The sequence below is a fragment of the Peromyscus maniculatus genome, chromosome 1 (assembly GCF_049852395.1).
Source record: "Peromyscus maniculatus bairdii isolate BWxNUB_F1_BW_parent chromosome 1, HU_Pman_BW_mat_3.1, whole genome shotgun sequence".
Lineage (NCBI taxonomy): Eukaryota > Metazoa > Chordata > Mammalia > Rodentia > Cricetidae > Peromyscus > Peromyscus maniculatus.
In genome coordinates, this window is record NC_134852.1 from 191,948,069 (window position 1) to 192,005,961 (window position 57,893).

The following is a 57,893-nucleotide window of genomic DNA, read 5'->3' on the forward strand; positions in this document are numbered from 1 at the left end:
TATTCATCACTTTTTAAAAAATTGTCTGAGTAAGTCACAAAAACTACCAACCATTGTATCACAGATTTATAAAATGATAAAAGCATTAATTACAAACACAAAAACACACCCACTTCAGAACATCCCTCTGAAATATTTGATCAAGTCTTTGCATTCCTTCTACTCTTCCCACTTCTTCTCATTTTTAAAATGTTGGATTTAAATTTCTCTATGAGTTAAAGCAAGGTAGACACTTATGATATTGGTAATGCAACTATTTTCTTTATTTTAGTTGTCAGAGCCCACCATGTCAATATATATATATATATATATATATATATATATATATATATATATATATATATATGATTCTCCTCATGAGTGCTGCTTTCTTGAAAGTAGAGGTAATCATGAAGGCTGACTGACTGGTTAGCACTGACACGCTCCCATCAAATCTGCCTTGCAAACCTCACAGCCTTGTATCCCACTTCACACTGTCATTTCAGGGTAGCAGGGATGTTTGCTCTGGTTGGTTATGTAATATATATCATTACCTATGTGACTTAGGAGAAGTGAGCAGGAGCCTTTGTGGCCCTCCTGTTCCACACAGGTCAGGCTCAAACTCCCTTGGTGACCTCAGGTCTTCTCAGATTGGGAGAGCCCCACCAAATGACTTCCTGTGGTAAAAGGTGCCATATATATAGATGCGCCACCCCCTCTCCCCAATTACTGAACACCTGCTGGCTCACTTGAAATTATAGTGTGGATTGAAAAAGCCTGTTTTTCTTTTCTTATTTTTCTAATCCTGTTGCACAATTAAGAATCACTGTGATTTTTGTTTATTACTATGAATCTGTCCTAAGAAAAAAATTCATCTGTCTAATTGATAAAATAATAATATTGAGTCCAGGTTTGTTTAATAAATGTTTCTACGTTTTAAGAAAAGCAAAGAGCCGGGCAGTGGTGGCACATGACTTTAATCCCAGCACATGGGAGGCAGAGCCAGGTGGATCTCTGTGAGTTCGAGGCCAGGCTGGTCTCCAAAGCAAGTTCCAGGAAAGGCGCAAAGCTACACAGAGAAACCCTGTCTCAGAAGAAAAAAAAGTAAAAAAGAAAAAGAAAAACAAAGAACTTCAGTGCTGTGAAAAGGCTAGAATGTTTGCAGGTCTAGAACCCAATGACCTCAGGCTATCTCAGCTTCCTTTGTAGCAATTTTCCCCAACTCTTTATATAAACTATCATCTTTATGATTATTTGGTAATCTTTTTGAATATGTAAATAGATCCATAGCTTCTAATGACCAAAATGCTAAGAATGTCAGAAAGCATCTGAGGCCTGTACCTCAGATTTCTCCACGTTTTATAATCACCTTACCTAATGCTTCCATTGATAAATTTGACAAAGTCTTCATTTATGGTTTTCTTTGAAATTGTTCCCATGTTGGAACAAGGTATTAGGGAAACATTGCAGTTTTCTCAGCCATGGTCCTGCATATTTGGCTCCAGAATAAATTATTACTTTTTTTTGAGAGAGTAATTTCTTAGCCATAGAAGAGGGGCTATTTCAGAAGAGAAAGAGGAGGAGGCATCAACATGGTAAAGAAAAGCTGTAAAAATGGCATTATGAAATCTGTTCAATTGTGTAATGAATATGCACTAGTAATTTTTCTATAAAATACCAAAACATTTTTTAAGTATGTGATATCAATGGAAGAAGAGACAAGTTAACAAACAAAATGTAAGGAAGGGTCACTAAAAAGTTTTCCAAGAGTCAGTTCATCTTGATTGAATTATAGTGATTGGTTATACTCCATGTATCACCAACATGTCTTTTATTTTAAAAAAAAATGTACACCAGTTGAGCTCAGAGGTCCATCTCTCTTTAAGTTAACTTGGATTCTAATATTCTATAAAAGAAAAAGTTGGTCCAAAGCATCATGCTGACTTAAAAATGTGCCAGATTAAATATTACTTGAGGCATGAAAAAGAAATCTACTGAGACTGTTTTATTCAAATCTATTCTTTGAGATTTTAGAGCAAATTGATTGGGAAAGAAATTACTGCTTGTGTCATTGCAAATATGAGAAAAACCATGTTTTGTGTTATTGAAGGTTATCTTAGATACTTTTGTAGCTATTTTTTGTACTCTTTGAGCAAGATTACAAAACTTGAGCAAACTCTTCTACTTCTGTGTTAAAACAGTGGTGATATAATTATTAACTAGATTCATGTTTACTGTGAATGTTAGTGATTACGATCAGGATAGTGCCACAGTGCACAGTCAAGAAATTGTGATGGGCATCATTAAACTAAATGCTTTTGTGCAAGGAAGGGGGCAAAATGCAAGAAGTGTGGATTAAATTAGAAATGTCCCTTTAAGCTCAAGCATTTGAATACTTAGTACCCACTTGGTGGTGCTGTTTGGAGAGGTTTAGGTCACAGCAATTATTGTTACCGTCACTATAGACTATTGTGCTTATCCTCTTTACATCTGCACTGGTGGAACAAGGATAATTCTAATACTTTTCTTTAAGAATCTATGGTAAAGCCATGGGAGTAAGTATGCCCATTAGATAGTCACTTTGATTTCTAAATTCTTCCAGCTATGAGCTGTGAGACACTGACAATTCCTTCTGTCCCATTTTCTTCAAAAAAAGTTCTTTCATGGTTGAACTACATAACACTGAAAAAGAAACAACTTTCTTTAGCTAAAGGCTTAATATTTATTTTCTGATTCAAGATGTATTACTGATAGATTTGTTTTGTTATCTGTTTTATAAACAGCCAAAGAGTGAAATAGTGAGCTATAAAGTTTACATTGTTGAGGAAAGTATGTCCAAAGGTTTAATACAGCAAATAAATATTTTAAATATGCATGACCATGGTGGTACACAAATAAATTTCTAGCTATTGTATCAATTTAGAAGAATTGTCAGTTTGAGGTAAATCTAAGCTACATAGTAAGACTTTGTCAAAAATAAATATATTTTATAGAATATAGAAACTACCCATAAGTCATAAATTCCTACTTGATCACTAACCTGAGAATGTAAAGGTTGAGGAGTATTCTTCCATCTCAAAAGTAATCTATTGCTTCTTAAGAATAGTTGCACATTATAGATATATTTGTTTGTTTGTTTTTTTTTAGCAATAGTTGGATACCAATCATTACCATTAAACCAGAAATTCAAACAGCTATCCCGTAAAGAAGGACAAGGGTAAAGGACATCTAAATTTCTCTATTAAAAGGACAAAGTGTACTAGAGAGGGAGAGAGAGATCAAAGGTTATCCAATTTAAAAAAGTTATCTGATTAATCAGTCAATGGTATACCAAAGAAGAACATGTTGATTCAGCAGGTAGTGTTATAAAAGCTCCATGCTGGCTGATCATAGCTGTGTCAGTGAGAAGGGTCTCCATGGATCCATTCATTGTCTTGGTGCTCAGTCTCTCCTGTCTGCTTCTCCTCTCACTCTGGAGACAGAGCTCTGAGAGAGGAAAGCTCCCTCCTGGCCCCACTCCTCTCCCAGTTATTGGCAATTTCCTCCAGATAGATGTGAAGGACATCAGCCAATCCTTGACCAATGTAAGTATTCTTTGTGCTCCTCCAATATCTTGATAAAGAAGATAAATTGAAAGCTACTTTAAATGAAAGTCTAATATAAGAGGAAATAATTGCTATAAATAATCATAAAGTCAAAATTCTTGTGTACCTTATGACTTTTACTGTTGTTGCTTGTGAAGAATTTAGTAATGAGCAAGAATTCAGGTGAAAAGATATTTATTTTATCGTGTTTTATAAAATAAGAAAAAATTTCCGCAAAATTTGTGTATATTTCCTGCCTTAAAAAAAGCAAAAATAGCTTTTTCTGTTACTTTTTGGTTGAAGGTCAATAGTAAGTAACATTTTATTCAATAAGTCAGGTATAACTTTAGACAAACATTTTTACGGAGGTTATCTATTTGATGCTGGACTCTAACGAACTACATGCTGCCTAATTTAAATAAATATCAATGGACATGGAATAACACAAGAAATGCAAGAAAGAAGCCAAGCTTTCAGCATGTGTGGTGATATTTATATCCAGTTTTAATTTTTGCAAAATCTAAGGCTAGAGCTAAGAATGCTGCCAGAGAAGGACCTGTTTTTCCAGGAAATATTGCATGCCTGTTGTGCAGCTTCGGTGGTGCCCGCTCTCTGTGTTTGTAGTGGCAATTGCCAAATCTGGCCTGCTCAACAGAATCATTTGTGGTGCCTTACAAATTTACATTTCAAAACTAAGTAGGCCTAGCTTTGCTGCTGTATTACTACATCATTTCATCTGTTCCATTGGTCTACTTGTATATTTTTTGAGAGTACCAGACGATTTATATCACTATAGCTCTATAATATAATTTTATGTCAGGTATTGTTATACCTCCAACAGTGTTTTTACTCCTTAGGAGTGCCATGATTTTTTTTTTCATTTTTCTTTATTAAGAAATTTTCTACTCACTCTACATAGCACCCACAGATCCCACCTCCTCCCTCCTCCCTCCTCCCACCCTCCAGCCCTCCCTCCTAGGCCACCCCACATACCCACATCCCCCAAATCAAGGTCTCCCATGGGAAGTCAGCAGAGCCTGGCACACTGATCCTAGGCAGGTCCAAGCCCCTCCCCACTGCATCAAGGCTGCACAAGAAGTCACACCATAGTCACTGGGCTCCCAAAAGCCTGCCCATGCACCAGCGATGAATCCTGATCCTCCTGCCTGGGTGCCCCCAAACAATTCGAGCCAAACAACTGTCTTCCATATCCAGAGGACCTAGTACAGCCCCATGGGGGCTCCACAGCTACTAGACTATAGTTCATGGGCTTCTACTAGTGTGGCCTGTCATCTATGCACATCTTCCCATCATGATCTTAACATCCTCCGCCTGCAGAATACCTCCTCTCTCTCCCATCGATTGGATTCTCTGAGCTCAGCCTTGTGCCTGGCTGTGGATCTCTGCCTCTGCCTCCATCAGTCACTGGACAAAGGCTCTGTGATGACAGTTAGGTATTCACTAGACTGGTCACCAGAGGAGACCAGTCCAGGCATCCTCTAGACCTCTACCAGCACTCCAAGGTGGGGTCATCCTTGTGGATTCCTGAGAGCCTCCTTGGCACCCTGCCTCTTCCTATTCCCATGATGTCCTCATCTGTCATGGTATCTCCATCCCTGCCCTCTAGCTCTGTCTCTGGTCCAGTGAAGCAGAAGTGGATGATATTTACATGAGCAGACTGGGATGGGGGAGGGGAAGCGGTGGAGGGTGAGTAGTGGGTCATGAGAACATAGGGAAGTGGGAGGTTCGAGCTGGAACACAGCCATGAATATTCTTGGTTTTTTGTGGTCCCGTACGAGGTCCTCTGTTGTTTTCCTAAACCTGTAAATATGGCATCAGAAGTTTGATGTATAGCATAAAATCTGTAAATATGGAATTATGGGTTTAGTAGTATGGGTGTTTTGTTTCTTGGTTTCTGTTTCTTCTCTACTCTTCTTGTTGTAGTGTCCTATGTTTGAGTAGAGAGTCTCCATAACTGTAGGCTGGACTTCTGTAGGTCAGAGAGGACTGGTTTCTGTTCATAAGGGTGTTTCTTCTCGAGTTGGAGAACTGGGACATAATGGGCAGGATGGGAAGGATGACTGTGGGTAGGGTAGACAGGCACTGAGAGAGGGGGCAGTCGTTAGGCAGATGGGTGGCTTACATGGAGTTCTGGTGGCTAGTGTTCTGCTGAATGTTCTGATGTGAAAATTTTTTGTAATCTTTGTATAACAACTACCTGAGCTCTGAGCCATTACATGGTTCACTGTAGGTGATCAATCACTGATGGTCACCATGATGTGATATAAATAGGCTTCAGAACCATTTGAATCTGATTTTGCTTGAATAAAAATTATTAAAATACAGTGAATGATAATATTAGTGTGAATGAGGTTGACTCCATGGAGATTAAAGTGACTTTTCTTTGCTAATTTTTACATTTTTCTTTCCAATTTCCAGCTTTCAAATGTCTACGGCCCTGTGTTCACCCTGTACATGGGCATGGAGCCCACTGTGGTGTTGCATGGGTATGAAGCAGTGAAGGAAGCTCTGATTGACCATGGGGAGGAGTTTGCTGGAAGAGGAAGCTTCCCAGTAGCTGAAAGAATAACAAAAGGCCTCGGTAAGTAGGTGTACATGTTCATGTGAGTGCTGCACAGTGTTTACAGTGAAAGTGAAGACTGAAAAGAAGGCCTGGACCTCTTCCATACAGGTTGGAACTCTCTCTGGTTTCCACCCATCAGATCTCTCATCTGTTCCTAGAATCTATGTCTAGTGTTTTTATCATTTTTAGGCATTGTTTTAAGCAATGGAAGCAGATGGAAAGAAATAAGACGCTTCTCACTCATGACTTTGCGGAATTTGGGCATGGGTAAAAGGACCATTGAGGACCGTGTTCAAGAGGAAGCACAGTGCCTTGTGGAGGAACTGAGGAAAACCAATGGTAAGTGTAGGTTTATGCACTTATATCTTAGTCTTGGTATGTGTGTATGTCATGTTGATCACATCCTATCTAAAATTTTTCTTTGTTTTTAAGTCAAAAACAATGAATTTCATGTTAATTTTCTGTTGAGCTGCTTGACAATGCATTTCCATTAGCACAAGTGTAATTTCTCTTTGTGGATCATTCCACCACAGAATAAATGCTACTGATAATGGGGACAGAGCCCAGTCACAATATTTGTTTTCATTTTCTTTGACTACAGAGATTTAAGCAAATTAACTGAATAATACAGGATTCTTATAGGTCAATGATAACAGTCCTGGGTAACAATCATGTGTTTTATGGCTTTTATTTCTTAGCCAAGTGTAATAGAATACTCATCATTTATTGTGTCTGCTAAGCATATTATCAAATTGTATTGCTATTTGTTTAAAAAATATTTACTGCATTCAGATTCATATAAAATGTATCTTAATTGTGATCATCCACAAATGCCTCTGAGATAAACCCCTACTTTACTATCTACCCTACTTTGTGTTGTCTCTTTATTTAATATCCAACAAAACTGAACTGTGCTTGATATATATGATTTTTTTTAAAAAAAATTATTAGTGGTTTCAGAATTTTTTTTTGTTTAAAAACATGTTTTATGCCCAAGAGTGGTATAGCTGGGTCTTGGGGAAGATTGATTCCCAATTTTCTAAGAAAGCCACATATTGATTTCCAAAGTGGCTGTACAAACTTGCATTCCCAGCAATAGTGGAGGAAAGCGCCCCTTGCTTCACATCCTCTCCAGCATAAGGTGTCTTCATTGTTGTTTATCTTAGCCATTCTGACAGGTGTAAGGTGATATCTCAGAGTTGTTTTGATTTGCATTTCCCTGATGATTAGGGATGTTGAGCAATTCCTTAAATGTCTTCAGATATGGATCTATTTGCAATCTTCTGCATGTTGATATCCAGTTATGCCATTTGTTGAAGAAGCCTTCTGTTTTTGATGATACAGTTTTGGCTTGTCAAAAATTATATGTTCATAGGTGTGCGGATTAATGCCAGGGTCTTCAGTTTGATTCCATTGGTCCACATGTCCGTTTTTTATGCCAGTACCAAGCTATTTTTATTACTATAGCTCTATAGTAGAGCTTGAAGTCAGGAATTGTAATGCCTCCAGAAGTTATTTTATTGTGCAATATTCTTTTGGCTATCCTGGGTTTTTTGTTTTTCCATATGAAGCTGAGGTGAGAAAGAGGAGGGATTGTATAAGCGAGAATTGTTGAGACCAAGATTGGAAAAAGCACAGGGACAAGTAGCCAAACTAGTGGAAACACATTAACTAGGAACAAATAGCTGAGGAGCTCCCAACTGGATCAGGCCCTCTGGATAAATGAAACAGTTGATTAGCTTGAACTGTCTGGGAGGTACCGAGGCAGTGGGACCGGGACCTGTCCTTAGTGCATGAGCTGGCTGTTTAGAGTCTGGGGCCTATACAGGGACACTTTGCTCAGCCTGGGAGGAGGGGGCTGGACCTGCCTGGACTGAATCTACCAGGTTGAACTGAATCCCAAGGGGAGTCCTTGCCCTGGAGGAGTTGGGAATAGGGGGTGGGCTGGGGGGAGGGCAGGGAGGAAGGAGGAGGGAGACAGGGAATTCCATGGCTGATATGTAAAATTAAATCAAACTATAAAAGAAAAAAATGTTTTAATTGAAATACTATTGCATAATTCCCCTCCCCTTTTTTCCTTCTATCCCTTCCCAGATGCCCTTCCTTGTCTCCTTCTCTTGCTTTTCCCACTCTCAAATTGATAGCATATTTTTCTTTATTATTGTGTAAATGTATGTAAATGAACACATACATATACAACCTCTTGAGTACTTTTTGCTGTTATATAACATATATATAATTTCAGTGCTGACCACTTTGCACTTGGACTGCAAATAACAGAGCTTAAGCTTTGGAGAGAATAATTATCCTTACCCCAGGAGTCATTAGATGCATGGAGTTGCCTCCATACAGCTAATGGTAGGACTCTGTGAAAATTACATACAACTAGTGTTACATACAACTAGTGGTAGGACTCTGAAAATTTTCCCTTTCCACATTAGCACATCTACTGATTTTGCCATTTTTCCAGTAGCCATTTCTAGAGGAGACTGTTTTATTGGTGACTTCTTGATATTCTAATTCTTAGAATCTTACTGCTTCCTTTTCTGTGTTGATTACTGAGTCATAGATGCAGGCGTTGTGATGTTTTTGTATATGTTGATGCTGAAATTCCCCAAATCTGCTGGTGTCTGCATTATATCCAATAGTGGCTTTCTGGAATGGTCTCCATTTGCCGTAAAAAGAAATCTTTTTAGGAAGGGGTGGTAGCTACACTTACCTACATCTACAAGGATAAGATTTAGAATGTAGTAAAGAATTATGCTGGTGAAGCAAAATTGGTAGTAGATTCTTTCCTATGGCCCATCACCTCACTAACCCTATGAAGTTATCTCATTTTTTTATTATATTCATCCTCCCTCCTCAAATTCTTCCCACATCTATTCACCTTTTCTTCCTAACCATTTTTAATATGTTTCCCCAAATGCCAATTTGTGCTCATCAAATATTCTTGTTTGTGTAACCTTCCAATAAATCATGGTTGATTCATCAGGGGCTACCCTCTTAGAGAAAATTGACCCTTCCTCTTCAAGAAGCTAACAACATCTCCATTAGAGGCAGAACATCATGCTTAAATTCCGTCTCTATGTTAGGATTCTTTCTGACTTTGGCTTGCACAGGTCTTGTGCATACTGTCATATTTTCTGTGAGTTCATATGTGCATCTACCCTGCTGTGCCCAGAACATCATTTTCTTGTAGTCATCCACCACCTCTGGCTCTTACCCTCTTTCTGCTCCCTCTTCTTCAATGATCCCTGAGTCTTTCTAGGAAAGGGTGCAGTACATAATTTTTAAGGATGAACACTTTGCAATCTCTTATTCTTTGCACCTTCGCCCTTTGTAGCCTCTGTGTTCATCATCATCCACTGTAAACAGAAGCATCTTGGATGGTGGTTGAGAAATATCTTGTAAGTGTGGCTTTCTTCTGGATTATGTTTGACTTACTAGGGGCTACACTCTTAAAGAAAACTCACCTCCTCTGGGGAGATAAGTAGTGCCAGTAGCTTCTTGACTATTGGTGGAATTTTATACCCACTTCCCCTCTCCATACCATGATTTGGTCTGGCTTAAACTTACCTGGGTCTTGTGGATGTTGTCACGGTTGTTTTAAACTGACATGTGCAGCTGCCTTGCTGTGTTCATGAGACACTGTCTCCTTTTTGTCACCCATCACCTCTGTCTTTTTATGCCCCCTCTTCCAAAATGATCCCTAAGCCTTAGGAAGAAGCATTGAGATACAGCTCTCCTATTTATGGCTGAGCATACCAATGTCTCTTTTTGCTCTGTGCCTTAAGTGGCTGTGGGTCTCTGTGTTAATCATCATCTACTGCAAGTATGAGTTTCTCTGATATGGGTTGAGAGATGCATTAATCAATAGATACCATGATAATTTATTCGGAGTTGATAAATACTTTGTCCATTTAGCAGAGTGATAAAAGATTCTCCCCTAAGGTTGATGATATGTCTAGGCACAGGGCCTTGACCTGATAATGGTGCCAAGTATGGGATTTATCTCATGAAACAGGTCTTAAACCAAAACAGAATGTTGTTTGCAACTTCAGTGATGTTCATGCTTACTGTGGCACCAGCTGATATGTCTTGCCAGGCAAATTGTTGTTGTATCTTACAGAGTTTATAGCTGAGTGATATTGATCATTACTTTTCTCTTCTGGTAGCCCACACAGCACATTCCAGCACCATGAGAGCTAGTGTATATCAAAAATTTTAGAGATCTAAAATTAATAACTTAATGACGCACCTTACAATCTTCAAAAATGAACAAATGATACCATCGAAAGCAGGTAGGATAAAGGCTGGGTGTGGTGATGCATGCTTTTAATCCTATCATTCAGGCGTCAGAGACAGGTAGATATCTATGAGTTTGTGGTCAGCATGGTCTACAAAGTAAATTCCTGGACAATTATGGCTAAGCTTTTCTCAAAAATCCAATAACAAAAAAGTAAACAGGAAGAAATAATAAAAATCAACATTGAAATAAATTAACAATGTAAAAACAAACAAACAAAAATGCAGAGAATCAATGAAGAGTTATTTCCTTGAAATGATTTACCAGGTTGAAAAAAAATATTCAGCTGCTGGAGAGATGGCTCAGTATTTAAGAGAACTGGCTGTTCTTCCAGAGGATCCAGGTTCAGTTCCCAGCAACCACATGGCAGTTCAAAACTGTCTGTAACTTCAGATACAGGGATTCTATAACTCATGAAGACATACATGCAGACATATCACAAATGCATACAAAATAAAAATAAATAAAAGGAAAAAAGAAAAAAGATGTTTAGCAAAATTTACCAAAAGAGAAAGATGGACCAAATTTCTAAAACTGCAGATGAAGTAGGAGGCATTACAACCATATATATATATATATATATATATATATATATATATATATATATATATATATATATATATATATATATATGGTTTCTAGTTTCTATGTGTAGTCCTGGCTATCATGGAACTCACTTTGCAGACCAGGTTGGCCTCAGACTCACAGAGATCCATCTGTCTCTGTCTCTCGAGTGCTGGGATTAAAGTTGTGTGCCATCATTGGACAGCCTGAAATTCACTATCTTAAGGATGGACTAGAAAGCCATACCCACCAAATTGAAAAATCTAAAAGAAACAGATACATGTCTAGATATATATGGCCTGCCAAATCCAAATCAAGATGAAATAAACAATTCAAATAGACTCATAATATCTGATGAGATAGATGGATCAAAGAAGTAATTAAAAATCTCTCAACTACAATAGTCTAGGCCTAGATGGATTCAGTGCAAAATTCTACCAGCTCTTCAAAAAAGAACCAACACCAATACTCCTCAAATTATTTGGTAAAATAGACAATGATGAAACATTTCTAAAAATCTTTCTACAACATTGGTATTACAATAATACCAAAACTAGGCAAAGGAGAGAGAGAGAGAGAGAGAGAGAGAGAGAGAGAGAGAGAGAGAGAGAGAGAGACAGGAAGGGAGGAGGGAGGGAGGGAGGGAGGGAGGGAGGGAGGGAGGAAGGAAGGAAGGAAGGAAGGAAGGAAGGAAGGAAGGAAGGAAGGAAGGAAGGAAGGAAGGAAGGAATAAATTATAGGCTAACATCTCTGGTGAACATGAAGAAAAATATTTTTCAATAAAATATTTGTAACCAAATTCATAGTGCATCAAAAAGTTATCCACTGTGATTTAAATGGATTCATTCTAGAGTTTCAGGGATGGTTCAACAGACTTAAATAAATAAATGTAAACAACTTCATTACTTTTTCTTACATGGAATTTATCATTTTGGCTTATGCTCTATTAAAACACATATGACAGCACAAATCTGCAAAATGCATAAGGAGAAATTATTTCTTAGTTAAATTATGTCTTTAATTAAACAAGAGCCATTTTTGTTAACTTTTTGACTCTGTCTTTAATCCTGCCCATCATTTCTGTTCAAGTTCACTTTTTCTTGTGTGTGTGTGTAGAAAATGAATCACTTTTCTTTTGCTGCCCCTAAAATGCTACTTACTCAAGAAGTTCCTGTCCTGAAAAAACTCTGATTAGCCATTTCATTTCTAAGTCTGTTAACTTTTTTCTTCCAAATAAAGTGAAAATAAAGACTGAAAATCAAATTTAATCTGTTAATGACATGTATACACACAAATAAAGTCCCAATCCTTCACCTTTCACTGTTTTAGGCTTAAATAAAATATTTCCTGATAGCATGCTATATAATCATGTCTTTAAACCTTAGCATAGTCACAGCAATATTAAGAAAGTTCCTGTTATTCAAATGCATAATTTTTATTCAGAACACTGTTAATTCACGTGATCCTTATGTGGGATCCGCAGATTTAAATTTGGGATCAGCTTGAATGCAAGATGTATTGATAATTTGATCAAAGGAAATTCATTATAGAAAGGACATCACAAGAAACTGCCCTGTGAGCTGAAAAGATGGCTTTTCACTTGAGAGAGAATGCTCATTCAGAGAAGCAGCAACGGGGTCCCAGTGCCCATGTCAGGCAGCTCCATGAGATCCGACAGGCTCTTCTAGCCTCCCCGGGTATCCAACACACACACACACACACACACACACACACACACACACACACACACACACACATGGAGAGAGAGAGAAAGAGAGAGAGAGAGAGAGAGAGAGAGAGAGAGAGAGAGATACACACACTAACACATGCACACACACTATCACACCTGTGAACCCATGTACACAAATAGAAATAAATCTAAAACAGAAATTTCCTTATGATTTTTTGACCTGTACTATCTTACACATATGTGATACACAAATTTTAAGCATTATATCAGCATAGGATTTTGATAATGATGATTTTGGGAAATGTTTACAAACCTACAAACCATACTTTTGCCCAAATATGCTGGTTAGAGTTTGATTGAACATAATCATCGTTTACTTCTTTCAAAATAATGAACATTATTGCCCCTAATACTGCATATAGTGTGGGCTTCATAAAGAAATTTCATAGCAGTGTAATGTGTTTAGAACATGCTCACTTAACCACCTGATTCCCATTTTTCCTATTGCATCCACCCCCTTCTTCTTTGTTATACTAAAAAAGATCATTTATTTTTATTTTGTGTGTATAAATGTTGTCCTGTACATCCATGTGTGTACTACTTGTGTGCCTGGTACCACAGAAGTCAGAAAGTTGTATCAGATTCTTCTGGAACTGAGGTTACATAAAGTTATGAGCCACGACGAGGGTGCTCAGAACTGAACTTTGTTCCTCTAAAATAGCAGCAAGTACTCTGAATGCAGAGCTATCTGTCTAGCACTGAGCTTGTTATACTTTATGTCTACTTTACAAATACTGCGTTTACTTCCTATGGAGCAAAATGTATTGTTTTAAATGATCAAGTGAGAAAAGGGAAGTCTCTATTACCACCCTCATGTTGTTTCCCTCTCTTGGAATTTAATTATAAAATAAAAGCTTTCCTTTTATTTAGTGATGCAAACATATGCACATATGAGTGGCTGTTCTTGAGATTACACATTTTTGTCATGTAACCAGGAGGAATTCTCCCCATTTTTTCTTCTGATACCAGAACTCACCTGCAGTGTTGAAATTTCCTCCTTCCTTGGATTAATACTTGCTTCCTTGGTTACTCATTGTGGCTGCAGATCTTCCAGGTGTACACTCCTCTATTTAAATACCAGTGTTATATGACAATTAGGCATTCCAATAAGGAACAATTCTGTTCTGAATACTAGTAACTTTAGGTTTATTAAATCTTTTGTTTTCTTTCAAGTATCAGAAAGAAGTATAAAAATTAGTGTAACAGATATGATATGTTTTAATTTAAGTGGTGAGGTTGAGGCCACCTCATTTTTAAGGTGAAAGTGATATATTGATTCTATATATAACAAATGCTTAGCTGTTAGGAGAATTGTAGATGAGATATGGTTTAAAACTTCTACAGACTCTTTACCTGTTAAGAGAAACATAATATCTTCTTTGTATATTTTAATGGTATTTTTCTAATTGTTTCTAATTATCCAGGCTCACCCTGTGATCCCACCTTTATCCTGAGCTGTGCTCCATGCAATGTCATCTGCTCCATTATTTTCCAGAATCGTTTTGATTATAAGGATCAAGATTTTCTTACCTTCATGGAAAAAATAAATGAGAATATCAGGATTCTGAGCTCCCCCTGGTTGCAGGTGAAGTCAAGAGCTTTTCCTTCTGAGAACATACTTACAGTCTTTCATTCTCATAGGTCAAACTCAATATGGACCAAGAAGTAAGATGACTGAACACCACGGTTCTGAAAAACATATTAAGGAAAGAATATCTGGAAGGCAGTTCTAAGTCCTTTGCTATACAAATAGCAAAACTCAAAGGCAAATGCCAGATTGGCTCAAACTTGCTAGTTCCCTATCCATTGATTTTCTAATTGATGTCCACAGAAGTGTCTGTATAAAGTATTATTGCATTCACATGTAGAATTGTGGCCAGTTGTTCACAGGACATTCTTCTATGCATAATTCTTACCCTCTTTTCAATTATTGAATACATCTTCATCATATTATTAGGCAGGGATATTTTAGTTTAGAAAGAATATTCTTTTAAAAGAAAGAATCTTAATGGCAATGAAATCTACCAGGAAACATTGAATAGTTTCAGTGGTTTGATGTGTCAGCTGGAATCCTAGTTGACAAGATGACAGCTAGAAATGAGAAGGTGAGTAGTTTAATGCTGTGTGGCCCACACACATGTCCTCAGGGTTGTCCTAGGCTGAACTGACATCTCCTGAACTTTCCATAAAGAATGGCTGTGATCTGGGCTGCCTGGCATAACAAGGCATAGGCAGTCAGGCACTACTATGGTAAGCAAATGTGTAGTGTGATATGGGAAAGAAAGAGAAAGACAATAGTTCATACCCTGTGAACGGAGGCACATCTGAAGAGGTGAAGCAGTGAGAAGAGGACTGAAGTGAGTGGCTTGATTGCCATCAGGGCCAAGGTGACGTTTGGGCCTCAGCTGCTGCCAGGGCACATTTTTGGGTTCATGGCCATGTTATAGCCATGGTCTGTGTGATGTCCATGGCTCCTGATACCACTAAAGGCCAAGAGGAAAGGTTTGTGGGGAGTTGGTCCTGTCCCTCACTGGCTGCAACACTAGGGAGAGTGGGCCCTGCACCTCTTCTGGGCAGCACAGTGAACCTGATTTTGTTGACAGGGGTGTGGGTGAGCTAACCCTAAGAATGTGAGCTTTGGAGATTTGACCCTGCCCCTCATCTGCCCATATAGTGGCATGGGTTGGGTAGATGTGCCCCCCAAACTGCCTTTAGCAGGTGGGAGGGTTGACTCTGAAGTCATAAGTGTGGGAGAGCTGCCCTTGATCCCCCCACCAGCTACAGTAGTCAGAAGAGCACACCCTGCACCTTGCCTGTGCAGCACAGTAGAGCCAGTACTGTCGGCAGTGGTGTGTAGATGAGTCAGCCCTGACACTGTGAATGTGAGAGAGCTGACCCCACTACTTGTCTGTCATGTGATGGTGTGGGTGGGGAAGAGAGGTCCCCTTTACCCTTAGCTCTTGCTGCCTGAGGCAGATGAGGACGCTGACCCTCATCTTTACCAGATGCATCACTTAAGAAAGCAGGCCCTGCTCCTAACCTGGGCAGCATAGTAGAACTGGATCCTGTAGGCAGAGTCTCGGGTGAGCCATCCCTGAGGTTGTGAGAGTGGGAGAGCTGGCCATATCCTGTCTTCTGCCACATGATGGTAAAGTCGAGGGAAAGAGGCCCTCCTCCATTGCCCCTCACTCCTGTCTGTGGTGGTTGAGGGAGCTGCCCTTCCTCCTTACCAGCTTGCGCACCTGAAAAATTGGGCCCTGCACCTTCCCTGGGCAGTACATCAGAACTGACCCTAGTGACGCTATTAATTGCAGGGGCTGCAGGTGAATCAGGCCAGAGAATGTGAGCATGGGAGATCCGGCCCCTCCCCTCATCTGTCTTATGGTGGTATTGGTGGAGGAGAGATTTCCTCTCCTTCCTTGCAGCCTGTGGCAGGTGAAAGGGCTGGTCCTGAGGTTATAACAGTGGGAAAGCTGTCCCTGCCCTTCACCAGCCTAAGCTCTTAGGAGAGTGGCCCCAACACCTTGCTTAGTTAACACAGTAGATTTGGCCCTGATGGTATGGGTGTGGAAGAGCCAACTCTGAAGGCATGAAAGAAGTTCATTGCTATAACGGGTGAACTAGCCAGGGCTGTGCCAGACAGATCATCAAGGTCCTGAGGACCAGGGAGAGGTGGAGGTCTGGCAAATACTGCAACTACTCAGGCCTAGAACCAGGTTTATTAGTAGATGCACCTCAACATCTACCCCATCTGTGATCTGCTGGAGGGGCTGGTCTGTAACTGGAAAGTTTCTCTCCAGGTTCACTAAGCCCCAGCTGTTCCGCAACCCACTTATAAAATAATCACTCAGAAGCTCATATTAATTAAACTGCTCAGCCATTAACGCAGGTCTACCACTGTCTAGTTCTTATACTTAAACTCAGCCCATTTCTATTAATCTATACCTTGCCATGTGGCTCGCGGCTTACTGATAACTTACATCTTGCTACTCATTGCAGCTGGCAGGCAGCATCTCCTGACTCAGCCTTCTTCCACCCAGCATTCTCCTCTCTCCTTATCCCGCCTACACTATCCTTCCTGCCTGGCTACTGGCCAATCGGTGTTTTATTTATCAATCAATCATAGCAACATATATTCACAGCATACAGGACATCCACAGCACTGGTCCTGCAGACTCAGGGCTGCAAGATCTTCACAACACAAGGCAGCAACAGGATATCCTAGAAGACTACCAGTGAGGGTCCAGTATTGATAGTGTAACAGGAACTAGAGGCCTCAAGCCAGGCCAATGAATCTTTGAGGTGAACACTTGCAAGTAAAGATATATGGATAAAAGGGTGTGTCCTGTTTGATTCACTGTGTCACACTACAGCTTCCATAATGATTTATTTTCTCTTGAATTTTATTTTATTTGGGGGGGGCATGTTGTAATGGCTGAGGGTGAATGTAATGGGATGGGAAGGTGAATGGGATCAAGATGCATGGATGTGAGGGACACAAAGAATAAACAAAAAGCAAGTTAAAAAAAATGCTGGGCGGTGGTGGCGCATGCCTTTAGTCCCAGCACTCGGGAGGCAGAGCCAGGCGGATCTCTATGAGTTCGAGGCCAGCCTGGTCTCCAAAGCAAGTTCCAGGAATGGCGCAAAACTGCACAGAGAAACCCTGTCTCAAAAAACAAAAACAAAAACAAACAAACAAAAAGAAGAATGGTGGGACTGGAGAGATGGCTCAAAGGTTAAGAGCTCTACTTGCTCTTCCAAAGGTCCTGAGTTCAATTCCCAGGAACCACATGGTGACTCACAACCATCTGTAATGAGTTCTGGTGCCCTTTTCTGGCTAGCAGGGATACGTGCAGACAGAACACTATATACATAATAAATAAATAAATCTTTTTAAAAAAGAATGGCTGTGATCACAGAGAAACCCCTAAGGGCGGTGGTTTATGCTTCAGCTTTCAAAGCCTCTTGGAGCCCCACCTACTTCTGAATATTCATTTCATATCCTAGGCCGGATTACAGGAGTGAAATATGCATGTGCTACTTTTTTGCTATAAATCAAGATACCAAACTCTCTTTACTTCTGCCATCATCTAACAACTGTAAATGACAATGATTTACATTGTATCATATTTCAGACTTGTAGGTAATAAATGGTATAAGTCATCGGCCAGTTTTCATAAATATGCTCTATACTAAAAAAGAATGTGGAAACCTGATTATAATCTTTGATCATTTGGGCAGGAATTTCTACCCCCAATCTCTCTACTACCACAGAGAATTTCTACATGTATGAAATAAAACCTCTTCCTTATGTTGGACACTATTTTTCATTCATATCTCAATCTATAAACCCAAATTCATCTTGATATATATTATAGACATGTGTATTTCCTCATATGTGTCTATTTAAAGTTTTTGTTTTTTGTTTTTTGTTTTTTGTTTTTGGCAAGGGAAGGAGAGATGGATCAGTGATTAAGAGTGTGCATTGATCTTCCAAAGAATCTGAGTCTAATTTTCAGCTTCCTTTGTTAGGTGGCCCAAAACCACTAGTGTCAGGGAATCTGATATCTTTGGTCTCCAAGTTATCCACATATAGATGCCACACACATGTATGCATGAATACACACACCATATACATGATTAAAAGCAAAACAATACATCTTAACAGAAAAATTCTTTGCTTAATTTTGTAGGTCTGCAATAATTTCCCTTCATTAATGGACTATTGTCCAGGAAGTCATCACAAGTTAATTAAAAATGTTGATTATATAAAAAGTTACCTTATGGAGAAAATAAAAGAACATCAAGAATCATTGAATGCTGCAAACCCTCGGGACTTTATTGATTATTACCTGATTAAACAAAAGCAGGTAAAATGTTAATATTAATTTATTTTATTGCTTCAGCATTTTGTGGTTTGTCAAACATTGAAATATTTGTTGGAGATGATTTAAAGTCAGTAACATTTGAAAAACAGTTTTAGTACTTATTATCTGTTGGGATGCACCATATTGATACTGATTAAAATAAAGGGAATTTGTTAACTGAAGCACATTCCCTCTGTTCTTTAAAAAGTGTAGCTGAGGAGAAAAATAATACAAAGGACAGGTAAGAAGGGAAAAATTCTAATCAGGTAGAAAATAACCAACTATCATGGCAGTGTGAAAATTGGCATCATAAATGCACATAGTAGGGCTAGATTTCCTGCATGTCTAGTGGATTAAAATTGATCTGGCCATAGTGTTTATTTTAAAATGATAGATATAGGAGCTAATTTCAAAGTTACTGAGGTGTGTTTGTGGTGGGAAAGAATAGGTGTATGGAAGAGTAAGGCTTTGAGTGTAAGTTCAAGCTGATTTTCACCAAAAGGGGTGATTAAGGGGTTAAGGATTGGTATCTACTGGGGATCCTATCAGCATGATCTGCATTGGCATTGTGTAGTTCATTCAAAAGACAATTTTCCATTGTATTTCCTAGGGAATCAGTAAAAGCCAGTTGACTATAGATGTTTGGGTTTGGTTGTGGGCATGGATTCTACTCCACTGATCTTAGTTTGTCCTTTGCTAGTACTCCACTAACCTGAGTTCTTCATTACTGCATCTGAATAACAGTACTTAATATCCTGGCATCTGAGTCCCCTGATGTTGCTGCTTTCTTTTGACAGATTTTTTATCTAGTTTGTGTCTTTTAAATATGTATTCTTGTAAGATATAGTTCACAAAGTCCACTGAATGCAAAGTGACGTCTCTAGGCTGTAACCATGTTTCACTTATATTATGGTGGTTCTTCATGTGGTTACAAAGCACTGCAACTACCAGCTCCTTCTAGTTGGAAAGTATTCCATTACTATGAAAAAATACACCACACCCACTACTACTGATCACTCCTTTGCCTCCACACCATCTGTAGTAGTTGTTAATGTGATTTCTGTATGTATAGATTTGCCTATGATGAAGGATCATCTTAATGACTCAGTATACGTGGCTTTCAATTTGTGCTTTGCACTTGCATAACTTTTGGACTAAGTATTTCTTCCTTTCTTTGCAGCAAATTTCATTTTCTTGCATTAAGAGCACAATGCACTTTTTACTCATAGATGGATATTTGTATTACTTCTACCTATGGCTCCTCTAAGCTATAAATATGAACATGTGTGGACATCTTTGTCCATAGTTTTTCTTTTTTTTACTTCCTCTGTCTATATCCTCAGGACTAGGGTTTCTGAGTCAAACGATAATATTTTTCTTTCTGTTTTTCTTTTTTGAGCAACTGCTAAAAAACTTTCACATTAATACACCATTTCATGTCTATATGATCCCTTATTTTCCAAATAGCTGCCAAAAGGGATAATTTTGAAACTTTATTATTAACATCAACTCAGTGTGAAATGGTTTCTTGGGGCAGATTTGATGGGTATTTTCTTGATAACAGTGGAAATGAAAATCTTTTTAGGTGCCATTTTGCCTTTCTGTGTCTTCAGAGAATTTTTAGTCCAATATTTTACCTATTAGATTCCTTATTGTGTGGATTTGTGGAATTGTGTCTGTATCTATATATGAACATCTCCATATAAATGGCGTGGAAACATATTTCCATCCAGTAGGTGGTCATTTTCATATTCTTAATTATGTTCTGAATGCATTAGCATTTTGTCATGGATGAAGTCTGGTTTATCTGGGTTTGGGGTGGTTTGTTCTGAAATCTATGAGTCCAAACCATAGGGAACAAGGCTTATCCCTAGTTTACTCTTCCAGCATCCTTCTTTTCATGTAGTTATCCTGCTCTTCCATAATCATGCTGGTCTCTTCCTTTAGATAGAGCAGGCTTGGAACTCAGTTGTAAATGTCTTGGCCTTAGATGTTTAGGTTAACTCTGGCTACCAAGGCTCTACTGGTATTGATGTTGATTGTGTTCAACACTTGACTGCTTTCACTACTATAGCTCTGCAATAAGATTTTTTAAACAATTGTTCTCTTCTTGATATGTTTGTTTTATTTTATTTTTGCAATATTTTATTAAGTATTTGAGAATTTCATGTGATGTAATTTGAACATAAACCTCAACTTTTATATTTTTATTCTATTTTTTTCTTTTTAATTTTTTTATAATTTTATTTAATATTACATATCAGCCATAGATTCCCCTGTCCTCCCTCCTCCAGCCCCCCCTGCCCTCCCCCCAGCCCACCCCCCATTCACATCTCCTCCAGGGCAAGGACTACCCTGGGGATTCAGCTCAACCTGGCAGATTCAGTCCAGGTAGGTCCAGTCCCCTCCTGCCAGGCTGAGAAAAGTGTCCCTGCATAGGCCCCATGTTCCAAATAGCCAGCTCATGCACTAAGGGCATGTACTGGTCCCACTGCCTGGGGGCCTCCCACACAGTTCAAGCTGATCAACTGTCTCACTTATCCAGAGGGCCTGATCCAGTTGGGGGCTCCTCAGCTATTGTTTCAAGTTCATGTGTTTCCACTAGTTTGGCTATTCCTCCCTGTGCTTTTTCCGATCTTGGTCCCAGGTGGAGCTCCGGGAGTCCAATCAGCGAGAAAGAGGAGAGATTGTATGAGGGAGAATTGTTGAGACCCTCAACTTTTATTATCCTCTTCTCCATCCTCTCATCTCTTCCTACCATAATTTGTGATTTCTTTTCTCCTCTCTTCCCCATTGAGTCCAGTTTCTGTTGCTCACCTAGCCTTAGGCCTGATATGTGATCAACCCATCAGGGTCTCATCATTGAAGGAAATTGACTCTCCCATTCCTAGGAGCTCATCAGCTAGACTTGGTACTTCATATTTCCTCTCCTCACTTTGTACTGGGTTTTTATCTGGTGATACCTACATAGTTTTTGTGTAGGCTGTCACAGTCACTGTGAGTTCTTGCATTCATCTCTCTTTTTGTCTCCAGAAAACACTGTTTCCTTGATCTTATTGATCACTGATAGCTCTTATAACTTTTCTGGCCCCTCTTCCACAAAGATACTTGCTGTGGGGTGTTCTCTATGCTGTGATTGGTTAATAAATAAAGTGCTGATGGGCCAGTAGCCAGGCAGGAAGCATAGGTGGGAAAAAGATGGAGGACAGGTCTGGGAAGTGGAAGGCTGAGGCAGATAGTCACTGCCAGCAGCCACCATGAGAAGATGTTAAGATACCGATAAGTCAAGAGCCACATGGCAACTTACAGATTAATAGAAATGGGTTAATTTAAGATATAAGAACAGCTTGCTAGAAGCCTGAGCCATTAGGCCAAACAGTATAAATAATATAAGGGTCTGTGTGTTTATTTTATAAGTGGGCTGTGGGACTGCAGGGGTTTGGTGGGACCCGGAGAAAAACTCTCCAGCTACAGATACTTAAACCCTCTGAGGAGTGTGTTATGATTTAGGGGTGAGCATGTCACAATGCTTTATTCTCTGTGCATTGAACAGTTGAGTGTCTCTATATTAATTGCCATCCCCATAAGGAGAAATTTCTCTGATGATAAGTAAGACAGTTCTGGACTGTGGATATAGTAGTAAGTCATTAAGAATCATTGTATCACTCTACTGTTAGTCCATTAGACTGATAGATTTGACCACAGAGTCTTAGCCCTTGAACAGTTGTAGATATGGTTGCTGTCTAACAAAATCGGCCTTAGATTCCATCAGAAAGCAGCTGTTGCTCCCATGACATTGGTGTAACTATTGCACTACTGGCATGACGTATCAGGCCAGGCATTGTTGTAACTTGCAGGTTCACAGCTGGGTGAGACTGAGAAGAACTTTTCTCCCCCAGTACCAGAGATATTACATCGCAGCACTGTGGTGCTATTGTGTTCCCCGAAATATTGTGCACCCTAATAAACTTATCCGGGGGTGGGTCAGAGACAGAACAGCCACAATATTAAACATAGAGGATAGGCAGTGGTAGCACACGTCTTTAATCCCAGCACTTGGGAGGCAGAGATAGGCAGAAACGCATCTGTTCAAGGATACAGCCAAGCATCGCAACTCACACCTTTAATCCCAGAAAGCAAGCCTTTAATCCCAGGGAGTGATGGTAGAAGGCAAAAAGATGTATAAGGCGGGAGGACCAGGAACTAGAAGCATTTGGCCTGATTAAGCATTTGGCCTGGTTAAGCGTTTGGCCTGGTTAAGCGTTTGGCCTGGTTAAGCATTCAGGCTTTTGAGCACCAATTCAGCTGAGACCCATTCTGGATGAGGACTCAGAGGCCTCCAGTCTGAGGAAACAAGACCAGCTGAGGATCCAGCGAGGTGAGGTAGCTGTGGCTTTTTCTGTCTTTCTGATCTTCCAGAGTTCACCCCAATATCTTGCCTCAGGTTTGTTTTTATTAATAAGAACTTTTAAGATTCCTGCTACACAGCACAACAAAAACTAGCCAATAGGAATGCAGGTTCTAGATGAGTAGCAGCTTGATGTCTTTACATTTTGTGACTCCAAAATATGTCATCAAAATAGTGATTTCTCATAGAGTTCTGGAGAGTAACCTGGAATATTGACAATAACCTGTGATAGTTAAGGATCTATGTAACTCTATTGGCCAATCACTCGATGTAATCTTTTACTGGTCCTAGGGCATATATATGATGTATATGTATTTGTATTTTTAAAGCTACTATAGTAGTAGTTTCCCATAAATTTTACAAAGGGCCTTTGGTGTGACTTATTTATCTCTTCTCATATTCACTCTTTTACCTTACTAACTCATGCTCACCCTTTCCATCTGTGATTTTTTTCTCTTTTCTTTGGTTATTTTGGATAAAATTTGCCAATATTGTTAACAAAGGTTGTTAACTAAGTTCCTACTATTTGCTTTTTTGTTTGTTTGTTTCTATTTTATTATTTTCAGCCCTGACTTCTGTTATCTCTTTCTGTCTGACATTTTGGGTGTTGTTTGTTCTTATTTTTCCTATGCTCTCACATGCACTTTTAAATAATTATTATGTGAAGTCTCCAATTTTTATGTAGATCTTAGTGCTGTAAATAATCTGCATAGCAGTTTTTCCATTGTGTCCCATAGATTTTCATATGTTGTGTTTTAATTTTCATTCAAGGTTATGAATGTTTTAATTTCCTTATTTCTTTCTTTCTTAACCCAGTATCCATTCACTAATATGCTATTAAATTTCAATGAGTTTGTGTCCTTTCTGTTATTTCTATTGTTAGCAATGTCTATCTTTATCTTTTTATGGTCAGACAATATGCAGGATACAATTTCAATTTTCTTAAATTCTTCAAGATTTGCTTTGTGCCTTATTATGTGTTCGATTCTGGAGAAAGTTCTATGGATTTCTGAGAAGAAATTATATTCTTCTGAGCTTGAATGGAAGGTTCTGTAATACCTTTTAGGTCCATTTGATTGATGATGTCATTTAGCATCATAGTTTCTCTAGTTTTTATCTAGATGACTTATCTGTTGATGGAAGTGGGGTATCTAAGTCACCTGCTGTCACTATGTTTGAGTCAGTCTGTAATTTTATATTTAATAATGTTTGTTTTATGAGACTGGGTGCCCATATGTTTGGTGCATAAATGTTTAGAATTGCAATGTCTTCTTGGTGGAGTTTTTCCATTAATGAGCATAGAATGTCCTTACTCATATCTTTTGGTTAATTTCATTTTTGAAGTTTGTGGACTCAGACCTTCCTCACAGTTCCCCTTAAATTTGAAGATTTGTTTTTGCATTAGAATATCTAAGCATATGAAAGTGAGTCATGAGATTATTCTGAGGAATATTATTACCTTTGTATCCTGATTACATTTCAGATTTTTACTTTCTGCTGTATAGAGTCACAACTGGACTTATTTTTTTGTCCTGAAATTGTACTACAATCATTCATTAGCTTTGATTGATTTTACACAATTTTATATTACATGTGATTTTCTACATATTTATCACACTTCTTCATAAATATCATTGTGCTTTACCCTTTCAAATTTAGGTTCCTTTATTTCATTTATTTGTTTAATTTTTCAGACTAAGATTTCTATTACTTCAAATGATTCAAAAGTACATGTGTTTAGATTTTATTTCCATACTAAATTTAAAGTAAATTTTTAATCTTTGTAACACAGTATACTTTATATTTGTAGTGTTCCTAGATTTTTTTGTGGCACATACATTGTCTTCTAGCCATACTTTCTTTTACATCATGAAAGTTTGTATCCGCAACTGTCAACTGCTTTTCTGAGTCAATTGTAGTGACTATGTGCCTTGTTTCTTTTGTTCTAATAATGTGCCATATTGTGGTGACTGATTTTTTTAAGTAACTTTAGACTTTGGGGGTAATTGCCACTTGGTCATAGATTGTAGTCCTTAAAGTATTTTATACTGTGCCAATTTAATATCATTTGGTTATTCATTTTTTAAGTTCTGCCATTGTTTTAGATATTATATTTCAAAGAATAAATTCAAGTGACCAACACAATTATGGATGTCATTTTCCATCAGGAAGGACACATAATATCACAATGAGGTTTAATGGTTCAATTGTAATTGTGGAACTTTTTCAAAGAAAAAAAACTGCTAGTAATCATGTAATGAGAGGGACACTAATATAATGTTAATGAGAATGTAGATTATTAGAGCCATTGTATAAAACAATGTCATGGGTCCTCTAGAATCTCTTTCTCTATGTCTATCATAGGACCCAAGTACTTTACTTCTGAGTTTATATTCAAAGTATATCAGCGTATGGAAAAGGCACCTGCATGTTCATGTTTGTTTCTTACTGTATTTCTCAAAGTCGCTGAGATAATCAATCTAGAAGTCATCAATGGGCAGATGGATGGAAAATAAATGTGGGCTGAATAAGCAAAGATATATTATTTTTTAAAAGTAAAAGGAAACCTAGTTATTAATGCACTAAGAAAGAATGGATTTATTTAACACAAGGACAAAGGATCTCATTATAAACCCATCTTAGTTTAATAGAGAATTCCCAGAGACAGAGTCAAATGTCCTCCACTGATCTTCACCATATGGAGACACAGGCCCTCATTTATGTATGAATCTGCATATCTGAAGATTAGACCTACCACAATTCTTCTTCATATGGCTTTGATGGGAGTAAATAGATAATGAATAAAACGTTTCATTTATGTTTTTTAAAGCATAATTATACAAAACTGCACAAATTTATGTACAGATAGTCACATCATTGCAAGAGTTAGGCTAATAAGGAATCAGGGTGATGTCAAAAATTATAAAAATCTGTGCCATAGTCTTTGACATTATATGTTAATTTCTCCTCTAGTCTACATTCCAGGATCTTTGTTGGCAACAATATAAAAACAAATATTCTGTAGAAGTCTTACTATAAAAAAAACTTGCAATTAAATAAATGTTCATGTCAAATTAACTAAACCCCAAGACTACACAACTCAGTAAACTTCTATGAAGTTAGAATAACCATTTGGAAAGGGAGCTATGGTTTTTTATTTTAAATTTTATACTTTCAGTAACAAATACATAAACTTCCATAAAACTGTAGATCCATTGTAATCAGATGTGCTGGTAAACAATTTATCAGATTATTGCATCAAATTATTCTTAGGCAAACAACAATCAACAATCAGAATTTACACTTGAGCATCTGGCAACCACAGTGAATGATCTGTTTGGTGCTGGGACAGAGACAACAAGCACAACGCTGAGATATGCTCTCCTGCTCCTGCTGAAGCACCCACATGTCACAGGTGAGGACTCAGATAATGATGCACAGAGTTCCTATAAGATGCTGGAAAGTCTCTGCTAGTGTCCTGTGTGTCATTCTTAGAGAAGTCTCAGTCCTTCACCTTCTGTGCCACTCACTGGCTGTAAGGAACAGCATGACTAAGAGAAGCAGACTCTGATTATAAGAAAAGCAATCAAATTCTGGTCAGTGTGTGAGTGATCTAGAAGGTAAGCTATGGTGGGAGTGGTCAGGATACATTGTCCTGTGGATACATGTTTCCTTAATCTCAAAAATCATGTCTTTAGATCAGCTAAAACCTTTCAATTTCCTTTCCTCATTCTGATGAATCTAACTTTGGAGTGGAAAAAAGAAAACTTACCTCATGGAAGCATAAGCAGAAAGCCTAGAATGCACTGAGTATGGCTGAGATAATGTTCATTCTGAGAAGTGTTCAAAATATTTAGATTCTCTAGAAACATTTTTCCATTAACACAGAAAATATAGATGAAAGAATCTTATCACTTCAAAAGTCCATTTCCTTAAATTATTGAACAATGATTTTTTTTAACTGTATTAATAGCACTTTCTTTTACATTGTACTTTAAAACAGATCTAGTGGTTCAGCATATACAAAGCACACCCTTCCTCCTGTGCCCAACATATATTACATGATTAAAGCACAAGTGTGAATCAAAATTTGTATTTTTAGGATAGGAAGATATAGCAATAAGCAGACAAGGAGGCTTCACCAATTTATGGAACCAGTAATATGAGGAATGAGAAAAATGTAGATCAGGAAAGATGATGTTGAATCATAAATGTTAGATGAACATGCATATAGTAAGACAAACAAGTTGTGTATCTATATCTACAGACCAGTGAAGACTCCTGCTCCAAAGCAATAGAAGTTTAAGAAAAGAATAATGTTGTGTACCAGATGCTGGCCTTGCTGAGGTTCTCTTCCTGTTCCCATTCAGCAGGTGAAATAGAATACTTCAGGAAAATAGAATACTTAAAAGAAACTGAGTCTAAGAAGCCCTTTATTCTAGACATTAATGATTGACAGGGAATAAGCAGTGCATAGGGATGAAAGAGGAGCTTGCCAACATTTTAGTCCCAGATTTCTGGCTCGGGAATTTTTCAGTGCCTTGTTCCATCAATGTGAGCAGCAGAGTCTATCCTCCAGACAAAAGAAATAAATCAGCACTCCATATTTCACCACATTAATAGAAAATACTTTCCATGTATTAATCAGAATGGATTCTAAACATCCATCCAAGACACAGATTCATGGAGTTTCTGAACTGAATAGAAGCATAGAACCCTTCAGGGAGATTCCTGGGTCACATGTTAACTATTCTTATTGAAACTACACCGGGATTCTCATGATCAGCTATCTTCTGATGAGTTTCTAAAATAAAGGGCAGATGAGACCTCTAGGTTTGCCATAATTTTTGTCCAGTTTTCCATTTCTTCATGAAATTTGTGAGAACATTTTTTATCCTATTATCTGAAGTAAAGTCACAGGAAGCCATGACCCCAGGAGCCTGAATACCTCTTGTGGGAGGGTAAGTGTGTCAGAGATTTTGCTATGTACCAGGTCTGGAAAGCTCCCAGTTCCATATTTACCATGTGGGTGCTGTAGGACTGACAGAAAATGAGGGATGAAAGAGAAAAAAATTTAAGTCTAATACTCCTTTTAATTGAGTATATATTCCCAGCACTTTAAAATATTTACTTAAATTTCCAGTATAATTCTAACTCAAGAAATGCAAAATTACAGACAAAAAAATATATCCATTTATCAAAAATACTGCTAATAATGGAAAATAATAATAATTTTCATGATAATGGATAAATCTTATGTATTTACAATTAATCTATCAGTGAATATTGGTTTAACACAATGTTACAGTCCAATCTATAATCTTTCCCTTTTATTAATAATTGATTTTTTCTCACATTATGTATCATGATTATGGATCCTCCCTCTATTCCTTACTGTTCCTCCCCACCTTCTCTCACATTCAGATATCCTCCTTTTCTGCCTCTCATTAGAAAACAAGCAGGTTTATAAAAATGATACATAGTATAATACAATCTACTAAATATAACCTGACACAGCAAAAATAACACATCAGAACTGGACAGAACAAACAAAGGAAAAGAACACAAGAGGAGGCACAGGAAAGAAAGAGCATTCATTTTCACATCAAAGAATCCTATAAAAACACTAAACTGGAAGCCATAATATATATGCAAAGACCTGGTGTAGACCTGTGCAGGCCCTGTGCATGCTGCCTCAGCCTCTGTGAGTTCATATATCCTTTATTTTGATTTTACAGGGCCTTTTTTCCTTAGTATCCTCCATCCTGTCTTGTTCTTACAATCTTTCTGCCTCTGATTCCACAGAGGTTCCTGATGGGAGTGATTTGATGAGGTATTCCATTTAGTGCTAAGTTCTCCAAGGTCTCTCACTATCTGCATATTGCCTATTTGAGGGTTTCTGTATTTGTTGCCATCTGCTGCAAGATAAAGATAAAGATGGCTGAGCAAGGCACTGAAGGATGAGTATAGCAGAATGTCATTAGGATTAATTTTATTGCTATTGTAGATGTAATCAACCGTCTTATTAAATAAGAAACACAGAACCAATGCAAAGAAGAAAACCAAGATGTCAGAGCTAAGAGCTAAAACCTTACCCTTCCTCCTGCGGTGGTCCTACCTCTCTGAAAGAGATCTACTTCCTGTTTGTTTGTCTTTATGTAGACTTTCTGTCCTGCCTTCTCATTGGTTGTAAACCCAACCACATGACCCCCTCATCACGGCCTGTCTGTACAGACCTCCAGGTCTTCTATGGTTGGTATTGAGATTAAAGGCGTGTGTCTCCAATCCTGGCTGTATCCTTGAACACGCAGAGATCTAGCTAGCTCTGCCTACTAAGTGCTGGGATTAAAGGTGTGCACCACCAATGCCCAGCTTTTGCTATGGCTCTAAGAGCTCTGACCCCCAGGCAACTTTATTTATTAACATACAAATAAAATCACATTTCAGTACAAATAAAATATCACCATACGCTATATTTTTGTTTTGTGTTTTGTTGATAATTTTTTTTGTTTTAGAACAGAAATATTTGCTTTAACCATAGGTCTCTGGATTATTTAGACTCCCATTATTGGCCACCAAACAAGTTTCAGGACTAGGTTTCATTTCATGGAGTGAACCTTAAGTAAAATCAGTTTTTGGTTGGTTACACCCACAAGTATTGTGCCACCATTGCCCTGGCATATCTTGCAGGCAAGGCAATATTGTTAATGAAAGGGTTTGTGGCTGGGTTGGTGTTTATGTCTCTTTTGACAGTATGTAGAGTACATTCCAGTACCACAGATGCTGGAACATAGGGATGAAGGTTCTATGTAGGCATCAGCTTGACTTCTCCATGATCACACAGCTGTATAGGTGTTGCTTCAGCAATGAGGCCTTGCTGTCAGTTTGTAGAAAGCAATCTATTGTTTTGGCTATAGCCTGGGTTGTTCGGAGATGTTCATCAAAGTCATTTGAACAACAACTCTATTAGATGCAAAGTAACGCTGGTCTTGGAAATTTTATTTGGTGACAAGGGATGTTCAGTTGGGGCTCTTGGATATTTCATTTAGATCACCTTCATATATGTTTATATATATATATATATATATATATATATATATATATATATATATGTGATATATGTGTGTGTGTAAGTTTCTACTGAATTAAGATTCCATACTATTCCTTAAATGGTTCTGAATTTTAGGTGTTTATCCCTATATTCCCTCCCTTGTCCTTGTCTCCCCTTCCCACTCAAGCCTCCCCCCAACATATCCATAACTATCTATTCTATCTCCCCTTCCTAACAAGATCTATCTGTCCTCCATAGTCCCTTACATTAAATCTAACCTCAGTGGTTCTACAGATTGTAGCTTGGTTATCATTATTTAACAGCTAATATCCACATTTAAGTGAATCCATACCAAATTTCTCTTGCTGGGTCTGGATTACATCACTCAGGGTGAGGTTTTATGTTTTTTTGTTTTGTTTTGTTTTTTTGGTTCCATCAATTTACCCAAGAATTTCATAACTTTATTCTTTTTTTAATGGCTGAGTGATATTCCATTGTATAAATGTACCATATTTAAAAACAATCTATTCCTCTGTTTAAGGATATACACTTCATTTCAATTTCTGGCTATTATGAATACAGAAGCAATGAACATTGTAGTAGAATATTATTTTAAGGTGTGTTACTTTTGTTTATGTTGCATTTGTTTAACTCTGTGAAGCTTTGTTACTGTGCCTGTCTGAAACACTTGATGGTCTAATAAAGAGATGAATGGCCAATAGTGAGGCAGTAAAGAAAAATAGGAGAGGCTGGCAGGCAGAGAGGATAAATAGTAAGGAGTGAGAAAAGAGATGGAGGAGTGAGAAATCAAGGAGCCAGAGAAAAAGGAGGACTCCAGGGGCCTACTGCCCAGCTACACAGCAAGCCATGGAGTAAGAAACAAAGAAAGGTATACAGGAATAGAAAAAGAAAAATCCTGTAGGCAAAGATAGATGGGATAATTTAAAGTTAAGGAAAGCTGGCAAGAAACTAAGCGAATCTAAGGCTGGGCACTCATAAGTAATAATAATTCTTGGTGTGTGGATTTTTTGGTAGCCGTGTTACAGGCCACCCTCAAAAAGAGCAAAAACAAACAACAAGAGAACATTGTTGAGCAAGTCTTTCCATGATCAGATGAAACAATTGTTAGGTATGCCCAAGAGTAGTATAGCTGTATCTTGAGGTAGATTGGTTCCCATCTTCCTGAAGTATTGTCACACTGATAACCGTAGTGGCTATACAGGTTTGCACTCCCATCAACAATGCATAAGTGTTCCCCTTGTGCCACATCATTACCAGCATGATCTGTCATTTTTTTTAAAACTGATCTTCACCATTCTGATGGGTGTAAAATGAAATGTCAAAGTAGTTTTGATTTGCATTTCCCTGATGACTAAGGTTTTTGAACATTTTTCTATGTTTCTTAAAGTTTTTCTCAGCCATTTGATTTTCTTCTTTGATCTGTACCCCATTTATTATTTGGGTCATTTGTTTTCTTGATATCTCATTCATTGATTTCCTTATAATTTTGGATCATAGCCCTGTATTGGATGTGTTGGATAAAATCTTTTCTCATTGTGTAGTTTGTCATTTCGTCCTAATGATGGTGTCTTTTTCCATACAGAAGCTTGTCAGTTTCATGAGGTTCCAATATGATATTGCTAAAGAAGTGAGGGGAAAGAGGAAGTGTGCATGTGTGTGTATGTTTAGCATTTATCTGTTAATGTTGATGTAGATGTACCTGAAATTTCATTTCCCATATCTGAAACTCATAAATGTTGTGCATATTTCAGCACAAAAGAAACAGTCATTTTACAAATATGAATATACTTCAGAAGTAGCTGAAGAGGTTGAACTTGTTCATTAAATGTGGGAACAAAAAAGAAAAGTCTTTCAAATTGTACACATGCAGCATACACATATTCATCAATATACACATCTTCGAATGTGACTATAAAAGAATATTGTATTTGGATACAGATTTAGTATCTGAGTTCTAATCTTCTTTACCATAGACTAAAGCATGTTGACTAATTATACTCTGTTTTATTTGATACTTTTAATTACTTATACTTTATTTGCAATTATGGCTTACTATATTTCTTCATATTATATTATATATAATAAGTGTATGCTGATATATCATGATATCTGTATAGAATAGTGATATAAATCCACAACATATCATTTCTGCATAATTATATATATATAAATACTTTTATCTCTGAATGAAAAATGCACATTTTCAATTGTTTTACAAAACCTACATTATGCTGTGTATGGCCTGACATTGTGCCAAACATGTCACTTTTCTCCTATTCCCCCATTTCTCACTGTGACCAACCAGCTAAAGTCCAGGAAGAGATTGATCGTGTGGTTGGCAGAAACCGCAGCCCCTGCATGCAGGACAGGAGCCACATGCCCTACACAGATGCCATGATTCATGAGGTCCAAAGATTCATTGACCTCATCCCCACCAGCGTGCCCCATGCGGTGACTTGTGACACTAAGTTCAGGAACTACCTTATCCCAAAGGTAAGCTTGTCTCCTCTCTGCTGCACCTCTGTGCTCTTGATGCCCCCAGATGAGAGTGCAGTTCCAGTCCTCTGTGTCACCAAAGCTGCTGGTGGCTTATACTGCTTCCCAATCAGGAGGGCAGCTCTCTTCTGTAGGTACAGATACATCTGGTAATGATACTTCCACATTTTCTCCTACTTTCATATACTATTTGGCAAAGCTTAGGTATTTCTGTTGGAATGTTCAAACATTTTGTCAAATTTCCAAAAGTCTTTTCTGGATTTTTATCATTATGAGAAAAAAAAAATCTTCAAATTGGAAAGAATTGATATCCTGAATTCTTTCAAATCATCAGTAAGGTTATGTCATTCAATCATTTATTTGTTATGTTTATTTCTCTGCCATGTTTCTTTTCAATGGGGAAGTTTGTAAATATCTTTTTGTAGGTTTTCTGAGTGGTGAATATCTGTTATTATTTCTCTAGTGCCTCTGCTATTCATTCCATCTGCTTAATGGAAACAATTGATGTAATCCTTCTGTTGGTCTTATTTTTATCTAAACATGTGAATTTTACTATTTCTAACAGGTATCTGTAAATGTATGTGGGATTTGAAGTTGTTATATGGGATAATACTTTGCTATGTACTTTTCATGTTCTATTGTTCTTAGTTTCTCTTCGGTTGGGATAATTGCAGCATAGTGATGAACAGACCTTGTTGCAGTGGTCATCACTTGTTTCATTTCTGATTAGCATGAAGTATTATAACTTTAATATCTCTGTATCAAGTTTGACGTTTTAGGAATACATTGATATTTGTGTAGATCAGATGATAATTTTTAGTCTGATTTATTTAAGGGTATAAGAGATACTTTATTATATAGCCAATTATGTATGAGCATGACCCAGGAACACAGATTTTTTTCTTTGAGATGAATTTTATTCACAAATGTCTGTATAGTATTTTCAAAATTGTTCTCTGCCTTCATTTTATGGTTTGGTGTATTGTTTATCCTTTGATCACTGACTGTTTATGTAGATGGAATTTTCTCCAGTCTTGCCTTGACCAGCAGTCCAGATGAATCTCTTCTACCTGTGGTCCCATAATTGCGTATACAAATAATTACTCAGAGGGTTATATTAATTTCAAACTGTATAGCTTATGGCTACAGCTTATATTAGCTAGCTCTTTGAACTTAATTCAACCCATTCCTATTAATCTATGTCTTGATATGTGGCTTCTTTGCTTACCAGTACTTTCACATCTTCCTTCTTGGGTAGCTAGATCGCATATCCCCTGACTCTGCCTTCTTCTGTAAGCTTTCTTGCCATAGTTTCTTTATTAAGCAATAAAAGCAACACACATTATCAGCATGTAAAAAGACATCCCACCGCACTATATATGTTATCAACATGTATGTATGGACTTTCTCTACTACACATTGCTTATGATTTCTATGTAAAGAAATTTCTGTCCATAATTTTTCTCCTCCAACCTTCTTAGACTTCTTATATTTTAAGCTGTTGGCTTAAAAGTAAGTTAAGAATGTTCCCTGATGTGGTTCTGTTTATACTTAGTTCATTCTGTGGCCACTTAGTTTTACTTTGAAGACCCCCAAAACTTCTGATTGAGTTCCAGATAATATAGATGAAAATGCAGAATTTTTATAGTAATACCTTCATCCAAAAAGGATGAAGTTGCTCTGTACAGGGTAGTTCTGTAGTTTTTCAGGGTAGGGGGCAAAAAGAGATTGGTAAGTTTCCAATAACTAATATCATGTGGAGATGATGGAACTAGATTTGCCAGTGGCATTGGGCTTTGTTGTGTGATAACAGACTTAGTATATGGGTGAGGTTGCCAGTCTGCTTTGGCTAAAGGACACTCCTGAGATAAGACTGTTGAGGTCTATGCTAATATACATAACTTGTTTATGTTTATGTCCTTAGACCCAAGTAAATGGTAAATAGGACAAAGGACAAGATACGAGTGACATATCTTCTCATGGCTTCCTTGGGTTTAGACCCTAGTTTGAGGCAAATGTTGCATCAACTAAACTTATATCCCTTCATCGCTCTGCTGCTGGATCATGATATGACTGGTCTCTTTGGGTCCACTCAAGCAGATTATCCCATTTATTTCCCTTTGTGGAACAACCTGGTCTAGAAATAAGCATGACTTCACAGCTGATTTTCCCTTGTGACAAGTAGGAAAAGTGATTTCTTTGATCAGACTGGAGCCACTGATCTCAGCAAAAGTAATAGGATAGGAAGGAACTAATGATCTCTGCCATAATTATTCTGGTAGATTTCAGACTTTCTAGGCCAAGGAGATTGTGCTGCCTCTTCAGAAACTCTGTCATTGTAGCAGAGAAGCAGTAACTGGAAATGTGTAAACAAGTGGTTATGAATATACATTCAAGGTCTATTGACACTAGAACTTAATTTGCACACAATTTATGTATGTCAATAATCGTTTTTTAGCTTTATAAATTTAAGCATACTTACTTAAGCTGCATAGTAATATTTGTGTCAGCCTTGTAAAAGCTTTGTAGAGAACATTCCTAGAAACTTTGAAATAATACGAGATTAGTTTGTGTACAATTTAAAGAAAACTTGCCAGCACTAGTTCCCAGCAATTTCTGTATATCCCTAGAAGTTTTATTGATTTATCTGTCACCAGATCATCTTAATTTAATCTTATTTTGTTTAATTTTATTTTTTCCCTCTCCTCCTCATTCCAACTCTTCCTTTTCTTCTCCCAAAGAGTCCTCATCCTGCTTTTCAGACACATGTGCATATATGTATTTCTATGTTTGTGTCTGAGCATTCATGAGATAGATTACATAAAAGACTGCACACCTCTACTCTGGCACATAGCCCTGCTTTTCCTTTCCTATCATATAAATACAGATATAGATAGACAGATTCTGTAAATGAGAGAAAAGGAGTGGTAATTATCTTTCCAAATCTTCCATATTTTACTTATTGAATGGTCTCCTATTCTGTTCAAAATACTCAATGAATAATTCTACTTAGAAACTGATTCACATGAGGAGTATACAGAAATGATGAGCCTGAGAAATCAGATTAGAGAAGCATGAGTCTAATCTAAAGGAACGAAGAGATTGAGAAGTTTTAGTCCAAGTACTCATGTGAAATGTCACTAGATGGCACTTTAGCCACATCTGTGCCTGGCCTCAACCTTCTCCCTGCTCTTTACCTGCTCTGTGTGTTGAAATGTCCCTGCTGTTCTTTTTACTTCACTCCCACTATGGAGCAGAAGGTGAACTAGGTTAATTTCCTAAAGTGTTTTAGCTCTCTGCTTTCTTTGTAACTCGATTTCTCTCTGTGTGTTGTTATAGGGAACAACAGTAATAACATCACTGTCATCAGTCCTGCATGACAGCAAGGAATTCCCCAACCCAGAGGTATTTGATCCTGGACACTTTCTAGATAAGAATGGAAACTTCAAGAAAAGTGACTACTTCATGCCTTTCTCAGCAGGTAATAGAAACTCATTTCCATGGCTCCAGTGACATGAGAGACTCTAAAGATTTACACAGTGGCTCCCTAATGGCCAGTAGACTTGCAATGATCAGGAATATGACTCTCCAGTGTCCATGCACTGTCATGATAAAGAGATTTCTTCCCTTTTAGTTTTTGAAAGTAAAGCTTTGATTGTTATCCATTGTTCAAAGTTGAGAAAGCTGAAGAAAAGAGTGTGTTTAATCTTCCCTTAGCTACATCGCAGAAATATCAAAGAAAGCAAACTCCATTTACACTTTATTCACTCACTATGAAAATGGAGACACCATAGTTTGTATTCAAGTCTTTTTTTTGCTATGTCACTCACCCTCATGCTCAACTATTACTTACAAATCTCCAAAAATACAGAAAATTACAAAAGAGCCTCTAGTGCACTTGGTAAACACATGAATGAACAATACTTGATAAATTTCAGTTGGACAAGGGCAATGAGAAAGTCTCCCAGATCTCTGGGTTATTAGGGATAAATCAGCACATTTACATCTCAAACCTTATTAATTAATGCCTAAGATGGAGAATCATTCTAATAAATGACTGACTCCCTAGCTGCCTCAAAAGGCATGGGTAATTGAGCATTATAAGAAGAAATCCCATATTATTAAAAGAATGTTTTGAACTATTAGGTCAGAGCACTTTTACTCTGTTCAGAGTGCCAGGAACTTCATTCTGATCATCATGAGATGATGGAGACATTGTAGATGTGGCAGGACACTCTGCCAATATGATTGGGAACACCGTTCCTTCTCATTCAATATGAGAACAATGGATATTGAGTCCACACCTGCAATGTGTATGCTGCCTTTGGATATGCAGTTTCTGTCCTTGGTTTTATTATTTTTTATTATGAACACAGAGACTCTTCCTCAGTCTCACAGACAGTCTGCTTAAAAATATGAACAAACACACTTAGCTAAAAAGTATTTTTGAACAATGTATTTCTTAATAGTATAGGTAATCAAGAAAAAAATCATTCCACTTTTTCTATTTGCCCAATTAGATGTCCTTTCATGCAGCTGTCCATCTACCAACCCATCCAATAACTGCTACGAGCCATGGAATAAAACAACAGAGGGCCATTAATAATTCAGGTGTCAACCCACCAGATGAATAATTCCCTGGTGGAGGAATGTCATTTCAAGCAAGGCTTATGAGGCCACGGACTCTGACATTGTTTGCTCTTGTCTGTAATTTCACATGTGCATAAACAGCTGAGGAATCTCCCCACGAGAGTGCATTCTCATGTAATATGTACATGTAATCGCATGATCACATCTCAATCTTAAGAGCACTTATGCCTGTGGACTATCAAATAATGATTCATTTTGAGCTGCATATACTAGGATGTGCTTCATAACTAGACCTATTGTTCCGTGAAGACTATAGAAACCTAGAAATCTGTTTTATATCATTGTCTCAGGCTCAAATAGGAGAATGGCCATGTCTCCCCAGTTCTAGACAACTATGTACAATTAGCTGATTTAAAACCTCACAACACATGCAAGGAGCCCTGGACCTGGTACCACTGCCTAGATGCCTCCCAAACAGATCAAGCCAATTGACTGTCTCACCTAACCTGGGACTTATGCAGGGACGCTTGGCTCATTCTGGGAGGAGGGGACTGGACCTGCCTGTACTGAGTCTATCAGGTCGATCCCAGTCCTCGGGGGAGACCTTGATCTGTAGGAGGTGGGAATGGGGGGTGGGCTGGGGGGAAGGGGAGGGGGGCAGGAAGGGAGAGAACAAGGGAATCTGTGGCTGTTATGTAGAACTGAATAGTATTGTAAAATAAAAAAGAAAGAAAAAAAAAAACCTCACAACAAATTCAAAGTTGACTAGTTGCCCCTGCAAATGAATCACAGAAGGACAAATTCCCAAGTGTCTGATTGCTGAACCAAGGTCACAAGCATAAAGCAACATTGGTGATAGTTTTGCTAAAGTCTGACTGATAATTTAAGACACATCTCCCTACACAAATTCCTAGCACCTTATCTCATGGGCACTGTGCCCTCAGCCTCTACTTTGTAGCCTGCACAGCCAAGTGTTGCCATGGTTACTCACTCCCAGCTGCACTGGCTTCTCTTCATGTCAGAGCTGCCTCCAAGTCTGGGAAAAACTGACACTTTTAAATGTTAGTTTAGAATGTTAATCACACTTAGAAATACACATTACAATGCATAATTTCTCTGCCTTCTAGGTTGCCAAAAGTTTAACTTTATAACCCCCTTCATAGGTTATCTCCTTAACAGATACTGAAACAACTGTATATTCCTTCAGAGCCACAGTTACCCCACTAATGAGAAAGCTGAAGTTTATTTCATGTGTGTTATCAGAATGGCTCTACTCCTTATCATTTACCTAAGCAATCTAATATGACCCTCAGATATAACTTTTTATTCCCTTCCCTGTGATGTATATAAGGGGATGCAGAAAAAAAGAGAGGAAGAAGAGAACTTAAGAGAATAACCAAAAGTACCTGTATGAGTCTTATTCCCTCAGATAGATAAGAATTATTTTTAAGTCCTGCTACTCTGTGGCATTCTCTTTGCAACCCTGGAGCAGTCCTGGGAGCTGGTCTCATGGACTACAATAAATAACTTACCATTCATTAATAATCTCCTATGTCAGGTACAAGTACAGTGATTCTCACATTTATGAATGAGAATAGTAATCTTCTTTGGCTTTCTTCCCCCTAGGAAAACGGATTTGTGCAGGAGAGGGCCTGGCACGCATGGAGCTGTTTCTATTCCTGACCACCATTTTACAGAACTTTAAGCTGAAATCACTGGTTCACCCTAAAGACATCGATACAACCCCAGTGGCCAATGGATTTGCCTCTCTGCCACCCCCTTACCAGATCTGCTTCATTCCTGTTTAAAGAAGAACAGAATTTCTGGTCTAAGCTGTGTTGTTTTCTGCAATCACGTCTAGACCTTCACCCAGCTCCTTCCTCATCAGGGACAAGCTGTCCTTACTCTGCTCTCATGTATTCCCATTGTGTCAAGACCAAGGAAACACCTGTCAAACATTATGCAGTTTCTGGAGTCACTGCACAAATATATTGCAATTTTCTCTTCTCTGCAACAGTGTTATTATAACTTGTGCTAATGTGTATCATGTCTTGAGTTAAAATAGTATTTCACTGTAAAATAACTAATATAATAAAATAATTCATGGTCATTTTTCTTCTGTATGTTTTCAATAATAAATATATTTGATTTGTGTGTCTGTTCTTAGACTTGCTTACAACTCAAAAAAAATGAAAGAAAATAGCGTTCGCAACACATCATGCTTGTCCACGTATTGTGAAGCATAGAGAATGCAGGAGAGAGTGCTAGAGAGATATTTCATTCACTAAAGTGCTTGACACACAAACCTAAAGACTAAATCCAATCTTTGGCATATATATAATGGCCAGGTGTGTGTGCTTGTTATACCAACACTGGGATGACAGAGAAGAGACCCTGACAGCTTGGAAAGCTTGCTGGATACCCAACCCAGCCTAATTAATGAGCCTTGTGTCCCAGTGAAATATCCTTTCTCAAAAAACAAACATATCATCTTCCAAAAAACAACACTCAAGGTTCACCTGTGACTTCCACATATGTGTATGTACATGTACACACATTCTCTCATATAATCACCTGAATATGCACACACATTTACACACCCACATATATACATGTAAAACAGAATGGGAAGAGGAAGGTGATACCAAAGCCCTTTGGTGAACATCACTTAGAGTCACTTCAAGTATTTGTATTTGAAACACATAAACACTGTCCTGGAGTAGCCCCACCATGTAGAGAACAAGTCACAGAGAGGAACACACATGTAGTATTAGGTCATGCTCTGCTTTGCTATTATTGTCAATAAAAAGTTAAACTTTAAAACATGCTTCTGATTTTATGTTCTCAGGTTGGACCTGAGCATGCATTTTGCTTTCTTATTGCTAATGATATGTTCCATATGCCTCCCTCCTCTTCCCAGAAGAATAATGGTCCCAGAAAGAGTCACATATCTATAATTTCTAGATGCTATGTTATCTTCTCACAGCATTACAAGTAATCAAATGAGAAGTAACAGTACTAATTATCCCTTCTTATCTTACTCTCAAAGGAGCCACTTTGTCTGGTGTTGCTAAGTTCTTATCTTGGGGCCTGCTTCAGGGATATGTCTACATATGCATTAGTGCACAAGCATACATTTGCACATGCTATTTCATCTATATACTGATTGTTGTGGTAGAAAATGTGACGTACACATCCTGTATTCAATCCCAACCTGCTCTGTCCATATCAGACATAGAACTAACAAAAGAAGTTAATGTGCTCAGATCTCATTGCAAAGGACAAACAATATGAAATATAAAGGCAGTATTTCCTCTACAAAACCCACCAGACCTATAGAACTGTTTGCCAAATAAATTTACCTAAAATGAACCCCAGGACACAGAATTTAAAAGAACACTCATAAATTTATTAAAAAATATCAAGGAGTGACTGGAGAGATGACTCAGTGTTTAAGAATACTGGCTGCTCTGCTCTTCTAGAGATCCTGAGTTCAGTTCCCAGCAGTTACATGGTGGCTTACAACTATCAATAATGGAATCTGATGGAGACAAAACACTTGTATACATAAAATATATCAACAAAAATAAAGTTTAAAAACATAAAGAAAGAGCCTAATGAACTTAAAGAGAAGAAACAAAATCCAACACCTGTATGATGCCCCAGAAAACACAAGCAGTAGGCCAGTGAAAATGATGAATACAATACAGGATTTGGAAAGGTAATTCAATCAGGAGACAGAAACACTGAAGAGGAACCAAGAAGAAATGAAGATGGATTTGAAAAACCCAAAATTCCAAGTAGAAAACTCAAGGGAAAGTCTGACAAATAGATGAATAAAGCAGAAAATAGAATGACAGGACACAAAGATACAGTAGAGGGTTAAGACAAAATAAGCAAGGAATATGAAAAAATTAACAATACATGAAATGAACATGAAGGGAATGTGAGACCCCATGAAAAGATGAGAGCTTTAAAATACAGGAATAGATGAGGGAGAATATTCAGAGGTCAGTGGCATAGATCAGATCTTCAACACAGTCATGGAAGAAAATTTCCCCAATAATAAATAATATAAGAACCATACAGAACACCAAAAAGACAAGACCAGAAACAAAATTTCTCACAGCATATCATAGTAGGAAAATCTGAGTGTGTGTGTCCGTGTGTGTGTGTGTGTGTGTGTGTGTGTGTGTGTGTGTGTGTGTGTGAGTATTGGTGGGGGGTATTGAAATCTATCAGAGAAAAGCACAAATCCATCATATATAAAGAAAAACCCATCAAAATAATGGCTGTTTTCTCAGTAGAAGTCTTGAAAGCCAGAATAGACTGTAGCCTTGCATTCCACGCCCTAAAAGACCATGACCACCAATCTAGAGTAATGTATGTAACAAAACTATCTGTCACAGATGAAGAAAGAAAAAAGATCATGATATGAATAGCCTAGAAAAGTTTATCTTCCCACTTTCTGCTTTCTTTCCAGGAAGCCTCCTGGCTGGCTTTGTGGCCATTAGCCAGCTACTGCTGTGTTCAATGTGTTCTACCTCTCCCAGCTCAACCAAGTGAGGTGCTCCAGAACAGGGTTGATGTCCAATATTCCCACTGACCTGCATCTTGTCTGCCATGCAAGTCTGACATCTCTTGGAGGGTGCTCACAACTGTATTTCTGAGTTGGAAATTGAGATAGCTGTGTCTTGTGTCTATGAAAGGCATGGAAGGGAAGAAGTTGTCTTGTATGTGCCAGATATCTTCCTGATAAAATCAAAGAACTGTAGATTCTCAAGGAAGGGAACTACAGATGGATTTAGATGATGCCTTCCTTGATAATTGATGCCAAATTGACCATGGAGGAAGTCATTAAGGAGCTGGCACAGATTTCCAGGAGACACACTCAAGATGAGGATGATGCAGCAAAAGCACATAAAGATGATGTGGACAATGCATGAAGAAACTGCAGAAGAGCTGCTGATATGCTAGGGGAAAAACTGTCAACAGAGCCCTACCAATAGCAAGTCTGGAACAGGGATGTTTATGGAACCATAGATTGCATGGTTTCATTGGAAAGTCTGTGTTCATACATAACTATCTTTTCTATTTCCCCTTCCTAGGAAGATCTATCCTTCCCCTAGTCTCTTACTCTGTACATAACCTCTGTGTTTATATGGACTGTTGGTTGCTTATTGAATCCTTAACAGCTAACATATATGCATACACAAATACATTCATATTTGTCTTTTTTATGTGGGTTACCTCACTCAGAATAATTTTTTGTAGTTCCATACATATATTTCAAATTTCGTATCCTTTAACAGCTGAATAATATACCATATGTAAAAGTACCACATTTTCTTCATTTATCTGTTGGTGGCCATCTAGGTTGTTTCAATTTCAAATATATATATATATATGTCAGCATTGAACACAGCTGAGGAAGTTTCTTTAGTAGGATGGAGTATCCCTTAGGTATATGTTTAAGAGTGGCATATGTGGATGTTCAGATAGTTCCTTTCTCATTTTTCTAAGAAACTGTCACTGACATCCATAGTGGCTGTGCAAGTTTGTACTCCCACCAGCAATATATAAGTGTTCCTTTGATTCTGTATCCTTTCCAGCATGACCTCCCTGTGGAATATTCTTTTTGTGAAAATATTTCCTTGCCAAGATGCCTTCTGATTGTTTTAATAAAAAGCTGAATGGCCAATAGCTAGGCAGGTAGAGGTTAGATGGTACATCTGTGCAGAAAGAGATGAAGAGGAAATGAATCTATGCACAAGAGATGCAAGAGGACAGAGAGGATACAGGAAGTGCAAGATGGAAAAGAGGTAAAAAGCCATAAGGCAAAATGTAGATTAATATTAATGGGTTAATTTAGGCTATAAAAGCTAGTAAGACAAGCCTAAGCTACAGGCCAAACTTTCAAAATTAATAATAAGTTTCCATGTCATTTTTTGTAAGCTGGTGGCCCAAAGAAAATTCTTTCTACATGACCTGTCATTTTTTAATCAATATTGGCCATACTGACTAGTGTAAGATGAAATCTCAAAGTATATTTGATTTGCATTTCCCTGATGACTAAGAATGTTGAACATTTCTTTCAGTATTTCTCAGCCATTTGTGTTATTTCCTTTGAGAACTCTGACTAGATTTGTACCCACTTTTTACATGTGTATTTCTTTTCTTGACGTCCAGTTTATTTGAGTTCTTTGTATATTTTAGATATTAATCCTCTATCAGAAGTATAGTTGATAAAAATCATTTTCCATTCTGTAGTCCACCACTTTTTCCCAACGATATAGGCCTGTGCCATACAGAAGCTTTTCAGTTTCATGAGGTCCCTTTTATTAATAGCTGTTCTTAATGTCTGTGCTATTGTTTGTCTGATCAGAAAATCTTTTCTTATTCCAGTGAATTCAATACCATTTCCCACTTTCTTTTCTACCAGGTTCAGTGCATCTGCCTTTATTTTGATGTTGTTAACCTATTTGGATTCTTCTACATGCAGCCTTCCAGCTTGACACGCACCATCTGTTGAAGATCCTGTCTTTTTTCCTATCTGTAACTGGGGCACCAAGCCTTCAGTCACTACCAGGATAAGGCAAGAAAATCCATGAATGTGGCCAGACTTTGGAAAAACTCTTATATATCTCAGGGATAGACTTTTCTATCTGAGGGGTAAATAATAAGGAAACACACATGCTTTCTGATGATAACTTTCTCTTTTACTTCAACTTAAGAAATCCTCTCTCAAAATTTCTCTCTTAAAATATCTCTGTCTCTACACAGTTACATCTCTTTACATACAGCTACATTTTCTACACACACTTACACAGGCCCCTCTTCTCTCTGAAAATTTCTCTTGCTCTCTCTCCTGCCTAGTTATTCATATTCTCTCCTCAGCTCCTTCTGCAAACACACACACTCTCACTCTAAAACACACATACACTCACTACTCAGCTCTTTCCACAGTTCCTTCACATAGATCTTCCTTCATGGCAGCAGCCCCTTCACTCAGCTCTGCACAGATGTCTCTCTACACACTGCTGCTGCTGCCATACAGCCAAACTCTTAAGGATTATAAGTTACATTTTCAGTGCTTTATCCATTCTCAAAACACAAGATAAGTCACATAGTTTCTCTTAGGCTAGTAATGTTACATTGTGACCCATGCATGTAGCTCTAAGTTGGTGAGGGATCCTCAACAGCAAACCATTGGCTGAACCTTGAGCCATCAGGGTACATGCAGAAAGATAGCTACTGCAAGGCGCTATGTCTCATTGTAAACACCTGTCCTTGGTTTAGCAATAAACAACACCTGGATATTAGTCTCTTATGTATCTTCTCCAAGGGAACTTTTGTCTGTTTTGAAGTCCAAAATTAGCTGTCTGTATACAAGGCTGTCTTTGTGAGTGAAAATCCTATTTCAGTCTGAGTAATATAAAATATTCTAGAATCAACTCGACACATCAAAATTATACAGCCTAAACAGAAGTCATCTTCCAGAACATCCACAACTATAAGTGTAAGCATAAAACACACCACTGAAGGGCTGTGGAAAGAATCCCACAGCTGATCTTATTAAAGAGGCATAGCAGTGGCACCAGAGAAAGTTACAGACAGAAAACAACTAGTTTCCACAGCCAGTGACCCCATGGCTTTGCCAGGTTGGGCTCCCCATCAGGGAGTTAAACTTCTGGTGGGCCAACTTGTCAAACACTAGTTGTCATGGTTGTACATTCCCATGGCCCCTTATATTTTCATGCGTGTATTTCTGACTGCTTTATAAAAAAAAAAGGCAGGTGTTCATAGGTGTATGGATTCATATCTAGGTCTTTAATTCATTTCAATTGATCAACATGTCTGCTTTTATGCCAATACCATCCTGTTTTTATTACTATAGTTCTTAGTAAATTTGAGATCAGGGATAATTTTCCTTTTTAAATTCAAGATTCTTTAGCTATCCTGGGTTTTTTTTTTCTTGTGTGTTTTCATATGAGGGTGAGAATAATACTTTCAAGATCTATGAAGAATTGTTTTGGAATTTTGATGAGGCTTGTATTAATCCTTTAGATTGCTTGTGGTAGGATGATCAGTTTTACTATATTAGTTTTATTCTTCCATGCAGATATGAGATCTCTTCATCTTCTATTATCTCCTTGGAAGCAGAATCCACAAACACATCAGAAAAATCAGTGGTTCTCAATCTTCCTAATGCTGTAACCCTTTAATATAGTTTCTCATGTTTTGGTCACCCTCAACCCTAAAATTGTTTTCATTGCTACTTTATAACTGTAGATTTCTACTGCTATAAATCATAAATATTTGATATGTAGGATATCTGATATGTGACCCATGTGAAAATGCCCAAAGGGTTTGTAATCCACAGGTTGAGAACCAGAGCATTAGATGAAGAAAAGGTTTTTGACAAAATTCAACACACGTTCATGAAAAATGTCTTAAAGGGACTTGGATATACAACAGACATGCATCAAAATAATAGAGGTGATTTACAGCAAGCTCATAGCCAATGCCAGCCTGAATAGATTGAAACTCAAAGCATTTCCACTATATAATTCAGATGGACAAGGCTGTCCACTCTCTCCATATCTATTCAATACAGTACTTGAAGTCTTAACTAGAGCAATAAGGCAACTGACCTACAGAGTATAAATAGGAAGGGAAGCAATGAAAATATATTTGCAGATGACATTATTATAAATATAAGTATAAAAATTCCAACAGGAATCTGTTGATGTAACCAACCGTCTTATTAAATAAGAAACACAGAAACAATGTAAAAGAGAAAGCCGAGAGGTCAGAGCTCAGAGCTAAAATCTCACCCTTCCTCCTGCTGTCCCAGCTTCGCGAAAAGAGACCTACTTCCTCTCGGTTCGTATTTTTAAAGTATGTTGTTCTGCCTTCTCATTGGTTGTAAACCCAAACACATGACTGCCTCGTCACTGTCTGAATGTACAGCCCCCTAGGTCTTAAAGACATATGTCTCCAATGCTGGCTGTATCCCTGAACACACAGAGATCTTATGGGATTAAAGGCGTGTGCCACCACCGCCACACTCTTGCTATGGCTCTAATAGCTCTGACCCTGAACACACAGATATCTATGGGATTAAAGGCGTGTGCCACCACCGCCACACTCTTGCTATGGCTCTAATAGCTCTGACCCCCAGACAACTTTATTTATTAACATACAATCAAATTAATATTTCAGTACAAATCAAAATAATATTTCAATACAATTAGATTACCACCACATTTCCCCTTTTCTATTTTAATAAAAAGAAAAAAAGCAAAAGGTTATGACTAACAAAAGAAAAACTATATACAAAAGTACAATAACTATATACAATATATACAAGTAATAAATACCTAAACAGGTATTTGACGAATCAGAGAAAATAATTCCATTATCTATCCTATTTTGATAATTCCAAGATGTATCTAATGTACTTTCTATCCTAATTAATTTTCAACTATAACTAACTAATCTTCAACCATAACTAACTAATCTTCAACTCCCTCAGAGACCCAAGAAGGGAATAATATTAGCTAACAAAAATAAAAACATGAAGTGCATGCAAGCAACTTCCAAAAAAATTTTGTGAGTTGACAGAAACAGCCAGCTGCCTGGGCAGTCACCTGAGGTTTCTCCGCAGTGTTGGGGCATCATCTTCAGCCTATAGGCTTAGTGTATCTGACAGACTCATTTGTGAAGTAGGATGTACACAAGGTCAACAGTTCAACCTCACATTGGGTGAGAGCAGTCCACGTACCAGAAACACCTGAATTCCACTAGTGTCCTGTCATGATTCAGGATTTTAAATTCTGGAAATTGTTGACAGTTTTTTAATTCAGCTGTCCATTCTTCTTGGCTGTGTATATATGGCTTCATCTCAGCATCCCCTTCTTCTCCACATCCCTCTATTAAATGCCAGTCTACTTTTGAGAGGCATGAGCTTTCAGCTGTTGTTCCATTGTACAACAGAATCCATCGGCCCTCTGCCTGTTAAGCTGCCTTCGAAGAAAAGGGCACCGTACCTTTTCCGGATGCGAAGGCCACTTCAGGGATGGGGCCATATTGTCCTGGCCTCAGAAGATGCCTTTTGATAAAGCCATAACCACACTTGTTTTGGCAAGAATCAGTAGTCCCTTGTTTCGTGATCTGTCTGTCCATTTTGTCCTGTTGATTCGAGGATACTTGGTTGTCCAGTGGCTAACTTTTGCCAGAATGAAAGTTGACTCCATATGCAGTTTCTTCAATGCTCATATTTTCTCTAAAGTAGATTGGTACTGCCAGGAGCCGACATGTCTCAAAAAAGAAAAATTTTCTAAGTTATTAAAACATTTTAAATGCCATATTCTGTAGATCTCTGAAGGGTTTGAAGATGACCTGTCTAAAACATCTCTGCTCAATTTTTAAAACATATCTAATATGACTACAAGTTCTATGATAATGTCTAACTACTAGCTTTCATTTCTTTATATCCTAATAGTTGATAATAACATTCAAGATCAGAAATTTGCATTACATTGTTAAATGGATGGAATAAATACAATTAGAAATATACATATAGCATTTTCTAACAATATCAGTTTCAAATTTGTGTACAATATAAAACAATTCAATCCAATGTAAAGTATTTAAAACTAGTAATTGTCTTTTTCTTTTCTTTCTTTCTCTTTTTTTTTTTTTTTAAACAAGAACCTTAAATCTAATCTCCTTTGCTTAGCCTTTTTCCTAACCCTTGACAATAACTTGTAACCAACCCCCCTAAATACTGAAAATTATCCCAGACCCAAAACCCATTAAAAAGACCAAAAAACCACCCGCCCCACACCACCTCTTTGGGAATGTGGGCGTCGTATTCTTAAAATTGCTTCCTGCTGGGTATGGGCGAAGTTTTCTTTATCCTGAAAGAAAAATTTTAGGTTAATTGTCAAATTCTAGGAGAGGTAACTATATCCTTCATTATCCAGTCTGTGTATAATGCCAAAGTTGAGGGTTTATCTCAAGTCCTTATTCAAGTAGTCTTTGAGACTGGATCATCTCAGCTAGTCATCTCAAATTTGCTCTGAGCACCTTGTAGTTCAAAGCTGATCTGTGGATGATGTTTGTCAGCTTAATGATATTATTATTGTCCACGTGGAATTGTTGTTGTTGTGGGGCCCCATCTTCTTTCTGGAGACTTCAGTTGATATTAGGCCTGGCCGTGATTTCCTGCAGAAAACTGATAAGAGACTCGAACACAAAAACATATATATGCAGCTAGCCTTTTTTCTAGAATTAGTTAGTACTCTATGTGACCATTCATATCTTAACAAAGTTTAAAATGTATATATATATATTAATCTTGTAAATTTTGATATAAAATTTATACTTTGAGAAAAGTTTAAAGAATCAGAATAGAATCAAAGAGTTGAGATTAGTAATAGAATAGTCCCTTAATTAATTTTGCTTTTGTCCTGTACCATAGCAGAAGATGGCTCTTATTCTGGCATGATACAGGGAGTTTGCATTTTCCTTTTAACAACATGCTTGATTTTAAAGAAGGAGAGAGCCATTCTCCAACTCCAAAGTCAGCTTTAAATTTTAATTGAACTGGGACTGTTAGAAGACCAATAGTGTTAAATCTTTAGAGAAAGGCAGAAACAAACATTTAGGAAGACATAAAATTTTTTTAGATAATATATACCCATACACCGTTTCACTCTGTTTCTTGGGATAGATGATTTGTCCCTTTTCTTCAGTTGTCTCATTTGTCCAGTGTTCTTCAGATTCCTTAACCTTCATTCTCCTAAAAGACAAAAACAAAAACCTTTCCCCAAGACTAATTTTGGGGATGTTTCCTTTTGACAAGTTATTATCTGATTAAATGAAAAGGCATGTGTTATTGATACAAGTTAGTTTAAATTGGATGTTCATGCTGGTTGATGAACTATCACCTCCTCTAATTAAGAGGTCTCTCTTGTTCAAATCGAACCTTTATCAATTTTGATGGTACCCACAGCTTATCTTCTCCTGTAGAAACAAAAGCAAAACCACGTCCCCAATGTAATACATACCCTGGTTTCCATTCTGAGGTCAGCACATCCTTAAAGTATATAGGCTGATTTAATTCTGTAGTTTTTTCTATTATCCAATGTCTCTCTGCAGCTGTTGTTCCTTTCTCATTGGCATTCAGAAAATTCAAAGTTAGAAGAGCATTATGCAGTCTATTTCTGGGGGTTTTTGTTACCCATTTCTGTTTATTTAGCATATCCTTTAGAGTTCTGTTTGATCTTTCTATAACTGCTTGACCTGTAGGATTATGTGGTATGCCTGTAATATGCTTTATATTGTAATAAGCAAAAAACTGTTTCATTTTAACAGAGACATATGATGGAGCATTGTCAGTTTTGATTTGTGCAGGTATACCCATGATGGCCATAACTTCTAGCAAATGAGTGATTACAGAATCAGCTTTTTCAGAACTCAAAGCAGTTGCCCATTGAAATCCTGAATAAGTATCGATAGTGTGGTGTACATATTTCAATTTTCCAAATTCTGCAAAGTGAAACACGTCCATCTGCCAGATTTCATTTCTCTGAGTACCCTTTGGGTTACATCCTGCTGGTAATGGCGTCTGATTGTAGAAAGAACAAGTAGGACATTTCTTTATTATTTCTTTGGCTTGTTGCCAGGTTATGGAAAAATCCTTTTTTAAACCTTTACTATTAACGTGATGTTTTTTATGAAATTCTGAGGCCTCCAGCACATTTCCTATCAATAATTTATCAATCTCTTCATTGCCTTGTGCTAGAGGGCCTGGCAGACCAGTATGGGATCGAATGTGAGTTATATATAAAGGATGATTCCTTTTCCTGATTGTATCTTGTAATTGAATAAATAGTGAAGTTAATTCTGAAGCATCAGGGATAAATTCTGCAGTCTCAATATGTAACACCACTCTTTCAGCATACTGAGAGTCAGTTACTATGTTGAGAGGTTCTGAAAAATCCATTAATACCAACAGAATAGCATACAATTCTGATTTTTGCACTGAATTATACGGACTTTGAACCACTTTACTTAAATTTTCTGATTTGTAACCTGCCTTTCCTTCTTTGTTGGCATCTGTATAAAATGTACGAACTCCAGGTATGGGTTTTTGCCGTACAATTCGAGGCAAGATCCATTCAGCTCTCTTTATAAGATCAATTCTATTGCTTTTGGGATATTTGCTGTTAATTTCTCCCAAAAAATTACTGCAAGCTCTTTGCCAAGGTTCACTTTCTGTCCATAATTTTTCAATGTCCTCCTTAGTTAATGGTACGACAATTTCTGCTGGGTCTATGCCTGCTAATTGACGAAGTCTCAATTTTCCTTTGTAAATCAAGTCAGAGATTTTTTCCACATAAGTTTTTAATTTTTTATTTGGTTTATTTGGTAAAAATATCCATTCCAATATAATATCTTCCCTCTGCATTAATATTCCAGTAGGAGAACGCCTAGAAGGTAAGATAACCAAAATGCAATCCAGCTTTGGATCAATACGATTCACGTGTCCTTCATGCACTTTCTTTTCTACCAAGGCTAATTCTTTCTCAGCTTCAGGTGATAATTCTCTTGGACTATTTAAGTCCTTGTCACCTTCTAAGGTTTTGAACAAATTAGTCAGTTCATCATTTTTTACCCCAACAATAGTTCGTAGATGAGAAATATCTCCAAATAATCTTTGAAAGTCATTAAGAGTCTGTAGTCTATCTCTCCGAATTTGCACCTTTTGGGGTCTAATTTTTTGTAGCTCTATTTTATATCCTAAATAATTAATAGAATCTCCTCTTTGTATCTTTTCAGGAGCAATTTGTAATCCCCAGCGAGGCAAAATTTTCTTTACTTCTTCAAACATTATTTCTAAAGTATCTGCATTTGAGTCAGCTAGTAAAATATCGTCCATATAATGATAAATTATAGATTTAGGAAATTTTTTACGTATTACTTCCAATGGCTGTTGTACAAAATATTGGCACAGAGTTGGGCTATTCAACATTCCCTGTGGGAGGACCCTCCATTGAAATCTTTTAACCGGTTGAGAATTATTATAAGTAGGCACTGTAAAAGCAAATCTTTCTCTGTCTTTTTCTTGTAAGGGTATTGAAAAGAAACAGTCTTTTAAATCAATAACTATGAGAGGCCATCCTTTTGGTAACAGAGTAGGCAAAGGCATCCCAGATTGTAGAGAACCCATTGGCTGAATTACTTTGTTAATTGCCCTAAGGTCTGTTACCATTCTCCATTTACCAGATTTCTTTTTAATAACAAATACAGGAGAATTCCAAGGGCTGGTTGATTCTTCAATATGCTGAGCATTTAACTGTTCTTCTACCAGCTCTTCTAAAGCCTGGAGTTTCTCTGTTGTTAAAGGCCATTGCTGGACCCATACAGGCTTGTCTGTTAACCATTTTAAAGGTAGAGCTGTTGGTGTCTTTGGAAGATCATCAGTTATTGTGCCCTGTTCTTGTATAATATGGATGGCTGGTGACCACTCATTAGAACAATATCTTCTAATATTTCTCTCAGTAACATGTGCTAGTTTATGATTTGTTTCTGAGATTGGAGGGATGTTAATCTGAGTATTCCATTGTTGCAACAAGTCTCGACCCCACAGGTTCATAGTTATGTTAGCCACATATGGTTTTAATTTTCCTCTCTGTCCTTCTGGACCTATACATTCGAGCCATCTTGCACTCTGTTTCACCTGAGATAATGTCCCAATTCCTAACAGTTGATCGTTTACCTCCTGAAGAGGCCAAGTTGGATGCCAAAATTCTGGTGCAATTATGGTAACGTCCGCACCTGTGTCTACCAGACCAGACAACAAAACACCATTTATTTTTATCGTTAATTTTGGTCTTTGTTCATTAATAGAAGTTTGCCAAAAAATTTTCTTTATGTTTTCTCCTGAATTTTCTATTCTCTCTGTTTCATCATTCTGACCAGCATGATTTATTCCAATAGGCATTTGGTTATTTAATCGCTCTCCAGAGCAGGCATTTCCTCTATGGCTGCCGGAAAGGTTTGAACTGGATTTGCACTGGGGGCCTGCCTGAGGCCCCTCTGGGAGTTTCCCGAAGACTGAGGCAAAGGATTACCCTGTCTGTCCTTTGTTGATCTACATTCATTGGTCCAGTGTTTTCCCTTACCACACCTTCTGCATACTCCAGAAGGAAGGGGCATTCTGTTGCCATTGTTCCTTGAAGAAACATTGTTTCTGGAAATGACCTGTCTACAGTCCCTTTTCAAATGTCCTTGCTTTCCACATCCAAAACATCTAACACTCCTCAAACCTTTTGAAATTACTTCTCCTACCCATGTATCATCATGCTCATCAGCTTCAACATTAATTGTTTCTCTAATCCAATCTTCCATAGGTGCAGATCTTGCCCTTAATGGCCTGATTATTCTTTTGCATGCTGCATTCGCATTCTCAAAGGCCAAAGCTTCAATTATTGCCTTACCAGCTTCTGAATCCGAGACCGTTCTCTTTACTGCTGAAGCCAGTCTTTGTAAAAAATCTGTAAAAGACTCTTTTGGGCCTTGCTTCACCTTTGTAAATGACTCAGATTTTTTTCCTGGTTCCTCAACTTTGTCCCATGCATTCAAGGCTGCCGTTCGACATAAAATCAGGGTTTGGACATCATATAAACATTGTGCTTGTGCTGAAGCATATTGGCCTTCGCCCATAAGCTGATCCTGGCAAACTTGTACTCCTTTATCCCTCCATTGTTTTTCTATGTTTTTAGCCTCCTCCTTAAACCAAGTCAGAAATTGAAGTCTCTGGCTGGGTTCCAGAACACCTTGTGCGAGGTCCCGCCAGTCCTGTGGTACTATCCTATTATATGTTGACCAAGTGTTTAACATTTGCTTTACATATGGGGAATGCATGCCATAAGATACTATTGCCTCCTTAAACCTTTTTAAATCCAACATTTCAATTGGAGCCCAAGTATTTTGTGTAGCCATTTGATCAGGCATCTGCTGTACTGTTACAGGATAAATTAAGGGTGACTGTGTGAAAACAGGCTTTCTTTCTGCAACCTTATGATCCCGACTTGAAACAACTTCACTGTTAATTTCTTCTGTCTGAATTTTTACAGGTTTAACAAGTTCTTCTAACGCTGTTATCCTGGCACTTAAATTGACTATCTTTTTAAATATTAAAATGTGGATTATTATAGTGATGAGGTGCATAATTCCACCAGTACTAATATTATATAGTTGTTCCATTGCCAGACTGCCTAAAATTTCGAACAAAAACCAATTTTCTTCCAATGTACACATAAAACCCATTTGTTTTTTAATGTGGAAAAAAATTCTCTTTTAGATAGTTTCCTTTAAAATATCTGATATATTATGACTTACCAAATCTGCGTAGAACAGTAGAAATCCGAGGGGATTTTCAAAGCAGCCACCTAGTGTCCCAGGTGTAAATCCACAGAGAGAGAGAGAGAGAGAGAGAGAGAGAGAGAGAGAGAGAGAGGAAAGAGAGAACGCACAAGAAAGCGTAGCCGGCTAAAGCTTAAATGCAGCCACGTGTTCCCTCTTGTGCCGAGTCAAGGCTTGGGTCTGGCTTCCTTAAGCTCCGACCACGTGCGTTGACTTTACAGGCAGTGCCCTGTTCGGCAGGGCAGGTCTGAGTTGTTTGTAGCACCGGCTTTAGGCAAGCTGCTCACAGACCTAGGCCCGGGCTAGAAGTTGCTACCCGGACTAGGACGCCAGCAGCTCGGACTAAGAAGCCGATCGCCGCCGGCCGCCGTGTGCCGCTGCTGCCGCCGCCGCGGCCGCCGCCGCCGCGGGCCGCCTGCCGCCCTTGCGGGAAAGCGGACCTGCCGCCAAACCAAGCAGTTTTTAATGGATTCTTGTCACGTTGGGCGCCAGATGTTGATGTAACCAACCGTCTTATTAAATAAGAAACACAGAAACAATGTAAAAGAGAAAGCCGAGAGGTCAGAGCTCAGAGCTAAAATCTCACCCTTCCTCCTGCTGTCCCAGCTTCGCGAAAAGAGACCTACTTCCTCTCGGTTCGTATTTTTAAAGTATGTTGTTCTGCCTTCTCATTGGTTGTAAACCCAAACACATGACTGCCTCGTCACTGTCTGAATGAACAGCCCCCTAGGTCTTAAAGACATATGTCTCCAATGCTGGCTGTATCCCTGAACACACAGAGATCTTATGGGATTAAAGGCGTGTGCCACCACCGCCACACTCTTGCTATGGCTCTAATAGCTCTGACCCTGAACACACAGATATCTATGGGATTAAAGGCGTGTGCCACCACCGCCACACTCTTGCTATGGCTCTAATAGCTCTGACCCCCAGACAACTTTATTTATTAACATACAATCAAATTAATATTTCAGTACAAATCAAAATAATATTTCAATACAATTAGATTACCACCACAGGAATCTCCTACAGCTGGTAAACACTTTTAGCAAAATAGCAGGGTACAAATTTAATACACAACACACACACACACAAAAAAAAACAGTAGCTTTCCTATATACAAGTGACAAATGGACTGAGAAAGAAATCAGGGAAACAGCATCTTTCACAATAGCTTCAAGTGAGATAAATAAATAAATAATTAAATAAATAAATAAATAAATAAATAAAATATCTTGTAGTAACTCTAATCAAGTAAATGAAAGACTTGTATGATAAAAAATGGAAAAGAATTTGAAGAGGATTCTACCACACTTTCAAAGAAGTTCTGCAGCAAATCCATCTTAAATTACTTTATTTTTAAATTTTTACTATGTAATTAATTTTAATTTTAACTATTTTGTTTAAAAATGTCTTAGAATTTTCCATTGCTGTGAAAAGACACCATGGCCACTGCAACTCTTTTAAGGTAAAACATTTAATTGAGGTGGTGGATTACAGTTCAGAGATTCAGTCCATTATTATCATGGAGGGGTGCATGGCATCTTGCAGGCTAACAGTTCTGAAGAAGAAGCTGAGAATCCTGCATCTTTCAGGCAACAGGAAGTCAGAGACCAGTCACACTGAAGGAAGCTTGAGCAAAAGAGACCTCAAAGCCTGCCCCCACAGTGACACACTTCCTCCAACAAGGCCATACCTCCTAATAGTGCCACTCTCTTTGGGGGTCATTTTATTACAAATAATCACATAAACCCAGATTTTGAAGTTAATCTTCAAGGAGACAAAGAATTTAAATTTTTTAAAAATTTATGAAATGAACAAGCGTGTAAGAGATTGTTCTGTGAGACACCATGCAACAACATACAACCTTCAACATGATTATAGGTATGGAAGAGATGAAATGGAGATCACTGCTAATGCTAAAATTCATTTTCTTCCAAGGACTCTTGGAAATATTCCCTGTGAGTGAAAATAATAATCTTCCAGTTAATCCATACCACAGAGAACTTACCACTGGGTTGCCTTCCCAACTAGAGAGAAGTGTATGTCTCAGGATACTCATTAGTTCGCAGACTGTTAAGCTTATCAGTTAATATAGTTATGAAATAATATATGCTTATCTGTGGTTTTCTTAAAATGTTTTTGTATGGTATAATTTTTCTTTTTTATTACTGTTTTCTTTTTAAATTAAATTTATTCATTTATTTTACATCCCAACCAGTTTCCTCTCCCTCCTCTCCTCTCATATCCTTCTTCCATCTTCCCTCTGCCCCTGCAGTCACTCCTCCTTTGATTAAAAAGAAACGAAATAGGTCCCAGCCTGCCCCCGACTTCCCTTCTGGTCCAGAGGTGAGTACCCGGGTCCAACCCGGACCCCATCCCTGGGCACCAGCCACCCCAGGAAGACCTGCCCAACTTGGCACCAGGTTCTGGCCACCAGGCAGCTCCCCTTCTAGCCCCACCAGGAGGGATCCCCTTTTCCAACACCCCCCCCCGGCAGCCCCTGCAATCTCCGCTCCCTGCCCCCACGCCCATCTGCCCGAGATCCCAGCCACTTCCTGAGACTTAGAGGGGTGTTGGGAGATCTCAACACCCCACTTTCACCACTGGACAGATCTCCCAAAAAGAAAATTAACAGAGAAATAAAGGACTTAACTGATGTCATGACCCAATTGGACCTAATAGATATCTACAGAACATTCCATCCTAACAAGAAAGAATATACCTTCTTCTCAGCACCCCATGGAACTTTCTCTAAAATCGACCACATACTTGGCCACAAAGCAAATCTCAACAGATACAAAACAATTAGAATAACCTCCTGTGTTCTATCAGACCACCATGGTTTAAAGCTAGATTTCAACAACAACAAAAACTACAGAAAACCTACAATCTCATGGAAACTGAATAATGCTCAACTGAATCACCAATGGGTTAAGGAAGAAATAAAGAAAGAAATTAAAGACTTCCTAGAGATCAATGAAAATGAAGACACCACATACCCAAACTTATGGGACACTATGAAAGCAGTGCTAAGAGGGAAATTCATAGCACTAAATGCCCACATAAAGAAGTTGGAGAAATCTCACACTAGTGACTTAACAGCACACCTGAAAGCTCTAGAACAAGAAGAAGCAAAGTCTCCCAGGAAGAATAGACGCCAGGAAATTATCAAAGTGAGAGGTGAAATTAATAAATTAGAAACTAAGAGAATAATACAAAAAATTAATGAAACAAAGAGTTGGTTCTTTGAGAAAATCAACAGGATAGACAAGCCCTTATCCAAACTAACCAAAAGACAGAGAGAGAGAATCCAAATCAACAAAATCAGAAATGAAAAGGGGGACATAACAACAGACATTGAGGAAATCCAGAGAATTATAAGGTCATATTTCGAAAACCTCTACTCCACAAAACTGGAAAACCTAAAAGAAATGGACATTTTTCTGGATAAGTACCACATACCTAAGTTAAATCAAGGCCAGATAAACTATTTAAATAGCCCAATAACCCCTAAGGAAATAGAAACAGTCATTAAAAGTCTCCCAACCAAAAAAAAAGCCCAGGACCAGATGGTTTCAGTGCAGAATTCTACCAGATCTTCAAAGAAGAGTTAATTCCAATTCTCTCTAAATTGTTCCACATAATAGAAACAGAAGGAACATTACCAAACTCCTTCTACGAGGCTACAATTACCCTGATTCCTAAACCAAACAAGGATACAACAAAGAAAGAGAACTACAGACCGATCTCCCTCATGAACATTTATGCAAAAATACTCAATAAAATATTGGCAAACAGACTCCAAGAACACATCAGAACAATTATCCACCATGATCAAGTAGGCTTCATCCCAGTGATGCAAGGGTGGTTCAACATACGTAAGTCCATCAACGTAATACACCATATAAACAAACTCAAAGAAAAAAACCACATGATCATCTCACTAGATGCAGAAAAGGCATTTGACAAAATCCAACACCCCTTCATGATAAAAGTCTTGGAGCGATCAGGAATACGGGGAACATACCTAAACATAATAAAGGCAATATATAGCAAACCAACAGCCAACATCAAATTAAATGGAGAGAAACTCAAAGCAATTCCACTAAAATCAGGAACGAGGCAAGGCTGTCCACTCTCCCCATACTTATTCAATATAGTACTTGAAGTTCTAGCCAGAGCAAAAAGACAACATAAGGAGATTAAGGGGATACAAATTTGAAAGGAAGAAGTCAAGCTTTCCCTATTTG

At 37.9% G+C, this 57,893-nt stretch overlaps 1 protein-coding gene across 1 annotated transcript; it reads left to right on the forward strand.

Moving 5' to 3' along the window:
- Positions 1-3,293: 3,293 nt before the first annotated feature.
- On the forward strand, positions 3,294-39,354 carry LOC143271137 (cytochrome P450 2C26). Its single transcript, XM_076563025.1, has 9 exons — positions 3,294-3,563; positions 6,003-6,165; positions 6,337-6,486; positions 14,192-14,352; positions 18,461-18,637; positions 26,316-26,457; positions 32,420-32,607; positions 35,950-36,091; positions 38,827-39,354. The coding sequence occupies exons 1-9, from the start codon at positions 3,396-3,398 to the stop codon at positions 39,006-39,008; spliced, it is 1,473 nt and encodes a 490-aa protein (XP_076419140.1). The 5' UTR covers positions 3,294-3,395; the 3' UTR covers positions 39,009-39,354.
- The last annotated feature ends 18,539 nt before the right edge of the window (positions 39,355-57,893 follow it).

Coding starts and splice junctions, on each gene's coding strand:
- LOC143271137 (XM_076563025.1), top strand. CDS start 3,396: ATGGATCCATTCATTGTCTTGGTGCTCAGTCTCTCCTGTCTGCTTCTC. Junction 26,458..32,419: donor GAAGCACCCACATGTCACAG/GTGAGGACTCAG, acceptor GTGACCAACCAG/CTAAAGTCCAGGAAGAGATT. Junction 32,608..35,949: donor GGAACTACCTTATCCCAAAG/GTAAGCTTGTCT, acceptor GTGTTGTTATAG/GGAACAACAGTAATAACATC.